We start from the raw sequence: 72,089 nt of genomic DNA, 5'->3' as shown, positions 1-72,089 counted from the left end.
AGTGTAACATCTTCTGATGGAAACTTCCAGCAGGATGATGCACCATGTCACAAAGCTCACATCATCTCCATGACGATGAGTTCACTGTCCTCCAACGGCCTCCACAGTCACCAGATCTACATCCAGCAGAGCAGCTTTGGGAGATTCTCATCACGATGTGCAGCAACTCTGTGAAGCTTCATGTCAACATGGAGCTAAATGTTTCCAACTCTTTGTTGGATTTACGACACCAAGAATGAAGGCAGTTCAGAAGGACAAGAGAGGTCCAAGCTGTGACTAGGTGGACATGATGAACCGGCTGAGTTACATTTAGAAGGTGTAACAATATCATGTTTATTCTCTTAAACTTATTTTTACTGATAATTTTTTTTTGTTTTTTTGTTTTTATTTGGGGAAATAAATCTTCTAAAATGTAATTAGCTGATTAGACCTGAATGGGACATGAATACTAGCGTTGCAACAGAAGTGTGTAAGGTAGAAATAAAATCCCTTTTAACAAAAACATGACCATAATTCATACTTCAGGACAACTTAAGCACATAAAGATTAAAGGCATCAGCTGTAGTGTGACCCCTGACAGTGAGTCAGCACCCTGTAAACCTGCTGAGACGTGGTGGGTGGTGGGTTTTCATGACAGCATCCATATTTCTGCAGCAGCGCATCAATCAGAACTGTAAAGCTCATATATGCAACAATACAACTTTCAGCTCAGATTCTGGTGGATAAAACATGTCAGACGTTATAAACACGACTTTCCAGCCATGATGCCGAGTCATGAACTGACTTTGTTTATTTTAGTAGATAAATGCAACTGACTGGAAGTTCTTTAAACAACAAAAGTCTGTGATCATTACCAAAAGCAAAACTGAGCGTGCAGGAACGGCGTGAACACGGCCGGCACGCGCTTCCTTCCCGCCGCGAAGCCAGAAAAAGCGCCCAGAAGATCTGCTGTATTCAACGGGTTTATTCAAATCCAACTCTTTCAGGACTTCAGTCCCAGCAAGGAAAAAAGAAAAATGACATCTCATACCGACTTACATCCCATCAGAGTTAGACGACGCAGGTTTCAATCAAACTGTACAAGAAGATGAAAATAAAATCAGGTGCAAAGAAAAACTTCAGGGAATATCCGACATTCTGGACTCATTCTGACTCCAGTGCTCGTCCACAAGCGAAATCATAAAAAGGCAATTTGAAAGTGAACATTCAAAGATCACTGAGCAATCACCTCCAGCTGCTTGTATGCACGATGCGTTTGCCAACACATTAACCAAATAAAAGGACGTAATCCATCAGCGGATCTACCAGGATGCTGATTTTCCTCCTCAGCATCCGTTCGTCCCAGTTTTCACAAGCAGTAATCTGATTTCTTATGTGATGATTAGGAGTTAATCGAATCGTCCTCCAGAGGTCAATCAGCCATGACCTGAAGGTAACAGAGTTAAAACACATAAATAGCAGTCGTGTTCCAGTTAAAGGCAAGTTCTTGTTCGGACTAAAGGTGGTGGGTCACAACTTGAAAAAGGTTCTAATATCTACACATCAGGTTGTTCAAAAATGCAGCTTACAGTATTTACAGACAGATCTGAAGTGGTGAATCCACACGTCGACGCGTCAGACAGAGGAAGCTCTCAGAGCGGTGTGTGTGAAGAGCGCCGCCGCTGGAGCTTCTGAAAGCTAAAACTCAAAATAATCCAAGTTTGGTCCTCCAAAAACCTTTTCTGCTGTTGTTTTGTTTAGACTACATGTTGGTGGATTACCTCTACGGTGAATCAGCATTTTAACACTCATGTACTCTGTGTGTGTGTGTGTGGTAAACTATGGGATCTTTGGGAAGAGTCCAGTAACTCTGCTGAGCATGCAGCGTTATCTGGGCCGGTGGTTTGCCAGCAGGAAGTCCTTGTCTTTGCAGGTGAGGCAGAGTTTGAGGTTCCTGAGGGAGCCGCCGGCGGTGTAAAACGCCCAGATGGCCATGACGAATAAGATGATGTAGGTGGGAACCAGGCTGCCGACGTAGTTCGGGTTCTGGAACGTCTGCGGGGAAAAATAAAAAGATTGCTTCTAAATGAAGAATGGAAATAGCTTACTGGTTCTTCCTGTGGAGGTGAGGGGGTGTAGGCTGAAGCAGGTGCTTATTAAACCCCCCCTTTCTGAACAAGTCAGCTATAGAACCTCGTAGGTCTGGGCGATTAATCAGATTTTAATCTCAACTACGATCTGGGTTTCCAACGATGATAAAAATAAAAGGGTGTGATTATTTTTCTCTCTGCAGTTTCCTCTCCTGCTGTCTCCAGCTGCTAATCGAGCGTCTCTGGCGTTGCAGCGCTGTGCTGTAAACTCCTCCCACAGCCGCTTTGCTTTCATTCAGACACTGTTGCCAACTTGGAGACTTTCTCGCTAAATCTGGAGACTTTTTTTGTTAAAAGCGACAAATCTAGCAGCTTTTACTGGAGTTATTAGAGACTTTTCTGGTGTTTTGGCGACTGACTTGGAGGCACATATTGTTCTGCAGTTACTGTAAGGAAGGAGCAGCGGGAGCCTCTCCCGTCCTAAAGCACTCCCAGGCGGCCAGTCTCAGTCGGCTCCGGCTGCAGGTCAATGTAGAATAACTGCAGTAGGTTGTGGAAGTTCACCTAAACATAGTTTATACCGTTGTCAGTGAAAACTGGCTGCATTGTTTTCCTATACATAGTTCGGCCAGTTAAACACTGTAATATCCCTCCGTTACGGGGCGTTACCATAGCAACGCGTTAACCAGCTGGTTCAGATCAGCCGTCTTTTAACAGGTGAATGAGAGAAACGCGCTGCAGCCTGACAGCGGTTGTTTGGTATAAAACGTACATCCAGGCCAACGTAAAATAGTTCCTATATAAGCGGTAAAAGCAGATTAAACAACTCGGAACCGTCCATTAGACGGTTATAATGCACGACACGGAGTCTAGAACACCACGACGCGTAGCGTTGTTTCATCCTTACTTATATTTATCTATTCAGTTTACATCAGTATTTACACTTTGTCAAGACAAAGCTTCATGTTATTTTTTTGTTTTATAAAATATGTGGAATCATTGTTTAAAAGTCTCACTTTAATGTTAACTATATTCATGTTAAAGATAATGGATGATTGTGTTAAATAATCGCGACCAGTCAAAATAATCGTGATTATAATTTTTGCCATAATCAAGCAGCCCTCAAACCTCTCATGCATCATCACACAGAACCATCTTACAGTCCCTACATAGGTCTGTGAAAGAGTCCGACCTTTTAGTGTCTCCAGGGCCTGGAGGAGAAACACAGCCATGTTTCGTGTTGGTTTTTATGCCTTTCCACATTGATTCCATTCAATTCAACTTTATTTATATAGCATCAAATCACGGCAATGCCGTCTCAAGACGCTTTACAGACAGAAAACATAATGAAAGCCGAGGCCGATGCAAACAATCAACACGACATTGATAATAACTCGGAGGCGAACTGTCGACGTTTCTGTCTGCACACACCAAGTGTGATGCGAACTTGTGAATAAATGATGACAATTTTAAAACAAACTGGGGAAGTGATGATTCCACATGGAGCCACGACAACGGCGTCCTGATGCTGCAGGAGAAGAGACTAAAAGAGACGCTCCAGAAAAGAGTGGAAAACTAGCCGAGTTTCATCGTTTAATCCAGGACCTGAAGCTGGACCACGGTTCCTTTAGGACAGGGGTGTCCAGCGCCGGTCCTCACGCTCCAGAACCCTGCAGGTTTGCCATGTATCCCTGCTCCAACACACCTGACTCAAATGAATCCGTAGTGCAGAACTTTATTGGCTGTTTGATACATTTGATGGAAGCCAGGTGTGTTGGAGCAGGGACACATGGAAAGGACCGACTTTGGACGCCCCCGCTGTAGGAGGTCCGGGGGACAAGTTGGAGGACCTGCTTTAGCATCGATCTGCTGCTGTAAGAAGCAGAGAAGAAATAATAAAGACGTTCAGTCCGAATGAAACTGTGAATCGCGGTGATCAATCGATCCACACGCCTTCTCTGATTGGTCGATTAAACATCTGCTGGATGTGAATATTAAGAAATATCAACCTCAGTTGGAAAAAACAAAACTCTGGAATCACTGGATGGAATTTCGTCACTGATGTGAACGTTCACGTTGATTTGATTCATGTTGAATGTTTTCCGTAAATCCAATAACAGTGCCGTGTTGTGTTCTCTCAGTTTATCCTGAATCCATGTCGTTGGTTACAAACTCAATAACATTATCCGATCAATAAACAAATCATTTTTCTAATATAAAATAATACAAAATACATTTCTGCTGTGATTGAGGTGTTTGTTTAGTTTGCTTTTAACTCACCAGGCAGGACACGACAAGGTGGGTGGTGATGACGACGCCCAGCGACCACCAATGCTTGTTCTCGCAGGCGTCGAAGAAGATGACGCCCCAGAACATGTGGAGCAGGATGATGGCCATGGTCATGAAGGCTTGAAGACGGAACAAACAAGAGAGGATCATTCAAGGTTTTCCTCATGAGGAAGCAAATGCAGCAACGTTTGGCGATCATTCGCCGGTTTTCCAGACAGATCTTGTTTTGCATTTAAAACGGAAGGAAAATAAACATTAGTCGCATGTTTCATGACTTCTTTCCAGTTGATGGGAAGTGGAAACACTTTCAGTCACTTCTGATCTGGATAAAAATGACCACATACAGTTTAACCTTCCCGACTGAACTATTCAGTCTCCTGCACTGGTGAGAAAAACTCACATAATCTCTAATAATTTGTTTTATTTCCAGATTTAAAGTCATCTAATTCAGTACAACTCACATTTAAGTAAACAGCAGTAAGTATATTTGTTGTTTGATGACTGGTAGAATTTCCTTTCAATTAAAAGTCTGGCTTTAAAATTACAAACATTAGTGAGCTTATTAAATGCATCACTAAGTGGTTTCTTTAACTCAAACTTCACTTTCTGATCCAAATACACTCTCAAGAACCAAAATGATCAATTCATTTGACATAAAAAAGGTTTGGGAAAAAAAAAATAGATCAACTAAGCAACTGTCCAAAATACAGAAGTAGAAGCGCCTGAAACCTGGAAACTGAAACAGCTTAGAAGAGCTGGCACCTGAAGACAGGAAATAGAGCTGCGAGTCTCCGTGGATCCCCACCGTGCCCGGCCCGGCCGAGTCTGCCAAAATGTTCACCACAGAAAACGCTCCACTCATGAAGCCAAAGCCGAGGCCGGACACTGCAGCGAAGAACAGAAACAATGTTTACTACCACACGTTGCTGAGGCATGAGCATCGCTTCTTACCCCTCATTTATTTTCACTTATGTTGACAAATTTCACACAATAAGCCACAAAAAGCATCAAATGTGTTTAAAATATACAAAGCCAAGAATATTTGCTTAACAAATACAGTTGTGCTTATATGTCTTCATCCCCTTTCATTAAAGAAAAGGCTGAATTTACAACAGTCACTCAAATAACTGGAGACAATAACTAAAAATTTGCAAAAATATAATTCAATAATATAAGATTATTTATTATATAAGATTGTTTTTTTTTATTTAATTGAGTTGAAGAAAGAAAAAAAAACAAAAAAAAAACAACAAATGTGTCCTGGACAAATTAAAGACTTTTCTGTTGAACAGTGGGACAAAATCCCTGTCAACAGGTGCAGAAGTCTGACTGAGAGGAACAGAAAACACCTGATTGGAGAGGAAACATTAAAGGATTGTTCAACTAAATATTACTTTATGACTGATGTAATATGTAATAAATTATCTTATTTGTTTGCTTTTTAAAAACAATCTTTCTATTGAACCAGAACTGGAAAATAACGTAATGATTTTCATAATTTCTTTTATTATTACTTCTGTCAATTTCAGCTTATTTTACAGGCAGCTGTTTTTTTTTCCTTCTTTAATGAAAGGGGATGAATAAATATGAGCACAACTGTATATCTATATGTGCAAGAGAAGGTGATGTAAAGCGCAGCTAACAGCACCGACCGTAGGCCAGCTGTCGTATGGAGATGGGCATGGTTTCCTCCTGGCTGAGGGTGAGGAGGCCTTCGTTAGCTTTCCTGAAGGAAAATACAAACAGAAAAAGTCTCAGTTTCTAGCTTCACTGTGCTGTAAACAATAACATAACAAGAATGTATGTCAGCCAGCGGAAGATGATCTGAGCTTCAACAATAAACCTTTAATAACTCAGAATAAAAGGTGTGAAACTGGGACAGAGACCTCCAGTACATTAACATGCTTGGAAACTACAAGGCATGTTGACATGAATACAAGTGCACTATCTACTCATTTTAGACCCAATATTAAACTAAATGAGTCTACTGTGATGTGAAATGAAGGAGTCAAGAGCTGACTTACTTCAGAAGCTTGTAGTAAGCAAAGCGGAAGGTCTCCTGCAGCAAGACGGACAGCACCACGCCGAAGATGAGCAGAGCTTTCTGCTGCTCGGCGCTCTCCTTATTACTGATCTGAACCGAGATGAACCACACCAAGGAGGACAGCAGGAGTGACACCAGCCAGAAAAACGCTCTGAAAGCATTGAGAACAAACATCAATGTCAATCCCTTTCAATACACCTGTAAGTTTTATCCAGAGATTCTTAAGATCACAAAGGTCAAACTGCAACTTCAAAATAATTTACTTTTACAGAATAATCATGTTTAACAGGAAAAACCGCCTCCTTCAGGAGTTACTGCATGAGAAATTAGACTTTTTCTGCATTTCCAATTAATTGGATGGTGATTTTCACTGGAACATCTCCCCAAAGTCGGATCTATTAGGGTAGAAATGAAATCAGAGGGACCTCTCCAATCCATTTTAAAGCAGAAAATGTGAGAAACCCCTTGTGTTTTAGTAGTTTCTGAATTTAACACTGTCAGCCCACATTCTGGAACAAGTTGTGCACGCTTTTATTTCTTCTCGACTGGACTGCTGCACCGGTCTTTATGTAAGGTATCGGCCAACACGCTCTTTCATGCTTGCAGTTTGTCCAGAATTCTGCTGCATGACTTTTAACTGGAACCAGAAGACATGAATACATCACGCCAATTTTAGCTTCTCTCCACTGGCTGCCTGTACGTTTTAGAGTTGATTTTAAGATCTTATTGTTTGCTTTTAAAGCTTTAAATGGACTGGCCCCTCAATACATTACCGAATGCCTCCAAAGTTACACCCCAGTTTGCACCTTGAGGTCTCAGAGCCAGTCCCAGCTTGTGGTGCCGAAGACGAGACTTAAGACTAGAGGGGACAGGGCGTTCTCCATAGTCGGTCCGAGACTCTGGAAGGCTCTGCCCCTCCATGTCCGAACTGCCCCCACAGTGGAGTGCTTCAAGTCTCGTCTCAAGGCCCACTTTTATTTTTTGAGTTGTGCAGTCCTCTGTGTCTTTTATTTGTTTTATTTTTCTTTTAATTATTTTATTGGGTATTTATTTATTTTTAATTGTTTTACCTTTTTTATTATTTTAACAACATTATTATTTCATGCTATTTTTATTTTGCGATATTCGACTTTGTGCAGCGCTTTGGCGACATTCTGTATTTAAAAATGTGCTTTATAAATAAAGTAGACTGGATTGGATGTGTGTGTGAGATGCCATCTCCAGCTCCAACCTTCAAAAGGCAAATCACACAAATAATCTGTTTAATCAGACAGTAACAGTCTGTGGAAAGTGGCTATAACCTGAAACATGAGACCTAAAATAGCAAACAAAGTTAAAGAAATACTGCAGTAGCTTAAAGTAGCTGTTTATTCAGTCAGTTTCTGATGAATGGATGAACACAGTCTGAGCATCCCTCCATCCAGTTCATTTAACAGCCTAAATTACAAGGAGTCAATTTATCTTTTCCCAGCATCTGTTTGCATTCATCCACATCTAATTTTCAGGCAAAACCAGACAAAAATGGCATCTAACAAACAGTGCTTTAAGTGGGCTGGTATGCAGCGGTACGCAGTACCAGCCCTTTTAAATTCTATCCCTTTGCATACCGGGACTATTTTTACAGTGTATACTGCATACCGGGAGTTTTACCGGCTTTCTTCAGCAATCAGTATACCCTCCTCCAACTTCACCACATTACAGCTGAGAGGAAAGGCGGAGAAAAAACTATGGCGGCTGTAAAGTTACAAACTGGAGCAGAGCTGAGTGATGACAGTACTGCTACTTAACAGTCATTTACTACAGTAGCACTACTTAACAGTCATTTACTACAGTAGTACTACTTAACAGTCATTTACTACAGTAGCACTAGTTAACAGTCATTTACTACAGTAGCACTACTTACCAGACCTGATGCTGGGAAAAACATATTTCACAGAGGAAAAGTGTAATAGTTCTACACCGTTAAATTAGTCTGGTAATGAGCTAAATAAGTCTAAATGTATAACTTTTTTATGTTTTTAACCCTTTCATGCATAGTGAAGCTATAGTGGGCTCCTATTTATAAATTTTTTCTTGCATAATCATGAATGGAGGGTATTTTTTGTAAACAAACCACTTCCACTTGTTTGGTGATATTTTTTTTTTTTTTTTTTTTTTTTTTTACAAAAATGTTGCATTGTTTTTATTATTAATTCCTGCATGAAAGGTTTAATGAACTTTAAGTTTATGTATTACTTTTCAGTGTTATTTTTAATGTCCATGCAATGAGGCTTAAAGTTCATAAAAATGTCTCTGGCACTTTAAATTTGGTAAATGTGGATTTGATTTAGAACTTGCTGTGTTTATTTTAGCCATTTCTGTGCAATAAAACTATTAAACTACAGATCAATTTATAGATCTACATGTAAGTATCATCCATGTTTCTGTCCCGTATTTGCATGAAAAACTGACAGCAATTCATTAAGGGAGTACCACCACTTATTTCGTTCCACTTAAAGCATTGATTATGAATAAATAATCATTTATAAATCTGTCATTAACCGTATGTAATGCTGATGCTAATACTCTAAAGAAGAATGGGCTGTTAGAAGAGTCTAAATGGGAGGCATAAATGCTATTAACTTATATCTGTGTATTAATACATAATATACATATACATAATAAAAGGATTTAGTGAAGAATAATCAGATCGTGATGCTAAAACCTAAGCTAACATTAGCAACAGAGGAAGCTAAGGAAGCTAAAGGCTAACTTGCTAGCTCTGCTTTCTAGCGGCTTTTCTGTCGCAAAGTCCGCAGTAACATCAGTTTTCTAAGTCTTTCACAAAGACAAACCACCTGCTCCCAAATAAAAGATGATTTATTCTCACCCTGCGATGAGGAAAATGACCCTCAGCGGCTCCCGGGCGATGGTGAAGAGGAACAGGGCTGTAGCCGGGCCAAAGGCGATGAAAGTGCAGCCGAAAAACACAGCTGCGGTCATTTTGGCTCTTCTGGTGGAACCAGCTGCTATAAATATTATGTCTCTGTTTGTCTTCTTTCAATGTGTTTACAGATATTTGCCTGAAACTTTAACAGATCCCAGCCTCCTGTTGCTGTTGTGGAGATTTCCTTGTTTCTCCAGAGTATGACAGAGGTTTCATGGAGTCACGTGATCCCACGTGACTCACGTGATCTCATGAAGGCTGTGCAAAAAAATAAAAGAAACGGTGCGTTTACAGTGGATTAAAAAACGGAGATAATTATTTCTATAAACGATAAATAAATAAATAAATTGTTAAAATCATAAATAAATAAATAAATTCATAAAATGATAAATAAATAAGCAAATAGATAAATAAATAAATAACTTTATACATTTATTATGTAAAGTCGTGTTTTTATTTTGATTTTTGTTTTGTTTTGAAAACAAAAGAGATGATTTCTGACTTCAGGAGGAACAAGAATAAAGAAAGCACTGTTTCCATCCTGGGAAAGGAGGTGGAGGTGGTGGAGGAATACAAGTATCTTGGAGTTCAGCTGGACAACAAACTGAACTGGAAATGCAACACTGACTACATCTACAAGAAAGGTCAGAGCAGACTGTACTTCTTAAGGAAGCTGAGATGGTTTAACGTCTGCACCAAGATGTTGCATATCTTCTATAAGTCTGTTGTGGAGAGTGCAGTCAGCTTTGCAGCATCTGCTGGGGTAGTAGCATCAGAACCAGAGACATGAAGAGAATCAACAAACTGATCCAGAAAGCTGCTTCTGTGCTTGGAATAACTCTGGAGCCGCTGGAGCTGATTGTCCAAAGAAGAATGCTGCACAAGCTGATGAAGATGATGGAGGATTCTTCACACCCTCTCCACAACACAGTGAAGAAACAACAAAGTGTGTTCAGTGAGAGGCTTCTTCAGGTCCGATGTAAGACTGAAAGATACAAAAGATCATTCCTGCCGGCCGCCGTCAGCCTCCGGAACAAGACCTCCTCAAGTTAATTATCTGCTACAATACTGAATTTCCCTTTGGGGATTAATAAAGTATTTTTCATTTTCATTTTTAATTTCATTCATTTTCATTAGTAGCTCTATGTAAAAGACAGACACATTTAATAGGACTATATCCACCATATAAAGCACATTCATGGAGATACTCGAGTGGATATTTCAATATTTTCCAGTCAAATGATCGGATTCGATTCATTTTTTTTAACAATAATAATAATACATTTTCTTTGGAGCACCTTTCAAGAGACTAAAGGCCAAGGCCGGATTATCCAATGTACATTATGGGTACAGGCCCAGGGGCCCATGCCTACTTGGGCACCAGTTGTTTGAACATGAAACAAAATGTAAATACAAGCCAGATACTTCTACCACAGTGTCTAGTGTCATGCCATTGGTACCATTGGCTGAGAGATGTTAGAAATGTTGTTTTACAGTGTATCCTTCACAATTTGTTCACAAAATGTTTTGGTGGGGAAGGGGGCCCGGGAACACTCTGGGCCCAGGGGCCCTGTGCACTTTTAATCCAGCCCTGCTAAAGGCTGCTTACAAATAGATGCAATAAGAACAGACAATAAAACAAACAGATAGGATAGTCAACAAATTAAATTAACTCAGTTAAAAAGCAGCAAATAAAACAGTGATATGAAATGGTCAAAGACTGTAAGCAAGTTTAAACAAATGAGTCTTGAGATGAGCTTTAAAACAAAGGATGTGATGTTCCAGAGATTGGGTGGAAGTGTATGGAGATACCACTCTGCTGATACTAAATGCCATTTGTTTTCATGGTACAGAGCTCTAGTGCACAAAACCCAGCGACAGTACATCCCCTCTGTGTCACATAAATACAGCAGCCTATCAAATGTCATGATGTTGCTACTGTTTTGATATTTTACTGGTTTAATGCAGACTGCAGCTTATTATGCTCTATTTTATATTATATAAGCTTCACACATTATATTTTTAGTTTCATTTAATCAATGTGAATAATCTTTATTAACCTGTGGTTCAATTATGTTATCATTTTAACTATTTATGTGCTGGAGTTGTATTTAAGTTCCATATTTCCCTTGCAATTAATCATAATTTCAATCATGATTTTCTTTAAGGGACAAGAAGTATTGATATCAGTATAGAATAAAAAGTACTATATACTTGTGGTATTATATCAACACAAAAATGTCTGTCATCACCCATGCTAAAGTTTAACAGAGAAACAGATGCTTCTTCTTCATCTTCTCATTTGGTCGCATGAGTGGCGTATTGGTGTCATTTACAGTTCAGTACTATGTAGGTCAGGGATCCTCAGTCCTGGTCCTTGAGGGCTGGCGTCCTGGAGGATTTCCAAGTGTCCCTGCTGCAACACACCTGGTTAAAATCAATGTGCATTTAGCAGACATGTGCAGAGCTTGTGTGAGTCTGAGTCAGGTGTGTTCCAGCAGGGACACTTGGAAAACCTGCAGGTCCCTGATGGAAAGATAAATGCACATCCTTTATCCCATCATCCTTCATCATTTCATTTAGTTTAATATTTTTATATAATTTTTTTTATCCAAACCAGCCCATTTCTGAGCCCAAAGTTGCCAAGTTTATTGGCCAGTTGATTTTTCCAACAAACCGACACTGTTCTGTTTTCACTTTATCATGCACTGCAATATATATTATCCATCCATCCATTTCTCCTCTAAAAGACAAGATATATATAAATTATTAAACATTTTATTTTCATTTACCGGCTGTGGTCTGTTTAATCTTTTTTTTTTTTCTTTTATCACTTATTTAGCTGCCATTAAACACATCAGCATCAGTTGTAAACCATACAGCTTGTAGTCAATGTAGATTCACAGCAAAGACAGATTTAATTATGGTCAACAACAGCAAAACACTAACACGCCTCTGTCTCGAACATCTTCTTCCTTCCATCTATCCCAGCCTTGTCTTCAATTTTCTTCCTCCAGTCTCCTGTCTGCTTCTCCTGAGACAAACCAGTGCAGAGAAAAACAACCATTTGTTCAGAAAACTAAACAAATAAGTTGATCAGACCATGCTGTGCTTGTGCAGTTTTAAACTACGACGCAGCATGAACCTTTCTAACACTGCTAACTGCAGTCTAAAATAAGATCTGAGGCACTCACCTCCTCTTTCATCTCCTTTTTGACCTGCTTCAGGTTGGCTCTGAGGTCTAAGGACACTTTGTGTTTGGATCCCAGCAGGGCGGCCAGCATGGCGTCAGCTGACATCCGTACTCTCTTCAGGGCCGGTTTCTTAAACCTCCCATTCAGATCTTGAACCTTCACCTTTAAGTCATCAATCTGAGACAAAATACAGTTATTTGTTTTATCTGATGTCCTCAAATAGCACCGATAGTCACTGATAGATGTGTTCAATTGATAATAATGTTTTCTCTCTTCATTATAAATGAAACAATAAACCGAAAATATGCAGAAAACACAACCAGAATACCTCCTTGGTGGATTTTTTAACCTTTATCTCCATGTCGTATCGCTCCTCATCCACCAAATCGATTTGCTTGTGAAGCTGCCGACACAGGTCCTGTTGTTAGAAAGGAATTTTACTCTCAGATTAAAGTTTACAACCAGTGTGGAATAGTGATGGGAAGTTCAGCTCTTTTCAAAGAACTGTTTCTTTTGACTCAGCTCCCTTAGAAGAGTCAACTCTTTCAGCCCCCAAATGGTTCTTCATTTACTTTTACTCAGAGCTCATATTTTTAGTGTAATTTATTAATTTTGAGTGTTTTTTTTCTTTTTGTTGGTAATTAGTTTTTTTTTATTTTATCATAAGATCTCTCTTTGTGGATTTTTTTCATTATACTGTAAAACATAATTATGTTTAGTATTTTAATCAAATCTTTAAACAAACAAAATAACACAGAACCACACTAATAAAATCACGTAAAACAAAGACCAAATTCTGATTATGAAGCTTTAAATTAGCTAATTTCTCAATTTTTTCCTGACAAGCTTGAAATTTAAACCTGGCTTCCAATTTTTCCTGGTCTGTACCACTACAGTCCCTGTCTTCTAAGAGGCCCTTCCTTCCATACATAGTGGTATGATCCAAATCATTCCTCGGATGTAACCATTGACTGTACATAAAAAGATGGGCGGAGTCTCCGTGACGTCACCCGTAGGTTTCTGAAGAGCTGAATTGAAGCTCGGTGGGCGGTTCCTACCATCGCCATCTTGGCAGTGTCATGCGCGTCGTCTCGCCAAGAAAATACAAATATGGGCAAAGAGGTGGAGCTGAGAAGGGTTGGGAGCGTCACGGCGGATGATTGACATCTAGTGAGCTCTGAGCTTTCTGTAGCTCAGAGCTAACCGAGCTAACCCGGAGCTAACAGGAGCTAACAGGAGCTAACCAGCTAACGGAGGTGAGCGGGCTAAAGCTAAGTCACGTTGTTAACCGCTAAAAACCGCGGTTGTTCTACATTCTTCTTACTTGCAGCAGGAGATCCGGTACCTGTCAATCAAAATGACATGCCCCTAGATGTGCCAAATTTCGAGATTAAATTACTTTTAAATGGGTGAGTTAGAAAAAAGTTCACTCCCCCACAGTTGTCATGAAGGTAAACATGACTCATTAAACCTAAAATGGATTTTTGAACCAGGCAGTAAACATGTTTATTTGTGCTGTGAAGTTGGTCTTTTTAACATGGGAGTCTATGGGGATTTGCTCTGTTTTGCAGCCCCTAGTGGATGAAGAGGGAACTGCAGTTTTATGCACTCCCGCATCGGCTTCACTTTTAACCACCAGAGGCTACCTCTTAGATGTAGAGGGCCACATGCTGTGCCTCTCAAAATAAAAGAAGGAAGATTCGCCTGGCTCAGAGAAAAAAAATGACGCCATATTGTTCCAAGGGACTAATTTGAAGACAGTTCTCGACACATCAGGCTGGCAGAACTTTTTTCTTGTGAGGCCCCGCGAAGTATCGCGTGATTGGTCAGACAATTGAAGTGGGCGTGGTTAACACAAAAAAACATTAACCTGAAAGTTGCCGCTTTCGCACTTTTTCTAGTAAAACGGATTGTTTTGATAAAACAGCTGATTAAAGTGAAGAGAAAGTACAAACTTTTTAAAACACACAGACCCAGCCGTGTCCACAACCCGCCCTGTTGTTGACAAAGCTTCTTGTTAAATATGAATTAACTGGGTTCTTTAAACATTAAATCAGACATCACACGCCTCAGTGATCCGGAGACAAAATTTGTCGTGGAGTATGAATGGACCAGACAAAAAATTATTTTCTTAAATTTGTTCTTGCAGCCTTGAGAGCAAGAGGTTCTCGCTTCTCGTGGAGGATGTAACAAGCTTTAGAAAAGCATTAGTTCTTCTGGTTCGCTGCAAAGAGCCGGCTCTTAGAGATGGATCGTTCAGGAACGACGCATCGCTAGTTTAGAAATAAGACAAATAATAGCAGAGTTGATATTAAAGCTAAACGTGAAATGAAACCTGAAAAATATTGTTAACTAAAGCAAACAAATGACTGAAACTTCAGTTTAGAGCAGTGGTCCCAACCTGGGCCCCCGGACCTCCATGGGGGTTACCAAGGAGCCACAAGGGGGTCTGTGAGGCTTTCACTCAACAGAGGCTGAATGAATGTTTAAATTAAAATATGATTTTTCATTTAAATCACCATAACTTGCTGACTGGATCAATAAAATCTGCTTCAAGACTATTTGAAAAAAATTCTAATAAAATAAGAAAAAAGCTACACACCCCAGAGATTTCTGCACTCAGGTCGGTGAGCGAGTTTATGTTCATCCTGGTAAGCATAAAACATGTCGCAACAATGCCACAAAACAATTGACTCATCCATATCACAAAGCAAAGCTACATGTTGAGTTTTACTTTACTTGATCAGAAGTTGTTGTTTTAGCATAAAAAGTAAAAAAGATCCACAGATCTTAGACGAGTATTTCCATGAGAAGGCAGGGATCTGAGCAGAACCACAAAGGCATTGTTTGAGTCTTCACTATTATTTGCTAAAAGTAAAAAGCTGCACAGTGTTGAGGAGTATTGAGGGTCAGGAATGTGGTTGTTAAATTAAAGGTTTTTTTTTAGGAAATAAAGGTTGCAAACTGCTGATTCTGATTGTGTCCAAACGGTTATCCAGGTGGTGGAGGTATACCTGGAGCTCCTGCATGGATCCTGGGATGGAAATAGAGGGGCAGTTCTGCTCTATGTACTCCATTTTCTCCTTCTCGGCCTCCCGCGCCTCCTCCTCCAGGATTGTCTTTCCGATCTGCAGCAGAAGGCTCTGAGAGGGAGGAGAGGTGGCTCATCATGACGACCAAAGTCACAAAAAAAGCTGAAATTCAAACTGGCTTTGAAATCTAAAATAAAAATGTTTATAATCTCTGATAATATGAAGACTTGGAGACTGATTCTGATTGTTTTGGCTCTCAGATTCTACCTTGAGATGATTTTTCCGGCTTAGGGACATCTTTTTCCTTTACGAGGAAGAAATAAAAATGTAATTCAGCCTTTTTTTTTATGAGTCTTGTGAATTCAGAAAGTCATTCTGGAATCAGGACTTACTCCGCCATGTTGCCACGAATGATTCCTGCCTGCTGCTGGAAGACGAGACAGAGATGAATGAAACTGCCTCGACTTTCTGTGTGGATGCTGGTTGAGTGTCTGTAAAAGAGAGAGAGAGAGAGAGAGAGAGGTGGAGCAGCAGTTGTCTTTGAAGGCTGTTTGTTAAAATCCCGACTGATGAATCGACAGCAGCTGAGCCTGAAACAAACACTTCAGGAATTCTTCTGGAAGCTTCTCGGCACAATGTGGGGTCGCTGAAGTCTTCTTTTAATAATCTGGTTCAACAATCTGATCAAAGTCCGGTGATTTTTCTGATTAACTGAGTGATATTCCTGCTGATGATGATACAGACAGATAGATGGACACATTTCATGGTGGTTCTCAAGCTGGGGGTTGGGACCCCCATGGGGGTCGCAAAGATCATTTTAGGGGGTTGCCAGATACTTAACAGGTGGGTTTCATGTGATGTCACTGTGTTTTAGCAGCGCCATCTTTAGGACCGTCCTGAGACCGGACTGGGTTGGCGAGAATACAGAGAACCATCTCCTTTTCAATACGTCCAGTACCAGATAATCAGGATTTTATTAGATTATCTGGATATTCTGATATCAGTTAAGTACCCTATTTCGTCTGGAAAACTCACGTTTTTTGTTTTGTTGTTTTTCCCGTGTTATAACTTTCCCACAAATCTCCTCTATTATGTGTGACACGGGGAGAAAGTAAACTTTAAAAATCCCGAACACCAGCCATGAATCGAGAGGGCGTGTGTTGGAAATTTTGTTGGGAGAATCTCCCTCATTTTCATATCCAGAACTTGACAGGTATTAATATAATCAAACAATTAGAAATTAATAAATGCCTTCTCCACTTCTTTATATGGTAGTTTTTTCACACAGCAAACATAATTGTAAATAAACATTTAGCTAGAGAAAAGAGATAGTAAACGTAACTTTATGACAGTTTTAATTGCCCACAAAGCTGGTAAAGAAGTGAATAAAGACTCCGAGCCAGTCTGAAAATGGATCCGGTTGGAGTCAGCTGCTTTCTGAGACACAGCTTTCCTGTGATGAAGAATTATTTTTATCTACCAGATGAGGATGTTTGGCCTCAGTTACCATCCTGATGTGAAGCAGCAGTAAGGTAGTGGGGTAGATTGTAAATTAGATAAATGTAGATGTTGGCAAATGACAAATTCAGTAAATGTTAAATCATATTTTAGAGGATTCGCCAATTCAGATTATATAAGATATGGATCAAACATTAAAATACCGTTTTTACTTTTGAAATAGCACTTTTTTTTTGTCCAGCAGAGATGCACAACTGCCATTTTTCTCTTTAACAGTTGATGCTACTGGGTCCTAAATATGGCAGCTGCTGGAAAACCATGACATCAGTGAAACCCATGAATAGCACTTTTCCTCATGTGTAAATTGTATTAGACCAAAACTTTAATTTGTGACATGATGCAAGAGTCTGGAGGAGAAGGTTTGTGAACTGGACTCTATTCTATGAAGTCTTATGTTAAATATTAATCCTTAATGTATTGCCTTTGTAATATATATTTTGCATTGTGTTGTACGTCATGCTTGTTGTTTTATGTGTGAAATATCATGTATGTGTTTTATTGGTCCCTGTGAAGGATGCTTGCCGTGTGAGCATCTGGAAACAGTGAACCCACTCAAAAGACTCCAATACAAAAGTCTTTATTGGTTTGGCATAAGTAATTGACCAGAGGGATAACACCAGACTGTTGTAGCACAGCTTAGCCTCCACCAGTCTCCACCAGCAACCCTCACCAATGAGCCAAGTGGCACCATTTATATCCTCTGCTGATTGGGCTAAACCACTTCCACCCAACAGAGGTGCTTCCCATCACATAAAACACAACATTCTAATACATTCTAAACATAATTAAATGGATCTTATAAATATAAAAACTACCTACCCAAATATCATATCAATACACATAACTAAATCTAAAACCATTTCCCCGATCTAAAACCCAAGTGCCATTTACCTAAGCCCCACCCGTCTGTCTCATGGCCTCTCCCAAACCCTTTAGAGAGTGTTCAGGCCCTTGGGGAACATTTGGCTAAACACCCAGGAGAGGACACCAGCCAGGTGAGTTAAAGGGGACATTTTACCACGAATTACATTCTGCACCTTTAAACACAATATCTGTCAATCATCATCAATGCTTTCTTTCACAAGTATCTGAAAGACAGAAGTCAGATATCAGTAAATGCCAACAAAAACGTTTATATGATTCTATGGATATTTACTGTACAAAAAAATGTGAATAAAAGTGCAAAAGTGCCTAAACAAATCCAAATGTGCCAGACATTTACTTTAAATTTTTAGGACTTTTTCTTGTACTTAAAACATTTTATGTAATGGGCAGCTGCTTTGTTACAGTCCTCCTTGCAAACATGATGCTGCATCTCAAGGGCTTTTCCATAAATACATCTAAATTAAGTTATTCTATGTTTATCAAAGAATCAGGGTTTTGTTTTATTAAAAGTCTGCCAGTATGAAAATAATGTAGAGATAAAAATATAAAATTTGCACCCTCATTTTTAACACATAAACAACAAAGTTAGTTGACAGGTAATGTTACAAATCTGACTCAGAGGGGCTCATGAACTCCAGCTTATGTTATCTTGGCAGTCATGGTTGAAAAAGTTAGAGAAGCACTGATTTAAGCCACCCAAACGTTCTGTGGGAAACAGTCAGTCATGATGATGTTCAGAGTTAAACTGAACCAACAAGATGGAGAAAATCCGGCAGCAGCAGCCGCCAATCTTCCAGTGGTGTTAAATAAAGGTTTCCTGTTTGTTAAATAACATGAAATGTCTATGCACTTTTAGCTTGTTCATCTCTGGTGCTCCTGACAGTTGTTGACTTTGTCTTCCTGCGAGGGTCGTTCTTGGTGTAGCAGTCTGTGGTTGAACTGAATTGTTTTCTATGTGGTACATCTTTTTCTCTTGTCTATTTTCTTTCCTGCCCCTCCAGTCCCTTCTGTAACAAGCAATTATTCAAAATAAAACAAACAAGTAAAATTAGCGTTCAGATGATCAAGAGAAGCTTCATAGGTATGAAGTTCTCGCAGAGCTCAACACAATACAGCAGCCAGAACATTATTCAGCTGATATAATGCTGGATGAGACAAGTCAAAGAAATAAATCTGTGCACTTGTGATTTATGTAGACAAATAAAAATGGACATCTTTCTATAAATGCATATTTAGTAATGTGGGCTCTGCGCCGGTGTGTAGTGGTGAAGGAGAAACTGAGCAGGATGGTGAAGCTCTCGGTTTACTGGTTGATCCATGTTCCCACCGAGCTGTTGGTAGTGGCCAAAAGAACATTATGGCGAATACAGGCGGCTGAAATGAGCTTCCTCCGCAGGGTCACCGGGCTCTCCCTTAGAGATAGGGTGAGAAGCTCGGTCATCTAGGATGGGCTCGTAGTAGTCGCTGCTCCTCCGCATTGAGAGGAGCCGGGGAGGTGCATCTGGATAGGATGCCTCCTGGACGCCTCCCTGGTTAGGTGTTCTGGGCACGTCCCTGGATGCACTGGAGGGATTTTATCTCAAGCCTGGCCTGGGAACGCCTCGGGATCCCCCTGATAGGCTGCCCCCACGACCCGACCCCAGATAAGCGGCAGAAAATGGACGGATGGATATTTATATACACATGAATGCACCATATAATGCATAAAAGTGAAGTGTAAACACTAATAACCTTATGATGGCACCTAGAGGAGATAGGTATGTCTTCTATATGAACATGAGAACTTTGTCCAAGAGCAGTTAGAAGAGTTTGAGTAAATTTCACCAGGGTTGAACTGAGATGTTGCAATGAATCGCCACAGCTTCTAGTAATGGGATGGAAACCATGGCAACAGGGTGAAGAAGGTCTCCTTAACTTTTAATGAAGGATTCAGGATATTTGATTGAAATTTGAGATCCGTATATGGACACAAGCATCAGGAAACACACAGTGGAGGACCACACAGAAGCTGACAAATGCAATTATGTTATAAGAAATCTAAGGCGCCTGTCGGTGGAAACAAACGTTTTCCTCATGATGGAAGAATATTTTAATACCATGATAATGGGCTGAAAATAAAACCTGAAAGCAGACATTTGTAGCTGAAGTGGGACCAACCACACAGCTTCCCAGCAGCTGTCGGCTCTAAACTGGGAGGAGATTTATTTTCTGCCCGCTTCCCAAAATATTCAGCTGTTTAAGCAACCTGTGAGGGAGAAGAGGATGATCACACACACACACACACACACACACACACACACACACACACACACACACACACACACACACACACACACACACACACACACACACACCAGCATTGTCTTTCCTGCCTCACACTTGCAGACTGCTTCTTCTAAACATCCACTCAACACCAGAAGTGAGCTCGTTTGGATCTTTTTACTGTCACAGATTAAATAAAGACAAAATATTCTAAGTTTATGTTTTATGAATGATTTATAAACCTGTTGCTTCTCCACCGAGAGCCATGACAAACTCAGCAGCTTGAAAAGGAGACAACTGCTCTTCTTTTCTGTCAGCAGCTTGAACTGACTGGCAGGAATTCATGACCCACCAGAGGTTAAACACTCAGGAATCTCCACCGGCCAGTTGTCAGACTTGTGCTCCACGTATCATTTTAAATTATATCTTTTGCTTCATTTTTTTCTATTTAAAGAAAAAATCTGAAATGTGCATTTTAATGATTTATTTCCCTTTTTTGCTGTTAGATTTACCTCCTGTTCAGCGTCTGATCAGATCTACATCTGCAGCCACGGCATGGAAAGTTATATTCTAGTATCTTTGTTTCATATCTGCTGATTTACAGGAGGATTAAGGTTGATTTATTGGTATTTTTACCCGCAACGTCTTCTGTCAACCAAACTGGTGGAGGTTTATTGGAAACAAATACAAAAAAGCTTTGATATATCTGCCCTCGTCCATGTCTGGCTTCTTTATCTTCGTCCACTGACTGATTAGAAGATTGTAGACACTTGTGATGCTAGTTAGTGGACACATCTTGGATTAACAAGTCCCTTTGGTAACGTTTCAGTCTTTTCTCGGGGTACCATTGCTTTTGTCCAGGCCTGTTTCATGAGTTTTTTGGGTTTTTTTATATATATAATTCTGTTGAAGCTGTCTGACTTTCACTGGTTAAATTTCCTAGAATTTATATTTATTATTTCTTTAGTCAGATTCAAGTTATTTCTGTGACCATTGTAAGTTTTTCTTTTATTGAATTTTGTCCACGTCTGTATATTGTTGGTTTTTTTCATATACTACAAGAACTTTGCTATTTTCCAGAACCAGATTATTATTTGAGGTTTTAAATTAAGGACAAAAAACTTAAAATTTTTGCAAAAAGAGGAAAGATAGTTTCCCTTGTGAGTGTCGACCTTTTTAGAAAATTATGTCAAACAAAACTAAATTTTAAAAAAAGCCCAGTTTCCAGTTGTCATAAATTCAACGAACATAACATGAAAAAAGGGGGGGAAATGCATTATTTTAAAATGATATCTGTATTTAAAAAATATTTGTTATCAAGAGCCGTTAGGACGGTCCAGAGGGCCGGTTGCGGCTCCGGAGCCGCAGGTTGCGGACCCCTGACCCAAGTCTAAAGAGGTGTTTCTGATTTTAGTGCCGCAGATGTAACGTCACAGGTCAAGCATGTAAACATGGAAGAAGACCGATGCCGATCCGTGTTTGTAAAAGTCAGGGACAGGTCACATGGGAAGCTGCAGTCTCTGGACACCTGTTACTTCTTCTTTTCTCACTGATTCCTCTAAAATGAAAACTTTAACCTTCTGATGCAGGAATTACTAAAACAAAGCGTCATGTTGTTTTTACATGTAGTATCTGACTTCTGCAGACATGTACAGTCATGCTTTGCTTTGAATGTTTTTTACTTTTTTTTAAATCATTCTGAGGAAGTCAAGTTGAGGCAAAGATCTGAAAACTGCAGACATTTTTATTAAATTGACAAATTTTTCATCTGTACAGTAAAATCAAAGCTCACAATGATAAATCTGTTACTTCCTCATGGTACATGGCATATTTCTAAAAAGAACAAAATGCACACTGATTAACTTTGTACACACTGGGATTTATATACAAAATTCTCTATGATCACTTCCTTTATTTTTCCCTTTATTTCTCAGAAACATGGAGCGAAAAGTTTCCACGCTCGCTTCCGCCTTCAGGCAGGTTCGCTTTCCGTTTCGACTCAAACTGAGCAGAAAATACGGAGCGTTTGCTTCTCTTTCTCCTTAACTTTTATTTGTTCTTCATTCACAGAAAGCCTGTACAACAAAAAGCTGCACAACGTTTCTCCAAATAAAGAAAACTGTAATGAAATCCCTCATTTCCCTGCAGAACATTAACACATTTATGGCTCAAATGACTGAAACACTATGAGAAATGTGGATATTTGTCTTCCTTTTAAAGGGTTTTTGTCATGTTGATGTTCTAGCAGAGCTACGCTGAGCTCTGCTGCTCTTCAGTTCTGCCTTTTTAGATAGAAAACAGCATTAAAGCTTCATTTTTTACCCTGGTTAAAATAAAATGCTGAGGATTCTTTTAATTTGACTTAAAAGAGAAACTTCTGAGCTGAGCTTCAATTTTCTTGTTTAATCCTGAACCTGGAATAATTAGAGGTTAATCTTAATTCTTTGTCAAATTTCTCCCCAAACTTTAGTATAAAAACAAGTTTAGTGTTGCAGAAGGAGAAAAACATTCATCGGCTTCAGATTTCTGGGGACTGAAGAGTAAAGATGCTCCAATTACCTCAAAGCTGGATTTCCTTTGTGGTTTTAAACATCTTTAAAGGTTTTACATCTCTGCTTGCTTTCAGTTTGTTCATTACTTTCAGAAGAATATCAGCTTTTCTAAATGTATTTTTCCATTGGTTTGCTTCCTTAGTAAACAAACCTGACTTCAGTTTGCGTGACAGAACGTATCCGGGTCCACGTTGGGTCAAACTGTCACTCAAACTCAGCAAAGAAGTCTTAAAAACTCGCTTTCTCACATCAACAAGTAGCTTGAACTAAAAGATTTGAGAAACAGCAACATAAACTGCAGGCTGTTGCCATGGAAACCACATATTCAGCTGATGAATCCCTGGTTTTATTATTTATCACAAGCTAATAAGTCCGTTCTGTATGAACAGACTAGAAAACTCGTGTTTATGCACTCACCGGCCACTTTATTAGGTACACATGATGTAAATATCTGACCAGCCAATCACACGGCAGCAACTTCGTGTAAGTAGTTAAACAAACTTAGCTGATGAAGATGAAGCTGAGCATCAGAATGAGGAAGAAAGGCGATTCAGGTGACTGAATGTGGGAATGTTGTTGTTTTGAGTACTTCAGAAACAGCTGATCTGCTGGGATTTTCACACACAACCATCTCACAGAGAAGATCTGAAGAAGAGAAAACATCCAGCGAGCAGCAGCAGTCTGGACCAGGTCTGGTTGATGTCAGAGGAGACTGGACAGACTGGTTGGAGATGATAGAAAGGCAACAGGAAGACCAGTAAGCACTGGTTCTAACCAACATATGCAGCAACAACACATCCAACCTGGAAGCAGATGGTCTCCAGCAGCAGAAGACCACAGCGGGTTCCTCCTGTCAGTAAGAACAGGAAGCTGAGGCTACAGTTCACACAAACTCACCAGAACTGGACAATAGAAGATGGAGAAACGTTGCTGGTCTGATGAGTCTCCAGTTCAGCTCCACATTCACATGGTAGGATCAGAATCTGCTGGAAACATCATGACAACATGGATCCATCCTGCCGTCAGGATCAACGCTTCAGGCTGCTGCTGGTGGAACGGTGGGGGGAGGTTTTCTGGTCCCACTTTGGTCCCCTTAGTACCACCATGACCTGGTTTAACCAGCACAGCCTACCTGAGTCCTGCTGCTGACCATGTCCATCCCTTTCTGAGCACAGTGTAGCATCTTCTGATGGAAACTTCCAGCAGGATGATGCACCATGTCACAAAGCTCACATCATCTCCACCATGACGATGAGTTCACTGTCCTCCAACGGCCTCCACCGTCACCAGATCTACATCCAGCAGAGCAGCTTTGGGAGATTCTCACCATGATGTGCAGCAACTCTGTGAAGCTTCATGTCGACATGGAGCTAAATGATTCTCTGACACAAAGAATTTAAGCAGTTCTGAAGGAACCAGCGAGGTGGACCTGATGAAGTGGCTGGTGAGAGGACTTTGTTTACAAAGTTTCTATCAGCAGCTAATCCAACTACTCTGCTCCTCTAATACAGATGTTAGTGCTGCCCTTCAGTCTCAGCTGCAGCAACGTCTGTTTCCTTTTGTTCAGCCGGAAAATCTCTTCCGATCCTTCAAGTGGTCATAAACTACTCCACACAACCTCCTGAAAAATAAATACGTAGGAAAATATCTCAGCTGTCTCAGGGAATTTCCCAAAACGCACAACTTTTTTGACTTTTTAAAAGACCAAATCATGTACCTCAAAACTCCACATTATTATTCAGCTGTAAATTATAAACAAACACCTTCTATGAAGGTTTAAAATGATTTGTGAAAGATGAGCAGCGACACCAAAAACCCTGAAAAGTAAAGAGCCCTGCAGGGAAGAATCAGCAGCTCGTTTCAGGTTGGCGCCGCCGACCATCTCACTGCATTTTGTTCCGCTCAGCACGTGAAAACAACAAACGATCAGCAATAAATAAGGCATGAAAGTAACAAAAAAAAGGCAATGAAATTAGCATTTAAATTCATTTTAAAAAACAATGTGAACATGACATTCTTGTTAATAAAGACCAGCTTGACCTTCACTTTCAGTCTTTTACAAAAAAAAACATAAAGGAGGCCTGAACTGGTCACGTTGTGTAGATCTCGGGGGGGGGGGGGGGGGGGGGGGGGGGGCTTCATGGCTGATGGAGAATAAAACCGGATCATCTCAGATTTTAACTGCAAAATTCGCCGTGTGACCATCAGGCATCTGCAGTCCAGTAAATATATATAGATTTTTATATATATATATTTAAAAAAGAGAAAAAGCGTCAGGACTGAAGCAACGGAAAGAAATCCCGACCTCAGAAGCAGCAGCTCTCCGTCACACCGAGAACGTCGCTTATCTGATCGCTCCCCCAACATCCTCACATCAGAAAAGCTCCGTCTGAGTCCGGAGACACCCAAACGGAGAGAGGACGGGAGGTCCAGATGTGGACAGGACATCTGAGAGGAGGAGGAGGAGGAGGAGGAGGAGGAAGAGGGGGGAGGACAGGATGGTGCAGTTCGGACGCTCGTCCTCTAGCGATCCTTCAGTTCTCTGGTCACTCGCTTTGTGATCCGACCGCACAGCAGCCCCACCAGGAAGAGGACGCACACGCCCAGCGCCATCACCAGCAGGATGTAGTTCTTGGAGGGCGACGTCATCACCTGTACGGCCAGGTCTGAGAAGCCGTCTGGCGGCGCCACCTGCAGGCCAGACAGAGGAGCGGGGAGGGGGGACGGTAAAGTAGTGAACGGGAACGTGGCTTCGTGTCAGGCTGCTCGCCGCGGCCGAGTCGCTGCAGGGAAACATTAAACCTTTCTGGTTTAAATCAGGTGCTGGAAACATTTAAAGAGAAACTTATTTTATGGAATGCTCCTTGAGATGTACCATCTCGTTTTCGAGGGGGTCCAAAAACATAAAACAATACATTATAAATTATTATAAAATATACTCAAAACAATATGTAAGATCCAGACAAAACAAGACAAGACAAACTTGCTGAGTCCTACAGCTCTCTACACTCCTGCCCATCTACAGATGTAAGACACAAACATCACACAGCTGGGGATGATCTGTGATTATTAAACATGTCACTATTGCAAAAAAGAAAAAAATAGGCAATAATGTAAAGAGCAATATGAGAATAAATTATGTTTACTCATTTTTATTATTATTATGATTATTAATTAATTGTTGTTGTTTTTTTTTTTTGTTTTTTTTTTTTTATTTAAAACCTGCTGGACGGCAGGAATCTGACATCCCAAAGACCAAACTAGATAGTCTGGAATGATTTAATTCACTTCTCTTTCAAAAAATAAATAAATAAAGTTAAAAAAATGCACCAAAGTGCAAAAGAACCACCTGAAAAAGCTGCATGTGGGGAAGGATTTGATACCATTCCGTGTTCCTGGCTGGATGAGCAGCAGAGTCAGATGAGAATACAGCTTCATGCTGTCATGTTGTCCAGTCCTTCTATTTTCTGCAGAAATTCATTAAATCCTCCTTGTTCTTCCTGGAAAGATGTTTTTTTTTGTGTGCAAAAGCACTTGAACCTGCAAGCTCTGCAGCGCCGGAGACTCCGGGAGACAATCCTGGTGTTTGGTGGAACCTTTCTTATGCAAAGCAACGAAAACTGCACATTTCTTCAGCCGTTACCGTGAAGAACAGCTGTGAATAGTTCAGCTGAAGGTGGTCATGTGACTTCAGCTTTACCCTCCGCTGATAATCATCATTTCACATCAGGACTAAAGACTGAACCCTCTTCACAACAGCATCACAGCAACGTGAATGACCTGCATGGAAACGCCGGGCTTTACCTTCGCAGCGTAGCTCCACATGTCGATGCGGTCTTGAAGTCTCTTCTTACACTCAGGCTGCAGGCGAACCCTCTTGTCTTGCAACGCCTCCATCAGACACGACATCTCTGCATGACAAGAGAGACGGTTTAAACCTGCCCCCAGAGGAAACTCCTGACACAGATTCATCTGGAAGATGTGAAAACGCTGAGCGGAAGCACCCACGTCGTCCTCTGCCCGGCGCGATGGCGGCACAGTGGTGTTTAAGGTCCAGAGCGCAGGCCGTGTGCAGGACCGGGTCCACAAAGATGTCTGCTTTACTCTCCTTTAGCATGTTCAGGACTTCCTTCAGACAAAACCAACACAAGTTAAGAGTTTTCACAGTTACTTTTCTTTACATGGTGAAAAAAACCAGATGAAAAAGCTCAGTGAGTTCTGCCGACTCGGCTGCAGAAGCCTGACCTCAGGCGTGGGATGAATCCAAACGAGACATCGCAGGGACAGGTGACACGCAGAACAATAAAACTTTAATCATGGACTTTTATTTTACTGCATTTAAAAGTACTTTTGACTCCTTTCTGCAGCTGCAGGAAGCAACGACGACCTGCAGACAGGATTCACAACGCAAAGCTTCAGACTGTCTGAGGATCACGTCATGAAAAGAAACACTGTTAAGAAAGAGTGTATAAAAAAAAAAAAAGACTAATTTTTAGAAATAAATCCTAAAATGAGAAATTCCACGCCGCCTTCTGTCTGCAGCGGAGCTCGCGTACCTTTTTACAGGCTTCCTGTTTGATTTTCAGCAGGTTGACTTTCAGACACTCCTCCACCTGGCCGGTCTGCTCCTGAGCCGCCGCCTCCTCCGCACACAGTCTGGAGATCTGCAGGAGAAGCCCGGGGCAGGAAGCAGAGAGATAAATAACAATAATAATGAATAATTATAAATAAATAATGCAAAAACAAAGTCAAACTAATGAAAAAGCAACCAAACATTAGATTTAATAATATATTTTTGAATAATGAGTTTTTCAGTTAAAATGTCTACGAACAAACTTTATGTTCAGATATATTTAATTAAATCTAACTCTCAATTTAATATTTAATAAACCTTTTCTGGTGAACTGTTTTGATGACACAACAAGTAACATCCACAAACTGGTCATTAGTGGGTCATAAATTCCAGAATTACCAATAAAAATAAATAAGTAATGAAGGAGCTGAATTCAGTGTCAAATGATACGTCTTAGAATATGATGCTGCTGCTGCTTGTATTAGTGCAACATGAAGCAGAGCACGTGGGCTGGATGTGTTCTTTATCGTTAGAAAATGTTGTTTTTGTCAGTTCTATTCACTGAAAACATGAAAAACGATGAAGGATCCTTCAGGGTGGAAGGAGACGTGTCAGAATCAGCAGCGATCACGCAGTTAAAGGTCTGAAAATTCAATAAAAAGCATGTTGATTTAAAAAAAACTGAACCACATTGCTGCACGTCCACAAGAAATCTCAGAGAAAACAGATCATTTCTAAATGTTTCATCCCAAAACGCAATAAGCTGGGATTATAGGCAGCAAAATAAAGTGGTGATTACCCTGCATGTAAAAAGTAGGACGTTGCAATTGATCAGGGTTGGGCAAGTAGTCAGAAATTATTTAAAAGTCACATTAAAAGCCGATGTAATCTTACTCACTGATTGAACTTTTTTCTTCTAAATATATAAAAGAATATTCAATAGATTCATAAAATGTCTTTAAATTGTGTTTCATTTCACTTGTATTAAACTAATAACTGCTGTTCTATCAGGAAAACTTTCCTTTAGCCAGGAGCAAATAAATATGATAAAATGTTCAAATAAAGCAAATAAATATGATCAAATAAATAAATTAAATAATAATAATAAACAAATTAAAGCTAATTAACTGTAATCAAGGTGGCCTGTTGAATTCATCCTGATGATGTCATACCAATGATGTCACAGCGCTGCGAACTGTGAAAACAAGCACACAATGTCTCCGTCTGTGTTCAGCAGCAGCCGTGCGTGAGCCTGCTAAGGTCACGTGCATGTGTGTGTGTGTGTGTGTGTGTGTGTGTGTGTGTGTGTACCTCATCGGAGCAGTGCATCTGCAGCTGTGGGTCGAGTCTGTAGTCGAGCGCAGATTCCTGGAGAATCACTCTGATCTGGTCTTCGCAGTCTGGAGACAACCTCTGCACCAAACCAGCCAAGACACACCGTTATACTGGTGGGATTCATTTCCCAGTAAGACCAGACTTCTGGTCTTTCTTTATCTCCTTGGCTGTGCCGTAGCGGTCTCACCTGGTCGGCGTATTTGAGTTTAAGGCAGGCGATGACCTGACCCTCCAGCTCGCTGTCCTCGCTCGCCTTGTTCAGGATGGACTGGCAGAACTTGGGAATGTCGGCTCGACAGGCTTTCCTCAGCACCGGGTTCAGCCTGTAGTCTGGAGGAGGAAGAGGAGTCGGGATGGGAGATGTGTGGTGACCTCCAGCTTACTTTGGCGAGCGGGTTGCGGCGTGTTTACCTGTGTTCTGCGTGATCTGTCTCTTGGTAATCATCTGTTTACACTTGGGGTCCATCAGCTCGCTGTTCTTGTTCTGCTTCAGGCACTGAAGGACGTTCCTGGCATCTGCTTCAGTACAGAAACGCTGCAGGAGAAAAAAAAAAACATGCATAAATACTTCATTTACTTTCACAACAAACCAAATACAAAATTATTTTATGGTTTCGGGATTTTTAAAGTGATAATCAAATTTAAATTTTATTCGTTTTGCACATTTAGCACGGCCTCTGTTGACCAAAGAGCAGAACAAAGTTAAAAACAACTTAGAAGTACAAATACTAATAATATCAATAAGTACAGTCTGGTAATTCTTAGAGAAAGTACTATGGAGACAACAGGTACAAAAAAAAAAAAAACAATACAATGCAAGTAAAAGAATGTGTAAAGATATAAACAGAAGAAACCATGACATCCTGTCTAGCTGGGTTTTAAATGCCAAGGAGAAGTAAGAAGTAATGGGTTTTCCAACTGGACTTAAACTGGTCAAGGGAGTGTGAGACCTCAACAGAGACAGGAATGCTGTTCCACATTCTAAAGTCCTAAAATGAGCCTAAAACCTCCTTCTGTTTCCCAAAAAGACCAACATTTTTCCATTTTTCCATCCAGTCTGTGGAAGAACAGCATCTCTGGACTTGATCATGTTGAATCAGGACTTCAAATGAACTCACTTGGTCTTATTTTAGCTTTACACTTTATAGGGGACTCAATGAAATACCTTGAAATTAGACATTTTAACCGAAAGTTGTCCTTCTGGTGTGTACCAAGACCTCCATTCTGTTGCTACTTTCACAAAAGAAAAGTTTGATGCTGAATATGAAAGAAAACAAAGTGTTCAAAAATAGTCGCTTGCCCCATAAAGGGTTAAAACTGGGTTAAAACTGGGGTAGGTAATCTTGTTCAGAGACTTTTTTTTACTCTGGGTGAAGTGGTTCCTCGTCCTGATAGTAGTCTATACATTCTGTAATCATGAACAATAAGAAATCTAGTTAGACCCCTCAGTTTACTGTAAATCTGTAAAAACTCTGACCAATCCAAACGTTCCGACCCAAATGGAAGTGGTTCCAACAAATGGATGCTATTTATGGTCAGCGACCGGCGAGCAACGGGAAGACAATTGGTGTTGATTCAGCCACTACCGTGTTGGAGAGTGTATTGGTGGATGGTGAGTGGATTTCCATTGTTTACAACGGTTATTATTTGGTGTAGAGGAGATAATACATAAATTGAAGTAATAATAACAATAATAACAGCTAGTTATTGATAGATGATGGCTTCATACTCTTCTGTGGGCTTAATGTCAGCTAATATCAGTTAATTTCAGTTAGCGCTAACCGCTCGCTCTCTTTTTTATTTTGTTGCTGAAAACTAGCCACAGACTAAGTAGCAGATATATTGCCTCTAGGTCCTCCATCTTGTGTTTTTCACGTCGTTTTTTTTTTTTTTTTGTGGCACACAACACTGATTTCACACAAACCCCGCCCACTTTAGAGCTGGTACTAAATTGTAATGGAAAACAAACAGGACCAAGCTGAGTTGAGACAAGCTGATTCTAATGGAAAAGAAGCGTTAAGAGTCCTGGACCACCACCAATGTGTTCAGACCTCCAGAGTCGCTGCTAGACAGGATGGATGGTTATATCAGCTCTGAAGAGCCTCCTAATGAGGGCGGCATCCCCACATTAATCCGCTGCTTTTCCTTTCTCTGATCCCTCCTCACCTTGATCATCTGCTTGCAGACTCTCATTAGCTGGTAGTCTAGCTCTGGGTCGCTCATCTCCACCTCCTGCAGCCTGAATATCCGCTGGTGGCATCGCGGGCTGAGCTGCTTCTTCTGCTCCTTCAGACACTCGATCATCTGCCGAGAAGAGATCAAACAATGAGAGCGATTCAGAAAGAGAATACGCAGTGATATCACGTCATGCTTACCTGAGCGTTGCCAAACGCCACGTTGGGACACAGACGAGTGATGTCAGACTTGCAGGGGTCGTACAAGTCTGGATCCAGCCGAATATCTTCCGACTGAGACCAGACGAGACAAAACAATCAGGAATATTTTTTTATTGTTACAGAAATAACATTTAAAAGCTTTAGATTTGGTTAAAAATCTGCCTGCAAATGAAAATGAAACAGGATTATGACATACATGTTAAAACTTTTTTTTCTCTCTGCTGTGTTTTAACGTCTGCAGACTTTTGTTGTATTTTAACACTGAATTTAATGTGTTTTAACCTGCAAACAATGGGCAGAAATTTCTCATCTTTTAAAACAGACATCCTTATTTGACCATGAAAAACTTAACATATTTATATGTATATAAAATATATTTTATATTTATTCATATATGTACAGTTTAACTTTTTATTACTACCTGATGTCAGAATGATTGTAATGCAACAACTATCCACTAGGGGGCAGAAGAAACTCAAAAGCACACAGCTGGGTTTTACTATATGGTAAAATAAGTCTCATAAACTGTATATATTGAAAAAAACACAATAATTACAAATGTATTGAGGCAAGGATAAATGTAGTGTGCAACATCTCAAATTACTGTCTTGTTAGAGCAGAAAAAAGTCTCCCAGATGCTCAGATATGAGTAAAACCTTCCTGATTATTTTTTATCTTGTTGCCTTGAGGTGCTGCTTCTACATCTGCTTGGATACATCTGTCTCTAAAACCATCATTCTTTCCAAACCAGGAGTCATTTGGCTTGAACTGATGTCTGTGAAGTGGCCTGAGATGACGTTGTTGTGAAGCAGCGCTTTACAAATAAAGCTGAAATGAGTTGAACTTGGAGAAAAGTGAATTCTCCTCTGGCTGTGCTCTGCATAATGTCACCACCTACATGGTGAATATTTCTAATGTTTATAAAATTAAGTTTTGGATAAAAACATAAAGATTCTTCCTGTGGGAAACTTGTGGGAAATCCATATAGATGGTTATTGTCTCCGGAGACCTAAATACCAACACAAATATCTGGATAAAAGTGAAAATAACCTAAATGGCAGCTCAGACAAGGTGTGAGGAGAAATGTTTACCATCTCCAGCTCCTCCACCCGCAGCTGTTTGCGACATTTCAGAGACACACGCTGCTCTTTGCCCTCCTGCAGCGTGTCGTTCCTCACGGTGGTGCTGAGGCAGATCACAACATCTACCCTGCAGGGTGACATGTTTACAGAAAGAGATTCATCCACAGAACAACAAAAAAACAGAATTTAAATTAAGCGTTTGTTGTTTTTATTTTGTAGGATGCTGTGAAATGTGAGCCACACTTTTTCTTGATGTTTGCACACAAGCGCAGAACGTCTTCCTTGCAGGCCATCTTGAATTTGTAGGAGAACCGAAAGTCCTTCATTTGAATCTGAGAGACGAGTACCAGACAAAGCATTGAAAAGATAAATAAGCATTTATTTTTTTATCAGGTTACCTCTCAAATGCAGCAACTACTAAAATAAATACAAAAATAAATAGATTAAAAAAACAATACAAAGTAAAAACAAAAAAATAAAAACATAAAATTAAGAAAACAAAAAACATGAAAAATAAAAACATTAAATGAAATAACATTTAATAAAAACAAAATTCAATTCTTTGAATTAAAATTCAGTTTTATTTTGTCTGTTTTGTTGTGTTGCAAAAACTGTCCTTGCAACATTTTTTTAATACTTTTATTTATGTAAAAGTATCACTCCTATTTCCAAACATTAATGAACAATAAAAATAAATAATATCAAATTAAATAAAACATATTTTCTTTGTTAACAAAACAGAAAACTAATCTAAATCCTTAAATTTAAAAATGATCTTTTAAAAGTTAAAGGAAGAGATGTAAGTGATGATAACGAACCAGCTGGAAGTGTGTCACACCGACTGCACACTTGTCGTTCATCTCCTTCTGGTGTTTATTCTGAACTAAACACTCCATCAGATCACCCGTATCGATCTGGTTATCGGCCACATCCTGCAAACACGTAGCGATTAGTTAAAACATTATATTTAATGCGATTCAAACATGTAAAACAACATTCTCCACGTGGAGATGTTTCTGCTCACATGGCAGTGGGCCTGAATGACGGGCTCGCAGGCTCTGATGAGCAGGGCGTCTATCTGGACGTCCTAAACAACAACAACAACAACACAGAGTTTAAAAAGCTCTCAGCTTCTTCGATGCTTTCTAGAAGTCTTCTTCATGTGTTCTGGTTTGTGTTTGGTTGTGGCGACCTCTGACCTCTGACTCCAGCTCTGTCAGGTTGCCCACAACGTCCCTGCAGGCAGAAACCAGGTCCTCCAGATGTTCCTGCAGACACTCCAGCTCCTGGAATCACACACAGGTTCATAAAATGGATGTTAAAACAGATTGAAGCATTTTTTAAAAGTGATATTTTTCACTTATAAGCTGCCTGTTTTTCTGCGATGAGTCCAGCATCTTTCTAGCTGATATGACCTCCTTCCAGGTGTGTCTCACCTGCCCCGTGTCCGGCTTCTCACTGCACCACTTGCCGAGGTCGGACATGCAACGTTTCTGTAGCTCCGGGTCCAACTTCACATCTATCGCCCTCTGGTGGAGGATCCTATGAACTTCCACTTTGCAGTCTCGAGATAACTGCACACACACACACACACACACACACACACACACACACACACACACACACACACACACACACACACACTGTAACGAAGACGTTTATGGCTGATATCACTTGTACTTGCAAAATACTGACACAGATGATGAAGTAAAACTGTAGATATGATAATCTGCAGGTACTACAGGTTTATTTATATGGATTAATTTCTCAGCCGTGAGTCAACTCCAGGAATGGAGGAAGCATCTTAAGCTTGTTCCATCCTCCACGAGAAGAGAGAACTTTTTTTTGTTCTCGAGGCCCCGAGAAGAAAATGACGTCATTTTGTTCTCACGGACGTTTTCGAAGACGGTTCTCGACACACCGGGCTGGCAGAACTTTTTTCTTGCGGGGCTGCGAGAAGTATCGTGTGATTGGTCGGACATTGGAGGTGGGCGTGGTTAACACGGAGAAAGCAGGAAGCGACCCGTGCACGACCCGCCCCGCCGCCTGCACGACCCGCCCTGCCGCATGCATGACCCGTCCTGCCGCGGACAAAGTTGCTCGTTAAATATGAAACTAGAAACTCGGAGAGCGGAAACCTCCGCCAAGCACAATGTTTAAGAATCCTTTTTAAAAATTCCTGGATCCAAACGGTGATCCGGATCACCACCAGAATTTAATCAGTTCTTCATTTTCACATTTCCAAAAACTCTTGAAATGTTTATAAAAATCCGTCCGTAACCTTTTGAGGTATCTTGAGCACAAAGACGCCGGGAAAAACATAACATCCGCGGCGGAGGTAACAACCGGGTTCATTGCACATAAAGCAGACATCGCCCCCCGCAGTGACCCCTCCCCGCTGCAGACCTGCTTCTCCTGGAGGATGGATGGACCTGACGAAAAAAAGTTTTTTCTTGTTTTTGCAGCCTCGAGGACAAGAACTCAGTTCTTGGTTCTCGTGGAGGATGGAACAAGCTTTAGAGTGGAGGAGCTGTGAGAGTATTAACCAAGCGGAGAAGATTTAAAGCAAATATCAATTTAGAAACATGAATTTAGATTAATTTTTAAGTGATTGGCATACTAGAGTAGACTTGTGTTGCATTTTAACATTTCCTTGGTCTTTGTCACTCTGCTGTAGCCTGGCACGCCAGACTGGGGAACTCCATATATTCAATACAGAGTGACTCTGTCTTAAACAAACTGGCCACTCTGGTTGATCTGAGGAGACTCTTGCCTTTCGTCACCACATATTCTTCAAAACATTCAAGATGGTGCACGGACGTTACAGGAGTTTCTTTCTTTTTGCCGTAGTTTTTGACTTACGATTAGGTTCAAAATGCGACACCGAGTTGCCAGTAACGCCATGTAGCCTCAGGTCTTTACAGCAAAACCAACACAGGTCATTTATGTCTTCTGTGCTGGACACCATGTTGATTTTCTTCTGTTGCGTTCGCGCTACTGAACACTTCTAGACATTGTAGGCTCCCACTTTATTGGTGTCACATCTGCCATTTTTCTGATTGGTTTACTCCACGCGTGTTTGTCCCACCCTACTAATCCATCGATGCAAGTGACTCCCCAGACTCTAAGCAGCAAGAGAGTCTGGCTTGCCAGGGTAACTACGCTGTGCACCAATAGTTGAAGAACTTTACATGTATGCATACATAGATTTACAGTATTTGAGCATTAATGGAGGAAAGCACCTCCCACACCTTCAGGAGCAACGTCTAGGTGACTAATAAACTCTTTAGCAAATCCTGGATCTGCTCTCTGACCTCCTTTTAATGGGAAGCATCTAAACACCTCTAGATGATGCCCAGGAGGCATCCCGGCCAGATGCCCAAACCATCTCTGCTCACGCTGAACCCCTCCTGGGTGACCAGGATCTTTATGTGTCAGGGTGAGGTCAGCATTTCCTAATCGAGGCTGTTAAGCATCTCGTATTACTGCTGTTAAGGATGCTAGAAGAGGCTTCACCTCAGGGTTCAGCTCTGTCTTCTCCACATCAGTGCATCTCTCTCCACAGCTATGCAGGTGTTTACATGCTAAAACATCCCTGTGGTTGGCAATACCACGAAAAAAGGGTCTCAGCTTGACACAGTGGGGAATCTACTTTTCCATCTGAAGACTGTGGGCTCAGACTTGGAGACTTATCCTCAATGAAGCAGTAGATTGAATCCAAAGCTGACCAAGACGGAAATCTTCTGCCTCTTAGCTGAGTATAGAAACTCTATTAATAAAGATTTGGAACAGAAAAGGTGAGAGACAGCAGCTCTGGAGTCCAACATCCAGCACAAATGAGTCTGAGTCAGCACTCTAGTTGTAAAGGGACCTTTCAAATCCTTGCTTCATCACACTCCTGGACCGCCTCCAACAAGGCACCACAAAGGAACACACTGCTATAAGCCTTCTCCTTGTCCACAAAACACATAAAGACTATTCATGCTAACTCCCACTCACTATGCTCGCGAGTATAAATCTCTCTGCCGCTTCTGTGATTATTTGCAGGAACACGGCTTCAGCTAAGAAGTCACTTTGAATGTAAGTAGATGCATTTTGTAGCAAATGTGCGATTGTTTACATGCTAGAAACTTTTCTGTGCAAAGATGCAGGACACAAGCGACTCGTACAATAGAAAACGCTAATGGAAACACCTACATTTTGAAAAAAGTCTGAAATATTGCTATAAAATTTTTTTACACTCATGAGGTTTTTTTTTGGGATGTTTCAATATAGAAATACGCAGCAAAAGTGCAACTTTTTCCACATTTATGTGTCCCAGACGTGACATGGGGGGGACGTGACCAGTTTGTTTACAGTAAAGATGGCGCAGTATTGAACAAACAACAGTGAATTTCAGAGTTTCAGAAATGAAAATGAGGGAGAAAAGCTTCAAAAAGTCGTAGCAAATTCTCCACAGCAAGTAGGAAACCTCAAAATAACGCTACGTGGCTACCTTGCATACGCCGTAATTCTCAAACTGAGGCTGATGAGCTCCACGCTCCTCAATGCAAACACCCTTTAAATTGCAATTGTTGTTAGTCGAAACTTAGAAATATCGTTTTTATCATGTGAAAAAATGTAATGGAAACATAGCTTGTAACATTTCGCATCGCTATATGGCAGAAACTTCTAGCAAAACCTTGTTGTGCGCCATAAATTCTAAAACAAACAGAAAGCAACCTGAATGAGTGATGTGGCAATCACTTTGTTTCCACTGCTTTGTGTGTCATAACCTCAAACCTCAACGTCTTAGGAATGAAGTAAAAAAAAAACAAAAAAAAAAACCACAAAAATCTGAAAATGACAATCTTAAAAAAAAAAAAGCAACTACATTAAGCTACAGGAAGACGTAGGCACCAACCTACGATGACATGAGAAAATGCTGCTAGGACAACGGCGCTGACGGCCAATCAGAAGTCCGCCGGCGCCTACATGTGTTAGTCTCCCATGTGTTACAACTCCGTGTTAATTCCCTGCGTTTATTCTGTTCCTCGTGTTAGTTCTGGCTTCCATCATTTTCTGGATTAAACCCTCTTAGTTCTGCAACTCTGGCTCCGTTCTCCTGTTTTTGGGCCCACACCTCCACAATGACAGAATGATCCAGTCAGGGAACAGAAACCAAGCAGTATATACACACACACACACACACACACACACGCATAGAAGCAGAACGAGCCACAGGTGGAATGGCTTTACTACTGAGACCAGGTGAGCTAATGGACAGGAAAGAGAAACGGGAAACTAGGAACTAGGAAAACTACAAACTAAAACAGGAAACTAGAATGAAGAAACAAAACAAGAAACCAAGACAAAAACACAGAACATGACACCACCTCTTCTGGTTTTGTCATGTTTTTAAAATTGTTGTTGTGTTTATTAAAATTGTGTTTTTATAGCTGTTTTTTCTGTGTTTTCTAAGTTATTGTGGTCTTTACTTTGTTGTTGTCCTTTTTGTTTAATTCCAGTGGTTTTATTTGCTGTTGTGATTTTTTTAACTGGTAGTTGCACTTCAGGGCCACCGTACAAGTCCATAAAGGAGTGAACTTTTCCCAACTTTCCAGCCTTGTTCACTGTGAAGGTCTGAAGCAGCAAAGACCAAACAAGCACATCCAATCAAATCGAGGAGATTCTCTTTGCTGATCAAATCAAATCAAAGATACTTTATTAATCCCTGAGGGGAAATTCAAAGTTCAAGCCAGCTCGTCCAAGGTTTGACATGCAGACATGTAACATTAATGACAACAGAAGAATACAGAACCAAGCTTAAGTTTCGGCCAAGCAGCCAGTTTTTCACCAGCGCCGCCTTATAACAGATAAGAACAGAGATACATTAGGATCATAGGGGTTCGAGGAAAAGAGGTCATGTAACTCCGGGCCGAAGAGAAAAAATGAAAGACTGATGACAATAATTACCAAATCAGAGCCAAATGAACCTTCCAACAAGTCATTTTACAGGCCGACACACAGACAACATGGATAACAAAGATAAAGAAGCGTCAACACAACAGGAGGGAAAGCAAGGAGCCCGTTGTCTTTCAGGTTTTACAGCAGTAGCATGGACTGTGAAAGTTATAAATGAATAACAGGCATAATTTCTCCCAAATTTTCTGCTTATTAGACTCCCAAAGATTGAAATCTTGTTTCATCTGGAATCATTGCTGTTATTATGACTGATTTAATCCCACACAAGGATCAGAACTGATGAGAGCTCTTACCTGCTCATCGGGGTTAACCTGGGGAATTAAAAACATCAGTGACACGTGTTGATATTAATTTACAAACTTAAACCCTAAACTAATAAGTCTTTAAACCTCTCCCTGTAGCTACATCTCCATGTTGGCAGTGTGTGTTTCTTAGCCGGCTTACCCGCCGTCCCTGCTCCTCTGTGCGATACGCGTGGCGGTATAAACAGGAGAAAACGGCTCCCGGTGGCATGAGCTCGCTGGTTTCATTCCAGCCGTGTGTGTGGCAGAGTCGAGCGGCGTCGCTCTGACACTTCTTGTACAGGATGGGGTCAAGTCTGCGAGGCAAACAGAGGGGGCGCCATTACACAAGCTGCCTCACTAACATCGCCGTTCAAAGCCCTCCTGTAGGAAAAATAAGTGCTTAACCTTTTTAACATCTGCACAGCATGTTTTTATTTGTGCTACACAATGTCATCATGAGAAAATTCTCAGTATGGAACTGGTGAGGTCAGACAGCTTGGAGCTGCACGGCTGAATTACAAGAGCTGCAAAGAAACCGATGATATGAGGAACTTGCAAGAGGCTAAAAGTTAGTGCAACAAGCAAGCAGGGCAAGTTCATTTGTACAGCAAACTTTATGTATGATAATTCAAAGTGCTTTTAGGGGTAGTGTAGGAACCCATGGCATCTGATGCACTGAGTACTTCCTTGCTCCTTCATCAACATATTTCTCCTTTTTCTGCAGGTCTTCCTGAATGAAAGCTGCTGTACATGTTGATCTGTCTTTCCTGTCCTCTCCACCCAAAGCAGCTGAGCCCTACCTGAACTTGTTTCTGCTGACGGTTTTTCTCCCTGTTAAAAGGGATTTTTTCTTCCCACTGTCGCCTCATGCAGCTCAGGATGGAGGATTGGAGCAAAGTCAAGATTCAATGCATTCTGTTGGGTTTTTTTTTTTATCAGCTAGCTAATCTATTTATTATGAATTTGCTTGTTTATTGCATCTGTAAAGTGCCCTGAGACAACACTGTGGCAAGTGGCGCCATCCAAATGAAGCTGAATTGAATTTTCATTACAGATGGTGCAAAGAAAGCATTAAAAAGTAGTTAAAAGCAGCCAAAAAAAAGAAAAAAAATCACAATAAAATCACAAACTAAAATCCTGTTGTACAGAAATTAAGCTTCATGTTTTAATGTGAAACTCCTGCAGAGGACGACTCAGATTATATGGAGGCATCTTGGCATCCCATAAGAATACTGGCAGGATAAAAGGCTGCAATCTTCCCAGAACTGCTGCGAATATCTGAACCAAAAGCAGCAGGTTTTGTCACAGCGCTACATTTCTCACTTCCACATCTCTTCAGGACGCATGGCAGCAGGACAGACGAGATGATCCAGGAATAAATGTCCAGCTGGGGGGGGCTGCAGAAGTTTAGCTTACATTAGCGGTATGCTACCATATGATGAGATCCAACCCATGTTTCCACCACTGTTAGGTTTTAATGTGGGTAAAAAGAAAATATCTGACCATTCTGATTGCAAAGTGAAGTCAGAAGCTTGTTTTGATTTTTTAAGTTCTGATAATGACACTGACAAACATTCATGTACATTTATCAAGTCAAAACAAACAACGTTACTTGTGTGAATAAGATTGGATGTGATTTGTTGTCTTCATGTTGGTGTTGCAGAGCAGACTCACTTCCAGTCTCTGGATATGAAATACTGCAGCTCCAGCAGCCGCTGCTCACAGTCCTCCACCATCTTGTCTGTGTACAGATGCTCCATCAGACACGACAGGATCCTACACACACAAACACACGCACACACATACAGTTACTTAAAACGTTGCTTTCATCACTTAGTGCTTTTCAGATTAGACGTACAGCAGACGCTGCAAAGACGACTTGTTGGAGTTCAAACTGAGCATCAGAATGAGGAAGGAAGGAGATGAAAGTGACTTTGAACATAGCGTGGTTGTTGGTCTGAGTCTTTCAGAAACTGATCATCGACTGAGATTTTTACACACAATAATCGCCAGCGTTTACAGAGAATGTCTGAAGAAGAGAAAACATCCAGCGAGCAGCAGTTGTCTGGACGGGAGATTCTCATGGTGATGAGGTGGAACGGGAGATTCTCATCATGATGAAGTGGAACGGGAGATTCTCATGGTGATGAGGTGGAACGGGAGATTCTCATCATGATGAGGTGGAACGGGAGATTCTCATCATGATGAGGTGGAACGGGAGATTCTCATGGTGATGAGGTGGAACGGGAGATTCTCATGGTGATGAGGTGGAACGGGAGATTCTCATGGTGATGAGGTGAAACGGGAGATTCTCATCATGATGAGGTGGAACGGGAGATTCTCATGGTGATGAGGTGGAACGGGAGATTCTCATGGTGATGAGGTGGAACGGGAGATTCTCATGGTGATGAGGTGGAACAGGAGATTCTCATGGTGATGAGGTGGAACAGGAGATTCTCATGGTGATGAGATGGAACGGGAGATTCTCATGGTGATGAGGTGGAACGGGAGATTCTCATGGTGATGAGGTGGAACAGGAGATTCTCATCATGATGAGGTGGAACGGGAGATTCTCATCATGATGAGGTGGAACGGGAGATTCTCATCATGATGAGGTGGAACGGGAGATTCTCATGGTGATGAGGTGGAACGGGAGATTCTCATGGTGACGAGATGGAACGGGAGATTCTCATGGTGATGAGGTGGAACGGGAGATTCTCATGGTGATGAGGTGGAACGGGAGATTCTCATCATGATGAGGTGGAACGGGAGATTCTCATGGTGATGTGGTGGACCGGGAGATTCTCATGGTGATGAGGTGGAACGGGAGATTCTCATCATGATGAGGTGGAACGGGAGATTCTCATGGTGATGAGGTGGAACGGGAGATTCTCATGGTGATGAGGTGGAACGGGAGATTCTCATGGTGATGAGGTGGAACGGGAGATTCTCATCATGATGAGGTGGAACGGGAGATTCTCATGGTGATGAGGTGGAACGGGAGATTCTCATCATGATGAGGTGGAACGGGAGATTCTCATGGTGATGAGGTGGAACGGGAGATTCTCATCATGATGAGGTGGAACGGGAGATTCTCATGGTGATGAGGTGGAACGGGAGATTCTCATGGTGATGAGGTGGAACGGGAGATTCTCATGGTGATGAGGTGGAACGGGAGATTCTCATGGTGATGAGGTGGAACGGGAGATTCTCATGGTGATGAGGTGGAACGGGAGATTCTCATGGTGATGAGGTGGAACGGGAGATTCTCATGGTGATGAGGTGGAACGGGAGATTCTCATGGTGATGAGGTGGAACAGGAGATTCTCATCATGATGTGGTGGAACGGGAGATTCTCATCATGATGAGGTGGAACGGGAGATTCTCATCATGATGAGGTGGAACGGGAGATTCTCATGGTGATGAGGTGGAACGGGAGATTCTCATCATGATGAGGTGGAACGGGAGATTCTCATGGTGATGAGGTGGAACGGGAGATTCTCATGGTGATGAGGTGGAACGGGAGATTCTCATGGTGATGAGGTGGAACAGGAGATTCTCATGGTGATGAGGTGGAACAGGAGATTCTCATGGTGATGAGGTGGAACGGGAGATTCTCATGGTGATGAGGTGGAACAGGAGATTCTCATGGTGATGAGGTGGAACAGGAGATTCTCATGGTGATGAGGTGGAACGGGAGATTCTCATCATGATGAGGTGGAACGGGAGATTCTCATCATGATGAGGTGGAACGGGAGATTCTCATGGTGATGAGGTGGAACGGGAGATTCTCATCGTGATGAGGTGGAACGGGAGATTCTCATCGTGATGAGGTGGAACGGGAGATTCTCATGGTGATGAGGTGGAACGGGAGATTCTCATGGTGATGAGGTGGAACGGGAGATTCTCATGGTGATGAGGTGGAACGGGAGATTCTCATGGTGATGAGGTGGAACGGGAGATTCTCATGGTGATGTGGTGGAACGGGAGATTCTCATGGTGATGAGGTGGAACGGGAGATTCTCATCGTGATGAGGTGGAACGGGAGATTCTCATGGTGATGAGGTGGAACGGGAGATTCTTATGGTGATGAGGTGGAACGGGAGATTCTCATGGTGATGAGGTGGAACGGGAGATTCTCATCGTGATGAGGTGGAACAGGAGATTCTCATGGTGATGAGGTGGAACAGGAGATTCTCATGGTGATGAGATGGAACGGGAGATTCTCATGGTGATGAGGTGGAACGGGAGATTCTCATCGTGATGAGGTGGAACGGGAGATTCTCATCATGATGAGGTGGAACGGGAGATTCTCATCATGATGAGGTGGAACGGGAGATTCTCATGGTGATGAGGTGGAACGGGAGATTCTCATGGTGACGAGATGGAACGGGAGATTCTCATGGTGATGAGGTGGAACGGGAGATTCTCATGGTGATGAGGTGGAACGGGAGATTCTCATGGTGATGTGGTGGAACGGGAGATTCTCATGGTGATGAGGTGGAACGGGAGATTCTCATCATGATGAGGTGGAACGGGAGATTCTCATGGTGATGAGGTGGAACGGGAGATTCTCATCATGATGAGGTGGAACGGGAGATTCTCATGGTGATGAGGTGGAACGGGAGATTCTCATCATGATGAGGTGGAACGGGAGATTCTCATGGTGATGAGGTGGAACGGGAGATTCTCATCATGGATGTGCAGCAACTGTGTGATGCTTCATGTTGGTATGGAGCAACATCTCTGAGGCATGTGTCTGATATCTGGTTTATTCTATCACACCAATAATTAGGGCAGTTTTGAAGGTAAAAAGGGGTCGAACATGGAATGTCTGTATGTTACCAACTTACATTGGGTCTCCGCTGCGGATGTGTTTGCAGGCCGTCTGAATGACGGACTCGCAGGCCTCATTCAGCGCTCGGTCAATCCGATAGTCGGCTCCGGGGTCGGCAGATTGGATCAGAGTCTGAAGCTGAAGCAAAAACAAAGTAAAAAGAAAAAACAAAACATTTAAATCTTAGAAAAAATTAGTTCTTTTCACTTTAAGTCTTTTCCAACCAGATGGTAATAAACTGGACAGTTTTCACTTTACTGGCAAAGCACATCTTGTAAAGTTGTAAAAGTGAAATCAAACTTGTTTTCATTGACTGATTTTAAATGAGGAAACTGGGCAGAGCAGTGTCACCACAGGGTGGTAGTGAATTACTTTGTCCCTGTTAATATGGATGAGGGCGTATCATATCTGAGAGGACACCAGTTGGTCACGCATGTCAACTATTTACCAGCTGGTGGGTCATTTATTTTTAATCTCTGCGACTCAGTTTCCCCTAATAAACATCCCAACTTCACTTAGAGCTCTTCACATCTTATTGATGTGAACCTTAAAGGAGGACAGTCATAAAACTATATTCAGCATCTACAAGCTAAAAATATGTGAAGAAGAGTCATTACAGTTCAGAGTCTGTCTGTATGGAAGCTCACACAGTCCGTTTGACACTCTGCTGCTACGTTCTGGTGAACAAACAACTGAAAAGTAGCTCAACAAAGAGCAATCCAAACTGTAAATCAGTCATCTCAGGAAGTATCATTACTGGATTGCTTCTGTCCATACATAGGATTCATAGCAACAACAGCTGCTGCAGCCTTACCGCGCTCTGGCAGACGCCGTCCACGCTTGTGCTGCGGTCGCCCCGGCCGATTCTCATCAGGCAGTGCAGCGTGCGACCTTTACGGTGCAGGCCGGAGCACTGAGTCTCAATTTCTGTCCGACAGTGAAGGACGATCTCTGGACTTAGAGAAAAATCCTCCATCAGCATCCGTCGGTAGTCCAGCATCTCGCCCTGACACTCTCCGCTGACTGGACGACCTGCGAGGGACGACAGCACCACAACGTGACGCATCATTTCACTTTCGCTCAACTAAAGCTGCGTAGAGTTGGTGTCAGAGCCAAATAAACTGGATGATGGTAGCTAAACTGCACAAAGTTACAGAAATATGATCAAGTTTTCATTAAAATCCAGCTGGGTTCAAGTCAACCTGTAGCTCTGATGAAATTATTTGTTTTCTGTGCTCACCGCGATGCACAGCAGCCTCCAGGCACAGCAGCAGGTACGACAGTCGGGCTTCGCGGCCTCGCGGCATGTTGGTATCCAGGCTGCAGCGCTGCTTCCTCAGGTCCATCTTGCAAGCTTTAGCTAAAGAGTAACTGACTCTGTAATCCTGGGAGATCAGCTTCTGACGGGTCGTCAGGGCGTCGCGGCACTGTGGATGGCAGAAATGGCAAACGAGTGGTAAAAGATGGATTTAAAACTTCACGGTTTTGGCTTTCTTTGATGACGGCGGTACCTTTTCGGACATGGCTTCTTCAAACTTGTGATTGAAAAGACACTTGTAGACTTTTCCTTCTCCAGCTTGAATCTGTAGAGGAGAAGAATAAAAAAGTAGTTTGAGTTAAAGGACTGTACTCGTTAAGTCATCTTCATTTAGGTCTTATATTTCCAAACAAGACACTGACCACTTTATTCATCATTTCTTACAATTCCAGTTGCCTACTGTCACACTCTCGGCTGTAAGAGTTGGTGATAAAGACCCCATAATGACAATAATAAGATACTTCACAGCTTTATCATTGGATTTTCAGGGTTTTTTCTTTTTTTGTACAAAGCTGTAGCACAATTAACTGGAACACCTCATCAAATTCCCATTTCCAGCTCAGTGTCACAGCAAATGAACATCAGAGGAAGCGATTATCCTGAAAAGCCTGGTCTGCTCTGATTAGTGAGAGGCTTTGTGTAAATATGCTTCACATTAAGTAAAAGAAGAACTAAGACTTTCCCCTGCCACTTCTTTCAACTCATCTGGGGGATCCTGAGGGTTCCCGACAGGGTGTCCAGGAGGCGTCCCAACCAGATGCCCTAACAACATGTCTAGCTCTCTTTAATGTCAGCTGGTTAAATCTGCGATTGTTAGTGTTGGGACCACAGCTTGTGACCATGCATAAGAGTAAAAACATAATCCAAACGACAGCAGACATTGCACTGACCAACCTCTCAATCTCACGCTTCAACTCCTCCACCTGAGGCAGGAATGCGAATAATTACGCTACAGATTGCTGCACTTGCTTCTATTGGGTCTGTCTTTTTTTTTTATCTGTGTTTATTCTCAAAAGAAAAATGCTGCCGTACATATCCTGCACTAATCTGGAGTTGTTTGTGTACTTCCCCTAAATGAACACTATACAGACATGTGATAGAGCATGGAGGTGACTGTAGAGGAGGTTCATGTGTAAAAGTGAACGGCTGAACATCTCAGCATCATTGAATTAGAGCAGGCGGTGGTCAACTCCTGGAAGTGATTAGACTTTCCCTGCTGCAACAAATGCTGATGCCTTAGCAGATTTGAGCAGAGCTTGGAGTCAAACTCTACACAAGTCTGCTAATTACCCACTGATATCAGCCAGGTGTGTTGCAGCAGGGAGACTCCAAATATATCATCTCCATTTTTATTTAAATCCTGTAAAACTGGATTTCTGGGGCAATTAGGAGTTTGTTTCATCATGCACATTGTTAGCATATGACATAAAGTAATTTTTTACACTGGTCAGAAACCGACTAATATCTGCTGCGAGAAAGTATTTTAACACTTAGGGGGGTCTATGACTGGATCACTTTATACCATGTTAACCGAGACATATAATAGTTTTGATTTAATAAAAAATGTATCATATCTGAGCAAAAAGGCATGATGGGATGGTCAGTTGCTCCATGTCTTTCCAAGTATCCAGCATTTTTGTGATGAAAAAAATGGTCAAACAATTGGCACTTCTCTAACTTTTTTAATAGAGATTTGATGATATTAGTGCATTTTTGGGCCGAATTTGTTAAGACAATCGTTAGTTATAACAAAAGAAGTTAAAAGACTAATTTTGGGTACCTTAAACATATATAGCAGTATTTATATGTAGTATATAAAGAAAAAAAAAAAAGTTTTTGACAACAAAAATAAGGTTCTAACCCTTTTAGTTGTTAATTAATGTATCCACAAGAGGGCAGTGCAGAGTTAATCTCGTTCATTAGCAAGTTTTGAATTTTTACTTTTTTTATGAACCTAAAGTTTATTTAAAGACTTTGATGGAACCATAAACTGACGATAAAACACTAAATATTCTATGTTCGTCACCGTACATTCTGGCAGAATCTCTCTCGGTCATCTCTGCAGGCGAAGTAAAGGTGTCTGTCAAGGTGAAAGTCGTCGGACGACAGCTCCGCCACCCGAAGGATGGCTTTCTGACACTCCTCTTTGATTGGACGAACGTGATCCTGCTGCTCCGCCTCTCTCACCAGCGCCTTCTCCAGACAGGCGATGACCTCGCCCTGGGAGTGGACATCCTGTGAGGAAGATAAAGACCGCAATGGCGTTGAGATGTCACTCTGAGACAGACCAACGCTGTGAAATGATGTCAGTGTATCCACTGCCAGAGCTGAGTTACTAAAAAGCAGAAGGACCAGTTAAACTTTATTCTTCCTGATGTTTGTTGTTGTTCTGAAAGAGATGATCTGACTTTGTTCAAAAGACACTTAAAGGTGGAGTATGTAAGATTTTCAATATTTTCTAAATAAATTAAAGAAATAACTACAATCATAATTAGATAGTTTTTTGAACATGTAGGTTCCAGTCTGTCCATATTTGATGCGTTATTAAATTATAAGTTTAATTAATGACAAATGACAAAAAGCACTTTTTTTTTTACTGGTAGGCAAACATTTAAAAAGGGTCTTTGTCATTAATTAAATTTGTAATTTAATAACACATCAAATATGGACAGACTGGAACCTACATGTTTAAAAAAAACTGTCTCATTATGATTGTATTTATTTCTTTAGTTATTTATTTTGAAACTATTGAAAATCTTACATACTCCACCTTTAAAGAGGTGGAAAATACTTATGAATATCATTTTAACATTATGTTAAAAGCATATGGTAAAAAATCAATTAAAGTGGATTGTTTTAGATTGTTTGGAGAAACCTGATCAGGACGCATCTGGAAGCTGATTGGAGGCGTTAAAGGATGAAAAAATAAAGTTTTGCAGCTTTTCTTTGTCTAAAAACAATCTTTCAGTTTCTGTTTAAGGATTTCTCTTTTCATTTTTCACTGAACTTAATGAGCTTCTGGTACTTGTTTGCTCCATCGCTTTAGTTGATTTAAATCAATCAATCAATTAGACAATCAATAATAATAAAAAGCCTTTACCTTGGGTCCTACGCTGATGCTGCCACAGTGAAGGTTGTTGATGTCCTCTTTGCATTTATCCATGAAGCCGCAGATTAGTCTGTAGTCGCTGAAGATGATGCTGGTCATCTTGGTGACGTACTGGTTGCACTGGTACTCGCTGATGTTAGCGCGGTGATCCACCAGGCAGGACACCAGGTAGCCCCTCCCCCGCTCCTCCTCGTTACACTCCTTTATCTGCAGATGTGGCAAGGTCAGACGGGTCACGGAAAAGCCGGGTGATTGTGGCAGCAGAAAAGCAAACAAAGGCAGACTGACCTCAGCGATGGTGCTCTTGCAGACCTCCGTCGCTACGGACTCAAACTTTGAATCTGTGGTCAGATTGAGTTTGTAGTTCCACAGAAGCTGCAGCACAAAGGAAACAAGGACTTACAGCAGACTGAGCCTCTCAGACTGAAACAAAGGGGAACCGATGCAAATGGTGCTGGGATTGGGATTACTACTGAGATGAATTAAAAATGAATGAAATACGGGCTGGAAACTTATCCTGAAACATCACTTAAGCACTGAATGAATTTCAACTTTTCTTTTTAGGTAATTCTGGGACACAAACTTAAAAGTTTGTAAACTGGAGAGGGTTTAGTAAAAATACAACTTGGAAATGCTCTTGGGGAAAGAAAAGAGCTCTGATGTCAACACAGAGGAAATATTTTGCAGTGGAAACAGTAATAACTCCCAGAATTTCACAGTGCAGTGCCACAAAAGCCCTTCATGTGAAGCTCCTCTGCAGCTAGCTGGTTGGGTTCACATTTACGTGCAAGAACACCAGCAGGGCCGGATTAAAAGTGCACAGGCCCCTGGGCCCAGAGTGTTCCAGGGGCTCCCTGCCCCACGCCAACATTGCGAAAACTGTGAATGATACTCTGTGAAACAACATTTCTAACATCTCTCAGTCAGTGGTACCAATAGCAATACACTAGACACTGTGGTTTAACTATCTGGCTTTTATGTAGATTTTGTTTCACGTCCAAACTGCTGGTGTTTGCCCTATGTGGGCCTCATACAGGCCCCATACGGGCTCCAAGTGGGCGTGGGCCCCTGGGCCTGTGCCCATAATTCCCATTGGATAATCCGGCTCTGCCTGATGTCTAAAACTGTCTAAAAGCGCTGATGGAGATTTTCCTGCACTTTTATCTGCCTCTGACTTCACTACAAAAGATGCACACACCTCACTGTAGAACAGGCCACATTTTTGTGCCCACAACCATTACAAATGCACAAAAACCGAGCAAAGGCATAATGATGACATCCACTTTAAAAAGTTTATATGGGAAAGCTTATCAAGTGCACTGAATTAATTGATCATCGATGTGAGCAGTTCTATGAAAAGAGATGGTTTGGTAGTTTGTTAGTCTGGAGCATTTAGGCGTGTACGAATGCCAAGGAGGAAAGAAATCAGCAAAATGTTGCAACCTAGGAAGTATTGTAAGTCCAATAAATCTTGCAAAAAACCCAAGCGCTCCATCTCAGACTTTCCAGGTCTCAGTTAGTGTGTTAAATCTTCAAGTCCAATACAGTAAAATTAGTAAAAGACTGAACAGAAACAGCTTGTTTGGAGGGGTTGCAACTTAAACAAAGAGATATTTGCTCAATATGCAGAGCAGAATGTTTGAAGAAAACCAACCATATCAGTACAAACACTCTCATGCCAACTATCAAGCATGGTAGGGGAGGACTGATGATTTGGGATTGTTTGGCAGCCATGAGGTCACTGATTTGATCATGAAGTCCTCAGGATGCTAAAATATTCTGGATTTCTACATGTTTGACAGCAGAAATGAGGTCATGTAACACAGAATAATGTCAATATAAAATTAATTAAAATTTCTACAGCTAAAAGTGATTTTAAAAGTTGTGATGGAGCACAGTAAACATAATTTTATTTATACCTGGTCAGTGACAATTCTAATACCAAAAGGCCTGAATTATCTTTGTATGAAAGACAACTTAGCTGTAGTTTGACAACGGTTGTTTAACATTGTGGACAACATAAAATAGTTCCTATACTTTAGCATATTAAGCAAGTTTTGTAAAAAATAAATAAAATAACCATTTGTTATGAGTTGTTTATTGTGTGGGACCATGGTATATTTGGAATAAACAACAAGGAGCCGTACATTACAGTCACAGTGTTCCAAACTCCATGCTGTACATTAAAACCAGGTAATGCACGGTTCCTCACTGTTTAATCCTTACACGATGCTTCTGTATGATGTGGTGTCTGATGATGATGTAATTGTTGTGATCCTGTTCCCTGGTGGGCGTGTCTGGCATCCTAGCACCTGATCTGCACTGCACTATTTTCTCTACAGAGCAGCAAACATTAGGGCAACAAGTTCAACACATGTCAGCTGATCGCAAAGTAAACAAGTTCACTGGTGCAAAAATCAACCTGGGAATTATTTCCCCCCCATAGTCCTGCTGCTACACTAGATTCTGGGTTTGCCCACCTGCGACATCCAACTTTAACATCTTCAGTAATCACTTATATTTTAAAATTGTTTCATTAGTTTTAGGAAATACTATTTATTTTATAATCTCCCCTGGGATTTATGAAGTATTCTTTAATCTTTTTTTTAAATAATGTAAATAAGCCTTAAAATTTCTTCAATTTTCTGTAAATTGTACATTTTTTCTCTCTCTCTCTTTTTTTTTTTTGCCCTTTATCAGAATTTTCTTGCTGGGAAAGCTCCAGCTGCAGCAGCTTCAGATAGCAGCGACCGACAGCCAGACCACCCACAAAATAAGACAGCAGTTGTGTGTGACATGTTAATTACGGTCAGTGTGTTGCAATGCTGTAATAAAGACCAGCCAAGTGGTCCATTAGCCTCGTGACATTTCATAAACCTGTCGGCTGTTTGCTGCCCTGAACTATGAAGGTTTATAATGCGGACGGCACTTAGAGGAGATGAAGAGCCTGGAAAGCGTGGAAGTCCTGGCTAAACATTACAGCGCCGTGAAACTTGTGAGCATAATCAGTTCTGGGAGTGTCTAAGTTGAAGATTTGTCAAAGCTGCTTACAAGTGTGTGAAATATAATCATAATATATACTGTTTAAATTCTGAATCTTCACGATACAAGGTAGAGTGTGAAACTTATTTGGTTTCTTATGAGCAAAAATCAAGTATTGCTTTCTTACAAAAGTATTTTACAGAAGTTTAAGCACAATCACATCCAAATGAAAGACTTCTCGTAGCGTAAAACAAACCCGGCAGAGGGCTGCCCTCTTTAAATTCGGTAGCCGAAAGGGGACAAACTTACGGTGTGTTCAGACCAGACGCGTTTCGAGCGTCAAAAACGCAACAAGAGCAACAAGTTAATGCAACAACAGCCACACTCAGCAGAGAGCTGCCACTTCCGCAAAACAAAGCGTTCCTGCTACGTTGCCAAATCAGTAACATTCAGCTTTTTAGCAAGGAATGGTTATCCTGAATATTGCACAGAGTAATGGTTAAAATACAATAATGCCTCCAGAATGTGGGCGTTTCTTTTTCAATATATATATACGGAGCTACCGACGGAGCAGCTCTTTGGTGGAGTTCGGTGCAGCTGAAATCACCCAAACCTGACAACTCTGACAGGGTCAGTTAGGGCCGTTAGGACAGCAAAGTTTCTGCAAGCAGCCTGCAGCTCTTGTTTGTGGAGAGAACTACACCGTTGAGGATTATTATGACTTGTTTAGCGAGTATTTTCAGAAAGCCAGCGGCTGCTTCACGAGCCGCAAGTCAAGAGTCGGTGAGCCGCATGCGATGAGGAACGCTGTCGTAGGGCATCTCAGCCCCATGTCTGGGTTCACCAGATAAATCGTCGGCGTACTCCAGGAGCTGCGAGCTTATCGCTCTGATTGGTTGACGCCCTGCGTCAAGCGGCAAACGTTCGGATTTTCCATCTCTGGCTTTTGACACATGTCGACCTTAAAATTTATTTTAAATTTTCAGCCTGTGACGCTCAAAACGACGTGAGAAAGCTCAACGCCTCCTTGACGCACCTCCACATAGACTTTACATGTAGACCTGACCCTCTTGACACTCTTCATGCTGAAAACGCGTTTGGTCTGAACACACCGTTACACATTTTAGCTGTTAACCCCGTATGTTGGTGGGGGTGGAGGAAAAACAAGCAAAGACGACTGTGGATCATCCAACTTGTCATTTTCACTGAAATTGAGCATTCAGACTCTTTCCCCATTGAGAGGGAGGAAAAAATAGCCAAGAAAGAAAAAGAAATAATAACCAAGAGAAAAGGAAATTCTACACGGGTGTAGCGTTTACCACATGTAGACAGTTCATGATGGGGGGGGGACGGACGTTAGAACTGAGGTTGAGGCTCCAGGTAAGTTCATTCAGTCTAACAGTGAAGTTTATTTTGGTGTTATGTTAGAAACAGGACAGCTACTTTATCCTCCCGTTTGAGTCGCATCATTTACTGCTACTGTAGAAAAACAGCAGAAACGCTAACTTGTTAGCTAGCCTAGAGTAGAAAAGCTCCGTTGCAACAGTTTGCAGTTTCTGTTCCTCTTCACAGAAGTTATACCAGCAGGCCACCGTGCGCTGCTTTCACACACATTTTCCCAGAGTTTTTCATCCTGCTGCATCATTTATTTCAGCCAATTTGTCAAGTTTGATGGGGGGTGATGTCCTCCCTCCAGTTTCATGATGACATTAGCTATTAGCAGTAGCTTGGTACCAAATACAGCTGGTAACTGATTGGCACCAATAACAAAGTAGAATTACGTATCGTTCTGTACCTTATTACCTGATGGACACTCCCAGCTTGTGCAACATCTTGACATTTGTCACTAGCGGTAATAACATGCTTAAACTGCGAGGCGCCTGAGAGTACTACGTGGTCGTTTGCATTCAATTAGCAATTAGCACCACTACTTGAAAGTAATTCTCACACACTTGTGCTTTATATACTAATAAAGCGTAAATCCCACTCATCCTTAGCAGGAAATATTCCAGAGAAGAGTTTTCATTTTAAATGTTAAAAATCCCACAAAATAAATGTGAAGTTTGCAGGTATTTCATAATAAAAGTTCTGTAAATTGTGGCTCAAGATGAAAAAACAGTCAGATGGTAAACATTAATGGATGTACTTTTAGATCTTTAGTAAGTAAGAATTTAGATTCTGACATACGGTCGTACACCCACATAGAAAACTGTCGTATTCTTCTGTAAAGAAAAAATATTAATGTGCATGTATGTTTGTGTGAAAGTGTCTTAGGAGAAATACTCACATGGCTGCAGTCTGGAGCAATATCAGTTTCCTGCGGAAAGACAGAGAAATAGACCAAATGTAAACACAGTCAATGAATTTTGTAGCCCAGGCGGCAAGCGGCACACATAGATCACGATTACAAATCTGAGTAGCTGAAAAGGAAACTTTTCCACAGAGCAAAGATCATTTCCGCTCATAAACCATGAAAACTGACACATGAAATAAAATTCTGAGCCAGATTTACATTAATAAGAAGTCTTAACTGAGAAAAGTTTGAACTGACAAGCATTATTTGAAAAATTATTTAAAAAAAAAAAAACAAAACAGAGACTGCTGACGGACTTATTTCTTAATCAGAACCATATATAAATTAAAAATATATGTAATTAGAAAACATAAATATTCAAATATTAGTTGTTTAAGGTGAGGCTCTTGTTCTGCAGAGGAATGACCTCCTGTACCATTTACTGTTACAGCAGACCGGAAGAAGATCCATCGTTCTTATCTGGACAATCAGCCTGTGTAGATATGTGATTAAATAAGAAAAAATAAAATAAAATAAACACTAAATAAAAATGAACACAAAATAAAATTAAATAAAATAAAACCTAACCAAAATGAAGTAAATTAAAATAAACCAAATAAAAATATTTTTAAACATGTGGATGAAAGTAAAAAAGTACCTCCAAAACAGGTGAATCTAGTATTTTATTGTACAATTCTATACAATATTTTCAACCATATTACAATTTTTTGCCAGACTTCTTTGCTGTCCATTAATAAAAATCAGTGCTAAAAACCTTCAGCTCAAGTTAACATTTGATCTTATTTGGTTTTAAATTTAGTTTTTATAGTCTGGATTTTTCCCTGCGATGGACTGGCGACCTGACCAGGTGTACCCCACCTGTCGCCCAAAGACTGCTGGGATAGGCTGCAGCTTCAGTGTGACCTTTTATTTAGACTAAGCGGTTAGGATGATGGATGAATAAATGGATGTCTGGATTAAAATTTTCTGTTTTACTGATTTATTACATTTTAACTATTGAAATGTTTTAAGTTATTTTTATTTTATGTGTTCTAGGTTTTTATTCATCCTATCTGTGATGTTCAGCACCTTGTTCAGCTGTGCCTGATGTTAAAAAGCTTTATAATAAAACTGATGATGATATTCAAATTATTCTATTGGTCAATAATATTTAATTTTACTCTCAGACGGAGCAACCTGGTGAAGCTCTGAGAGGTAAATGAACATTAATGCAGTAAGTATTATACATTTTCTGAAGATAATTAGCAGATAATTGTATTTATTACACAAAGATAAAAAATGAAGGGTCTGAACATTGCTTTTTTTTTTTTTTTTTTTACTTTCCATCATAAAGATGTGACCAACATCATGGCCAAAACAGAAGTAACAGCGAATGCATCACACTGAAGCCCTCTCAAACAGCGGCATTTTAAAATGAACAAAAGCAGCAGAAAGCTCCTCATAAACTCGCCCACAACATCCTTGGCTAGCCGAGGAAAGCCGGCATCAGAAGCTCCTCTTTTAGCTTCACATCACTTTGCAGTGAAAAGACATGAAAGCACTTTGTGATGACTTTGCTCTGCCCACGAGAGCAGAAACAAAAAGCCCTTCTTTGGATTTCAAATCCTCATTTCCACTAAATGTTTCATAGAGGAGCTGACTGCGACGAGGTTTCAGACCCACCAATGGCCTCTTCCATTAAAATTACCAATTAGTCAGACAATGAGTTATTAATTAACAAAGAGATGCTTTATTCACATCAAAGGCTTCTGAAACAAACTGATCAGACTGAAGTGGTAAGGCAGGAAAAATGTGTCGGAGTTAAAACTGGGTCCTCGCAGGTACATTAAACTTTCTCTTCTTTTCATCTCACAACAAAAGTCATTAAAGACACATGAAATGTGCAGATTTCATGAGGGGACAAACCCACATTAATCCCAACTGTGCAAGCATACTGGGCTTTTCAAGCACCTTTTCATGCAGAAGTTTAGAGAAACCATTCATATTCCCAGATCTAATGCATCTGTTACCGTGGCAACGACCCTCCCCAGTGGCAGCCGGCTTATCCCACACGACAATGCACCTCAAAACCTGATCAGGTACAGGTTGAAACACACATAAAAGAGCTCGCAAAGCAACTTGTGCACTGTTCATCTGAACATCAAGTATTTTTTTTTCTCTTTTTATAAAATGCAACAAGTTTACACAAATGAGCTGCATGTTGGAAGAAAAAAAAAAAGACAAAACAAGTGCATTTAAGCACCTTGTTTTTTAAGCAAGAAGCTGGTAAAAACACATCAACTCCAAATAAAATTTGTCTCAGATATGAATTCTTTTAAAAATAATTGTTGTTGGTGACGTTTGTGCTTTGATTTTGGTAAAAAAAAAAATTGTCTATAATAAATTAAAATATGAGCATATGAGAGCAGCTCCTCTAAAGGACAGTTTGCAGTACTTCAGCAGAATGTAGGCACCACTCGTACAACACAATAAACTAAATAAAACATGTTAAAAGTCAGGGTCAGCTTTGCTAAACACCTGCACACTCAGGCTCTTAAAATCCCCCACCAAGTATGTTTCTGACAGCCACATAGAAGCTGTCGCTCAGAGCTTTTTACCAGCAACAGAATTTATTCACTTCAGTTCAGCTAAATTTGCACGGCAACACGTCACAACGACATCTCAGGTCACTTCACACACACATCCATGCAAGCCAATTCATAAGAGAAAGCAACAGACTGCATCGAATCTAGTCTGGGATCTCCGTCCTGAGCTGCGAGGTGACAGTTTACATTCCCATAAAGACCAGAAGAAACTCCTCCATGTGATCATCTCCAGCAGACTGGGAGGACTGGAATGGTCTTAATCCAGATGTTGCTGCTGGAGCTTTAACCAGGACTTAGAGATCTGAACACATCACACCAGTTTAAACATCTTTACACTGGTTTCCAGTCAGATCGATTTTAAAACCATCTGCATCATCTGTAAAGCTTTTAATGTTTTCATGTAAAGCTCTTTAAATGAATGTGATGTACAGATGATAGATAGATAGACAGATAGATAGATAGACAGATAGACAGATAGACAGATAGACAGATAGACAGATAGACAGATAGACAGATAGATAGATAGATAGATAGATAGATAGATAGATAGATAGATAGATAGATAGATATCGATCGAGCACCACCGGTGCAGTCAGACGTCGGTGCCTGCAGACGTGTCCCTACATGCTGCCATTGACACAGAGCTGACTGAATGGCCGCAGCCCGGTGTGTGTGTGGACGCAGAGTGCCGAGGTGAAGTGACTCGCTGTCTAGGAGTTAGTTTGGAGCCACTGTTCTGAATCTCAGACGCCTCTCAGCTGTCGAATTTCAGGGCTTAGACCTCCACAAATAAACTCTCAAATGCTGTCCTGAAACCCCACACGGCTCAGATGATACTGATACTGCTGAGTGTGTGTGTGTGTGTGTGAGTGAGTGTGTAGCTTCCCGTGGAGAAGAGGCAGATTTATAAGGGCCATTTACCTCTTCACGAGGGCGCAGCTGTTATAGAGTTGAACCGATGTAATTATCTCTGTAAAGAGGGCATTGCTCAGGCACGGTTGAGAGGTGTGTGTGTGTGTGTGTTTGTGTGTGTGTGTTTGACGTCAGCATGATGAAGAAGAGAGGAGGTCGACTGATTGGGTTTAAGGGAAAAAATTACCAGCAAGAAGTCGAGTGGCTGTACAAAGACATGTGCGCCATTTCAGCGTGTTTTGAACAATTTTAGCATCTTTTATCATTTCAACACTAAAAAATGTATAAAGGACGTTTCCTGCAACAAAGCTTTAAGGTCTTCATTATTGTTTATAATGCAAAGGGTTTTTTTCTTAAGAAAGTTTCTAATAGATTTGACATTTCTGCAAATGTTTTACCAAATTATGCTCCATCATCAGGTTATAAAGCCACCTGTATGTGTGGGTGAGTTTCAGGAACTTACAGTCACTAACAAATCTTTTTATTTCTCCCTAATAGCCGCAACATTTTTAAACAAACATATTAAAGGTCATGTTTTAAGACTTATGAAGTGATTGCTATGCAGAGGCAGCTGGAGGGGAATTTCTCAGGACTGCTAGTTTATCATTTAGGTGATCCGCTAGATGATATTTCCAGACATTTACTTCCCATCCAGGAGGTTTAAAATCTGGACATAAAATGTGACGTTTATTCTGAGACTCTATGATAAATCCGTGATAAGAGAACCATCATAAAATCATTCTTTACCACTAGGGCTGTAACGATATGCTTTTGTCCTGATTCGATTCCGATTTTTTTGGGTGCCAATTCGATTTAAATTGCAATATTGCTGATTTTTGTAAATTAAAATAAAAAAAAATGTATAAAACTTCTTTTTGCTAATAATTTTTCTTGATTTCAGTTAGGACAAAACAACCCAGTAGCCAGACCATCATTCTGCTGCTATAATGCCCAAGAAGACAAATAAAAAGATCAATAAAAAAGACAAAAATTTTACAGTGGATTAATTTTATTTAATTGAAAATAAAAAATCAATTTTTTTAACAAAAAAAAAAAAAATCGATTTTAAAATTGTGAAACAAAAAATCCCAATTTTCAATTTTTCGATTCGATTTTCCCACCCCTATTTACCACATTTTTTGTAATAATCGAAAGATCCCATCACTCATGGAGAAGACGGCGCCCAACATGATGCGTCCTTTACAGTTTTCCAGTTTTCTTTACTCAGCAACCAGTCGTGTTAAACAGTTACGAGGAAAACGATGAACGCCGATGATGGGATAAATACCAGTACAGTATGAAAGACATGCAGCAGGTTTTGTGACAGGTAGCTGATTGTGCCTGACGAAAAATCTTGTTTTTACACTGTCTTGATGGCTGGACGGAAACGGGGCAAATAATGACACTTTACTTCTCACTGCTCCTTTTTTTTTTTTTACAAACTGTGATTGAAGACATGATTGACTTTAAAATTTGTTTTGATTTGTTGAATGAAATCTTTTTTTTAAAAAACATCTGAATTTAAAGGTACAAACGGATATGTAGCTATCAGATGCTAACCTTCTGGGTAGCTATGAAAATGGCTTTTTAGAGCTTAAACTGTATTTTATTGTGAGTCCACTGGACTGCATACTGCAATCTGTTTATATTATGATTAATACTTGTACTATGTGTAAAATATTTTCCCTGTGCTTGTACTTGTTGGTCTATTTGTGTTGAAGACTGTGGATTGAAATTAACATAATGCTAAATCTGATGAAGTCATATTTTTATAAATATAATTGTGACGTTGCTGTAATTCCTACATTTTGCTGCCTCTCGGCCAGGACTCCCTTGAAAAAGAGGTTTTTAATCTCAATGGGACTTTCTTGGTAAAATAAAGGAAATAAGTAAAAGTATCTTCTGTGAACAATTGATGTAACTTCATATAACGCTTTAAATAAAATAAATTTAAATAAATAAATAAACTGAAGCTATTTCCTGTGAAACAAGTGGAAAGAAAGTTCCAGAAAAAGAAGAAAAATAAAGGTCCTGATAGGCTGGAATAAAGCCAGAAAGATGTTTTTGACTCACGATGGCATAAAAACGAGCCAAGCTGGAGTCAGTAAATAGCGACAATAGTAACTAAATAGAAATAGCAACTGAAAATAGTATATAAAAAAAAAAACAGCTGGATGAAATATGTAATATTGTTTTGTTTTTGTTTGTTACACAACTAATAGTTTTTTCTCCAGGAAGTCACTGTCATGCAGATGAGTAAAGGTTTGGTCCCAGTTGAGCTCCAATGTACTGTCAGTTGGCCTTTATGGTGGTATATCTACCGATACGTTCATTTCACATCCTTTTAGCCTCAAGAGGTGACAGCTGAGGCTGTTCTGAAAAGTCTGCATGTTGGCTGTGCCTGCAGGATTCAGGCTGCATTTTTACATTTAGAGGAAAAACAGATGGACCAAAAATAGCCACAAAAATGGCTTTAAAGGTTAATGCCCAGTTTATTTTCAGGAACATTTCTGCAAAATGTTTTACCAAATTATGATTCACTTTATAAAGGAACCTCTACATGAACTAACAAATACTCTTATTTCTACCTAACGGTCCCAATATTTTCTACACAAACCCATAAAAGGTAGCTTTTTAAGATTCAAGCAGTTATTTCTATTATACTTTTAAGTTGAAGCCTTGAAAAATTGTGGATTGCAGACAAAGAAATGCTGTAAAACTGGACTTTGGCCTTGGTAGAGAGCTGCGCTCATCTAGTTTGTCATGGTTTCCAACCTCAACTGCAGAGGAATGTGAGGGGAAAGGTTTATCTGAAGGAAGTTGATAAGTAATCCCAATATATTGTCTAACAGAGTTAATACCAAACCGATCTTCAGCCTCATTATCAACATACCTGATGAAGCAGGTTTCCATTTACAATAGAAAATCAGTTTTAGATTTATCTTAGATTAACAAATCATCCATAAAAGCCAAGATTGTACCTTTGATTTAACCAAAACATGCGAATTTCAATCAAATATCAAAGATAAGCCTTGAATCTTTATCTGAGACAGTGGAACCCGAGAAATGTCACCATTTGAAGCGACCTTTACTGACAGCAACATGTGACTCAGCATAATGCAGGAAAACAGAAGAAATCTCAGAGGATCAACAGAGGAAAGAGGGACCAAGGCAGGTGATTTAAACGACATCTGAAGAGTGTAAATATGTATGAACTGGACTGAAATCACGCAGAGTTACAGTTTGATGAGCACAGGAGATGCACACAGGTCAAACATAAGATAAAAAACAAAAAACAAAGTGAATCTGTGAATGGTGTCAGTAACAGCAGGAGGGAAAGAAGCAGCGCCTGTGGTTTAACTCCAACCTGCAGCCACCTGCACTCGCTTCACCCCGAACCAAGTCAATAATTACTTCACCGAGGAAGATTCATGAGTGTGCAGAGTGCAGAGGTGGCACAAGCTCAGAGCAAATCACCCTTTGCCTTTTTCTGCTACTAAACCAGCTTCCAGACGCATGTTAAATATACATTTATACCCTAAATAAATGCATTTAAGACAGTAAAGTTACTCAAAAACTCCGCTCTTTAATATTCTCTATCATTTTAATCCAAATTATTCATTTAATTCTGACAGTCAAAGACAAAAAAAATTATTAAGCAGTGATAAGTGCAAGAAAAATCTCAAAAGAAGAACTATAGAACTTTATAATCTCACACCTACTTTGCACTTTTAACCCTAAATTGACTGGGATGTTTTGTTTCTGCAAGTCTTCTTATTTTAGAGGCATTTATTTGCTGTTAAATCGCAGCTGTAATTCACGGTAAACAGATGAAAAGCTTTGCAGCAGGGCTGCTGAAGAGGCATGAAGCAGAAGGACGGCTGAGTCCTGGATTCAGTGAGAGTTTACTGGCCTTTCACCAGTCTATGCCCTGGTGTCCCATCCTGTCTTCATTTGCTTGTGCGGATAAGTGGGAAATCGATTAGCTGATGTCTGCAATTAGGCTGAAACTAACCCTTCACTGGAAAAATAGATAATAACTCCATATGATGGGGAAATTCTCAGTTTAATTAACTTAAAACTAGTTTTATTTTACAGGAACTGTATGTTTAAGACAGTGTTTTTCAACCACTGTGCCGTGGCACACTAGTGCGCTGGGAGAAATTACCCAAATTTGATCTCATTGGTCTAAAAAGCAGCTCTGTGTTCATCCAAACAGGCCCAGATAATAAAATTCCATCATCTGATTTCTATGCAAGAGGCTTTTACAAGATGGACTTTATATTAATAATATGGATTTTTTTTTTTTTTTTTTTTTAAACCCCAAACCATTTTGGTTTGTGGTGTGCCTTGTGGTTTTTCAGTGAGAAAAAGTGTGCCTTGGCTCAAAACAGATTGGAAAACACTGGTTTAAGACGTCTGAAGAGCTGCTGTGGAGGTTTGGTGTATTTTTAAGGTAGGAAACAGGCTAAACTGGAGATTTTTTGCGCGTTTTACCGCCCGGGTTTGCACGCTGATGCAGGTGAGGATGGTCACATCTGCAGCATCAGGACCACTCCGACCGCCGGCGTGGCTCCGGACCACCGCCCAGGAGATGGTCCGGTTTGAACCCACCCGTCCAGGGAAGAAGCGCTCACCTCTCTGCGGTCCTGCAGGCAGTCCAGGACGGCCAGGTTGTTGGTCCAGGTGTGTTTGGGGCAGAGGCGGGTCAAGTCCTCCCGGCAGGCCTCCTCCTCCGCCAGCTTCCAGCCGGTCGCCCTTCGAGGCTGCGAGGCCCCAGCGGCAGCGGCGGCAGGTGCATCCTTGATGGGCAGCTCGACGGCTCTGACGACGGGCGGGTTCGGCGGTTCGGCCGGGCCGCTCGCCGGCTTCAAGCCGAGGACAGATACGACGCTGCCGAGACAAACAGCTGAGAAGAGCAGCAGCGGAGAGCGACAATGTGCCGCCATCTTCACATCACTGTCAAAGCGCCCTGGTTTGCTGCATAACTTCCGGTCAGCAGGTTAAAAATAAAAGCCTCGTTTAGCAGAAGAAAGACGTCTTCCGGTCAATTTTAAGAAAATAAAAGCTTTATTATAAAAACAGATATATATATATATATATATATATATATATATATATATATATATATATATATATATATATATATATATATATATTTTTTTTTTTTTTTTTTTTTTAAACTTATTTATTTTCTGCTTTAAAGGTGGAGTATGTAAGATTTTCAATATTTTTAAAATAACATAAAATAACTACAATCATAATTAGAAAGTTCTTTGAACATGTAGGTTCCAGTCTGTTCATATTTGATGCGTTATTAAATTAAATTAAAAAGTTTAATTAATGACAAATGACAAAAAGCACTTTTTTATACTGGTAGGCAAACATTTAAGAAGGGTCTTTATCATTAATTAAACTTTTAATTTAATAATGCATCAAATATGGACACATCTAATTATGATTGTTTTTTTTGTTGTTTTTTTTTTTGTTATTTTTTAGTTAATTTTTTTCTATATTGAAAATCTTACATACTCCACCTTTAATGCCTAAAATAATAAATACAGAAACTTCCATGTAGCCTGAGTCAAATATAGAGATTTAAATGCTCTGTCTCTGCAGCTGCAGAATAAATATTCTTGCCTGAACTCTGTTTAATTTGCAGAGGTGTATAAAGTAGAAGTAGAAAGTAGAAGTCCAGCTCATTCCAATCAGTCACTAAACCAGGTGAATTTAATCAGCTCAGCTCCACTGCAGACAGATGAGCCTGTTATTGAAAACACCTGTTCTAGATGCATCGGTAGAGCCAAAAACATGGCAGGACCTCTACTTTATTTTTACTTCTACTTCTACTTTATACACCTCTGGTAATTTGTGTCAATATTAAGAATAAAAGCTTTATCATGAAAACTGATTTTTTTTTATTGTTTTAATGCCTAAAATAATAAATACAGAAGCTTCCATGTAGCCTGAGTAAAATATAAAGATTTAAATCCTCTGTCTCTGGCAGCTGCAGAATAAATATTCTTGCCTGAACTCTGTAACTTGTGTCAATTTTAAGAAAAGCTTATTCATGAAAACTGATTTGTGATCAGTTGTGTGTAAACAGGTGTTTTAATATTTTTACCCAAAACAGATGAAATTCAAAATTATTTTAAATGTGAAACCTTTCCCACACTTTTCCACTGTCAGATAATTAAAGTTAAATCAAAGCAGTTTGAAAGATTTTTTAAAGTCATGATGTTCATTATAAAATATATCTGGGAATTTACTTTTTATTGATTTAAAGTAAAATGAATAAATAAATCTGGTCTTGAGAAACCTATTTTCTTTTTAGTGTGCTCCCAAAAGGACAGAAGGAAAATTTGATTCTCCTTGATAAAAAATAAAAATAAAAATAAAAAAAAAGAGAGAGAAAGAAGATGTTTGAAATATATTGCAAAGTTTTTGTCTTTTTATTTCCAAGTTCAGATTTTGTCTGTAAAGGAGCTTGATTTACTCTGCTCATTTAAACTTCACGTCCATTTAATTCACAAGAGAAAAAAGTTAAGGCTACTGCTGAACTCCGTAATCCATATATTCCTTTATTAAATGTACCTAACATGAATGACAGAGAGAAAAAAAAAACTTTTTACATTTGTAGTTTGGGATTTTCCCCAGACTTCACATTTTTGGGAAAAGTACAGATGAGGCTATAAACTTATCTGTACTTCTGTGCTTTATTCATGCTTCTAAAGTGTTTCTCTAAATAAATAATGAACAACTGTTTATTAAGGTAAAACAACAGAGAATGCCTGGGTACACTGAGAGGGTTCTTGCCTGTATTTACACCAGAAAATCCTGTTTCATAAGAGCTATATGTAAATGAGTTGTCTATATGACTGAAAACATGCAGACTGTTTGAGTTGTGGAACCAGTTCTGAACCATCTGATGTACGTCATCTTGCCAAAAGCCTTCACTCCACCATTCAAATAACGGGATTCAGGTGTTCAATTACTTCCAAGGCCACAGGTTTATAAAATCCAGCATGTAGGCATGCAGATTGCCTCTACAAACATTTGAGGAAAACATGGGTGGGTCTTTCCCAGGAGCTCATTCCACCATGGTGCCATGATAGGATGCTACCTGTGCAACAAGCAAGTCATGAAATTTTGTCAGTACTAAAACTCTCAACAGTCAACTGCCTGCAGTTTTATAACAAAGCTGAAGCAACAGAGAACAACAGCAGCTCAGCTGTGTGACATGACAGAGTGGGGTCAACAGATGCTACAGATTTCCAAACTTCATGTGGTCTTCAGATTAGCTCCACACGGTGCTTAGACACCTTGGTGGTTGGGTTTCCATGGTGATCTGCTGCATCGGAACCAAAAATCACCAAGTCTAATCCAATGCAGCGCAGTGGTGTGAAACCCGCCACCACTGGTCTCCAGAGCAGTGAAACATGTTCTCTGGAGTGACAAATTACACCTGTCCATCAGGTAATCTGACGGATGAGTCTGTGTTTGACAGTTGCCAGGACAATGTGAAGTTTGTTGAAGGGATAATTGTAGTGGGGGTTTGGTCTTCAGGAGCTCCTATGGGTGTCGAACTCCAGTCCTCGAGTTCCGGTATCCGGCATTGTTTTGTTGTTTCTCTTTACCAACACACCTGATTCAAATCAAGTGGATCCAGCAGCTTCTTCTCAACCTATTTATGAATTTTGGTCAGGAGTTTTGGAGCATGGAGACAACAAAAACCTGCAGGATACTGGCCCTTGAGAGCTGGAGTTTGACACATTAGTTCCAGTGGAAGGAACTCTGAATGCTTCAGTAAGAGAGGCAGATGTGTGAATACTTTTGGCATCGCAGTGTATGCAGATGCTCTTGCCACTTTCAGTCTGAGTAGGGCTGGGCTGCAGCAGCTTCTTAATATATTGATATAAAGTACTAAATATGACGTGCAACATGACATGAACCATTTCAGCAAGAGTGCTGTGTCAATAAGTAGCATCAAAAGGAAGAAATGGCTTATTTTTTCCAGTCTTCAAACTTTCTAATTCAGTCTGTCAAATGCTGAAATACTTTAGTCATTTATCTAGAGATAATACGAGTAACGATGATATGTAGAGACAATGGTGTGAGTTAGTTACACAGGGAAACACCATTGCATGTAAATTTAGTTTTTGCACCACTAAAGTTAAAGTTTCCTTGTTTAAAGCTCATTGCAAACTGTTCTGTTGTCATCTTATGGAAACGTGGAAGTTGCAGGTTGTACAATGATGCCATGAGAATCACACTTCTCAGAAATGCAACATGTGGATGAATCCACAAACAGTATCATTGTTGAATCTTAAATTTTTCTGAGAGTTGCTCAGATGGATTCTTCTGGTGGTCTGGTTGAAATGCCTGGATGTCTTTAATTATCCTGATCATTTTCAGATTTGATACTCACATATTTTCTAGGGGTGGAAAAATCAAATTGAAAAATTGAAAATTGGGAATTTTTGCTTTACAATTTTAATTTTTTAAAAATTATTATTATTATTATTATTATTATTATTGATAATAATAATAATAATAATAATAATAATAATAATAATAATAATAATAATAATAATAATAATAATAATAATCCATAATAAAACTTTTGTAATTTTTATTGATCTTTTTACTTGTCTTCTTGGGCATATAGCAGCAGAATGATGGCCTGGTTTTGTACATTTTTTTGTTTTTTAAATCTACAAAAATCAGCAATATCCAAGAATTGTAGGAATGGCAATTTAAACTGAATCAGCACCCAAAGAAAATCAGAATTAAATCAAATTGGGACAAAAGCATATCGTGTTTCTTATGAACACGAGTTTAATATATTTAAATTGAAATGAAAAATTTCTAGACCTTTTCTCTTTGATGTAATCATTTAAATAAATATAAAGTTCATAAAGGCCACCTTTGAATGTTGCACTCTGTAAGGAATTTAATGTATTTCTATCCAAAATATTACTTTAAATTATGTAAGTATTGCTGTTTTAGAAAATTTTTGTGGAGGAAATGTAATCCTTTTATTTCATTTCCCATTGTTTCTACTTGATCCAATCACAACTCAAAGTTAATAAAAGACACCAAACTGTAGTGAACCATTGTTTGTGCTTTTAAGTATGCAAAAGACCTCTGTAATGAATACACAGTTCCTGTAATCTATAAGATTGAGCTGCCCTCCTGTGAGTAGAGTCTTCATTCAAATTCCTTGTGGATCTGTGTGACATCTCTCCTTATGCATAAGTCTTAATAAACTTCAGTTTCATGATGAACTTTTTTCCCCACAACATTTTCTTTCTCTTACTTTTAAATAGTTTATTTCATTAAACAAGTCATTAATGTTCCCAGTTTGTGCCATATTAGTTAAGTTATAGCGTCCTCTGCTGGTTGCTGGTTGTTTGTCTGGAAGGGAACCATTGTAGTGAAAAATCACTTTCGTTACAGAAATTGTCCAGCCTCCAGAGAGATCTAATTCAGTGGTTCCCAACTAAGTCCCTGATCTAAACTGGTCCACAAACAGCACAGGGGATCAACAAGGCTTTGACTTAGCAGTCATTAAACTTTACTATACAATATTTTAACATGTATATAGTAAAACATTTTGTAAAGCTATTTAATATTCCACATATTGGGCCTCCAATCAGTTGCCAATCATGTGCAGTGTGGTTTAATGAGGTCATGGAGATGATTGAGTGGAGTAGTTTGTATTTAACCTGTTAAACTGCACTTTACCTGCAACATTTCACTGATAAAAACATGTCTAAGCAACATCATAGGGCAGATCATTTATAATGTCAGGGTATGTGTTGATTGTTACCGCAGCTGCATGAAGGCATCTTGAGTTAAAGCAGGTTGGTAGACACTCATCTAAATGAATGTTTAGAGGACAAACTGTAAAACAAGCTGAAAAATTGTTGTTGTTTTGTTGGTTTTTTGGCCAACAGAGCTGTAAGAATTGTCTCGCTGCTCTACAAAGGGGCTACTTTTAATCTGTCAAACTATTATCTTTAGCATCTTTTCTTGGATATAGCTGAAGAAATTAGACCAAAAAAAAAGGATCACAGATAAACATAGATGTTGATTTGTTTTGTTTGATTGATGGTCTGGGTGACTTCTAATTGGAGGTGGATTTGTAGCAGCAGTAACAAACCTCTCCTTGTTCTCTCTCTCCCAGCAGCGACAGCAGCAGGATAAAGCAGCAGAAATGGGACACCGCTTCCCTGGGAGGGCAGGAAGGCAGCTGCATTGATCATTGATGCTGATGGAGCTGCTTCTGTGCAGCAAGAGATCACCAAAACACAACTCCCAACAACCGAACAGCTTTTAGTCATTGTTCCAGAATGTCTTGTGTACCAAATGGAAGTTCTTCTTCCTACCCACAAGACATACGTTTTGGGGTAATTGATCACTTCTCACATGCAAGTTGCTTTGGATAAAACCATCTAAATGACTGTAGAATAGAATTGAATAGAATCTGTACCAAATATGGTGTGCAGTAAAATATAACGCCAGTAAAAGTGCTTTGGTACTTTTTAGAGCCAAGCAGGATAAATGGTTACATTTTCCTGTGTTCAGAATGTCTAGGAAGAGTCTGGAGGTGTGTAAAATGATTAAATGTTTTTTTTCATTTCATTCAAGTGATGATGACAGATACACAACCTCCTTTCATCCATCCATTGTCTTACCCCGCCTGTTCCAATGAAGGGTTGTGGGGAAGTTGGAGCCTTTCCCAGCAATCGTTGGGCGAGAGGCAGGTACACCTTGGACAGGGCACCAGTCTATCACAGGGTAAATTCACAACATGTTGTACGTCACATACGCAGGCACCACTGTACGAAAGTTCAGCATGTGTTCTACACAAGTTGAACAAGTGGTTGTTAGTGTGTACTGCATAGTGGTTAGTACTGTGGCCTCCCAGCAGGAAGGTCGCTGGTTCGATCGGTTGGGTGGCCTTTCAGTGTGTGGACTTTGCATGTTCTCCCTTTGTATTTGTTGGTTCTCTCCAGGTACTCCGGCTTCCTCCCACTCACAAGACATGTATGTCAGGTGGTTACTCTAAATTGTCTCTAGGAAGGAGTGTGAATAGTTGTTTGTCTCTATGAGCGGGTGACCTGTCCAGCGTGTACCCTGCCTCTAGCCCAATGATAGGCTCCAGCTTCTCTGTGACCCTTAATCGGACTAAGTGATTTGGAAAATGAATAAAAATTAAAGGTCTCATATGATGCAGAATTCATTCTAAATGTTTTCTTATGTGTCCCAACCATAGACTGTATATAAAAAAATGGACGGAGCCTCTGTGACGTCACCCATAGGTTTCTGAAGAGCTGACTTGAAGCTTGGTGGGCGGTTCCCACTTTCGCCATCTTGGCAGGGGCATGTGTATTGTCTTGCCCGGAAAATACAAATATGGGCAAAGAGGTGAAGCTGAGAGGGGGGCTGTGAGTGTCATGGTGGATGATTGACATTGAGTGAACTCCGAGCTGCCTGTATCTAAGAGCTAGCCGAGCTAACCTGGAGCTAACAGGAGCTAACCAGCTAACAAAGGTAAGCGGGCTAAAGCTAAGTCATGTTGTTAACCGGCTAAAAACCGCAGTTGTTCTATGTTCTTCTTACTTGAAGCGGGAGATCTGTACCTGTCAATCAAAAGGACACGCCCTTAAATATGCTAAATTTCAAGATTAAATCACTTATAAACGTGGGAGTTACAAAAAAAATCACTCCCTCCACAGTTTTCATGAATGTAAACCTGACCTATTAAACCTAAAATGGATTTTTGAACCAGGCTGTAAACATGTTTATTTCTGTTGTAAAGTTGGTCTTTTTAACAGGGGAGTCTGTGGAGATTCGCTCTGTTTTGGAGCCCCTAGTGGATCAGGGGGGAACTGCAGTTTTACGCACTTCTGCATAGGCTTCAATTTACTTTTAACCGCCAGAGGTTGCCGCTTGGTCCCAACAGCCTGTGTATGAGGCAAAAAAATTGGAAAATTATGTTAAAATAGGGGGGAGTAATGGACATCAGCCCATTCTCTCACGCCAAAAAACACACATGCAATTCAGGTGTGTCTACATATTGGTGTCTGTTTGGATCATCTTCACCCCTCCATTCTGCTTCTGTGCCTCACAAAGTGGGCGATGGTGTGTAAAACATACACATCACAGGTAGACTGGTTTCTAGGCTGCATAATCTACAGAAATTGGATAAATGTGCTAATTCATAATCTATCACCAACAAAGAGAGGTCAAAGGTCATGTTTTCTTATTGAACAATTTATATGTTTTTATTAAATGATGAGAAATAAAAATCATTTATATATTCCCTATGAAATGGGAATCAAGCACTGTTTCATTCTGTTCTGGTTCTTAGTTCAGAATGGTCAGTAAAAGCAGATGGACTTGCTTCCTTTCTCACTGGCAGCCGTGTTTAGCTGCCGGGTCGGCTCCGGGCTGAGCCTGGCCCGACGCCAGCAGCCGCGCTTAGCTGCTGGGTCGGCTCCGGGCTGAGCCTGGCCCGACGCCGGCAGCCACATTTAGCAGCCGGGTCGGCTCCGGGCTGAGCCTGGCCCGACGGCGGCAGCCACATTTAGCAGCCGGGTCGGCTCCGGGCTGAGCCTGGCCCGACGGCGGCAGCCACATTTAGCAGCCGGGTCGGCTCCGGGCTGAGCCTGGCCCAACGCCGGCAGCCACATTTAGCAGCCGGGTCGGCTCCGGGCTGAGCCTGGCCCGACGCCGGCTGCACCAACAGCAACCAGTGACTTGTGAACTGTGCTTTTATCGATTCATCCCATCTCAGGGATCTAATTTTGGTTCTTTCTGCGCTGTTCTTCTCATCATCATCATCAGGAGGATCCATCACTGTTGGACTTTCAGGCGATATTATGCCTTCTTCTTCCACTTCTTCGCAGGCACAACCAGCTGTTGGTTTGGTCGTGGTGACTGAGACCTGCCTGTCTTCGGTAAGACCAAATTCTTTGACTTCTTCTGTCTTGATTTCAGGCTCTATCTCCCAGGAGGGAGAATGCTCAGAAGGATCCAATGCTGATTGATTTTTTGCTTTTGATGCTTCTTCATTCTTTCAGTTTTCCATTCTGTCATCTCACCTCTTCCTAAGAAATTCACCCTGGTCATCGCAGGCAATCGAGAATGTACATGAAGATCCTATGCCTGGATCACGTCCAGTTTACAGACGCACGCAATGTTGGATCTTTCTCGGCTCCATTATTGATTCAGTATTGTGCCTCTATCAGGTCCCACGAGGCATCAAAACGTATTCTTTTCTTCCACAATTGAGACCAATTTTCTCAATTGTTCTCAAAAGTCTTTCATTCAATCATCTTGCCTCCGTCCAAGACATTTACCTTGGTCTTCATAGGCAATCAAAAAAAATCCACTAACTTATTAAACTCATATTTCATTTTCTTCCAAACACATATTTAACATTCCTTCAGGAATAAAACTGTGATGTTCTCTGGCAATAACAAATGTGCAAAAGATAAATTATGTTTTTCTCTCCTTTTCCTGAAACTTCATCTCTTGCACGTCTTCTTCCAGTTAAGGAACAATTATTAATAAAGCTATAATCGCTACCATACCTACAATAACCGCCATGGTTTTGAGTGTATCTTTCCAAAAAGAGCCATTAGCTTTTTGCTTTGTGAACTTGTCTGAGAGATCTGTGACGTGGGTTTTCATACACTGGACAATGGCCTTGTGCACACTGTTGTCCTGTATTGTCAGAAGTGCTTCCACAACACGCATGCTATAGAACTGTTTCTCCAGCTCCTTCAGAATTTTCTTGCAGACCTTGGAAACCTTTTTCAGGTCCGGGGAAAAGTTTTTGGCGACAGTAAGTTCCTTCATGGTGTCATTGATCAGGCTCTTGGCATGACTGATAACCTCCTTCTGTTCCCTGTTCTGGAAAACTTTACACTTCTTCAGTATCGTCACTGTGAGAACTGTGACAAATACACAGAGCGGATCTTTGACTTCCGTCCGATCGGTGATCTCTGTATCTGACTTGTCAGAGACATCGATGATGGATGAATTGATGGGAAAAGTCTTGCTCTTGTCTGTTTCTTCACACACACAACCAGCTGTTGGTTTGGTCATGGTGACTGAAGCCTGGCTTTCTTGGACTAGATGGAGCTCTTTGACTTCCACCTTTGCCTTTAAGTGTTCAGACCTTTCAGGAAGATCCATCACTGTTGGACTTTCAGGCGAAATGATGCCTTCTTCTTCCACTTCTTCGCAGACACAACCAGCTGTTGGTTCGGTTGTGGTGACTGAAACCTGCCTTTTTTCAGTAAGACCAAAATCTTTGACTTCTTCTGTCTTGATTTCAGGCTCCATCTCCAGGGAGGGAGACTGCTCAGAAGGATCCAATGCTGATGGTATTTCAAACAAAATGATGCTTTTGTCTTCTTCACACACACAACCTGGTAGTTCGGTCACGGTGATGGCAGCCCTCCAGCCTGCCTCTGGAAAGGCAGGTTGAGAAAAAACCATCTTCAATGGATTTCTTGTCAAAATAACAATTTCCTCTTCAGTTTTCTCACGCACACAATGAGTGGCTGGCATGGTGATCAAAATTCTTGCTTTCTCTGTCTCTGTCTGTACTCGCTCTGTTCGGACAATGAAATGACAAATTCTGTCCAGAACAGAGGTAACAGAGGAGAAAGTGATGATGTCAGAGTTCCATGGATTAAAGGTAGTCATGCGTAATCGCTTTGTGACATATCTAGAAGGTATAGATATGCAAATTAGTCATCGAGATACAGTCTCGCGAGATTTACAGGATTCTCGCGAGATTACGGAACCGTTAGTTAAACTAGTGAACGCAAAGAAACGAGAAATCCCTCAATGGAAGTAAAATAAAGCTTAGTCCTCAACAAACTGCCTTCAGATGGTTTTCATGGACTCAGAAACCCTTTTTACGACATGAATCAATTATTTTATTGAATTATAGCTCCAATTTATTGTTGCTAAATGCTAATATTGGTTGTTTTGGTAATCAATCGTATTTGCATATCGTAATGGACTTGGGGTTGAAGATGCCATCATATACCTGCTCCAGAGAGCACACTCTCATCTGGACCATTCAGGCAGCACTCTGAGAGTCATGTTCTTTGATTTCTCAAGTGCTTTTAATACCATTCAGCCTGCTTTGTTATGTGAGAAGCTCCATAAATTCCAGGTGGATACCTCCACAACCACCTGGATCTATGACTACCTCACTAACAGGCCACAGTTTGTGAGACTGAAAGGTTGTGTGTCTGAGATGGAGGTCAGCAGCACCACAAGGAACTGTACTCTCACCATTCCTCTTCACACTGTACACCTCAGACTTCCAGTACAACTCTGAGTTCTGTCATCTGCAGAAATACTCTGATGACTCTGCAGTTGTGGGGTGTATCAGGGATGGACAAGAAGCAGAGTACAGAGAACTGGTCAGTCAGTTTGTTAAATGGTGTGGTGACAATCATCTCATATTAAATAGCAGCAAAACAAAAGAGATGATTGTTTCAGGAGGAAGAAGAATAAACAAAGCACTGTTTCCATCCTGGGAGAGGAGGTGGAGGTGGTGGAGGAATACAAGTATCTTGGAGTTCAGCTGGA

The 72,089-nt window shown here is 40.5% G+C and overlaps 3 protein-coding genes across 4 annotated transcripts; all 3 read right to left on the bottom strand.

Moving 5' to 3' along the window:
* Positions 1-955: 955 nt before the first annotated feature.
* aph1b (APH1B gamma secretase subunit) lies at positions 956-9,507 on the bottom strand. The gene is made up of 6 exons (XM_079242254.1): positions 9,272-9,507; positions 6,383-6,553; positions 6,011-6,084; positions 5,121-5,243; positions 4,350-4,477; positions 956-2,034 (listed from the first exon to the last, which is right to left on the bottom strand). Exons 1-6 carry the CDS (start codon positions 9,382-9,384, stop codon positions 1,867-1,869), a joined length of 777 nt encoding a protein of 258 aa, XP_079098380.1. The 5' UTR covers positions 9,385-9,507; the 3' UTR covers positions 956-1,866.
* A 2,765-nt stretch (positions 9,508-12,272) lies between these two features.
* On the bottom strand, positions 12,273-16,041 carry LOC306774626 (troponin I, fast skeletal muscle-like; the record flags this gene model as incomplete). Its single annotated transcript, XM_079264762.1, has 6 exons — positions 15,947-16,041; positions 15,822-15,858; positions 15,537-15,665; positions 12,851-12,940; positions 12,523-12,699; positions 12,273-12,362 (listed from the first exon to the last, which is right to left on the bottom strand). The coding sequence occupies exons 1-6, from the start codon at positions 15,952-15,954 to the stop codon at positions 12,273-12,275; spliced, it is 531 nt and encodes a 176-aa protein (XP_079120888.1). The 5' UTR covers positions 15,955-16,041.
* Positions 16,042-24,900: 8,859 nt separating this feature from the next.
* On the bottom strand, positions 24,901-61,416 carry LOC306757466 (Golgi apparatus protein 1-like). Of its 2 annotated transcripts, XM_079242517.1 has the most exons (27): positions 61,100-61,416; positions 52,939-52,968; positions 47,958-48,044; positions 47,661-47,876; positions 46,592-46,795; positions 44,754-44,825; positions 44,483-44,669; positions 44,057-44,274; positions 43,259-43,380; positions 40,080-40,181; positions 38,566-38,719; positions 38,415-38,432; positions 33,594-33,731; positions 33,357-33,443; positions 33,182-33,244; positions 32,976-33,089; positions 32,401-32,489; positions 32,167-32,284; positions 31,055-31,147; positions 30,846-30,983; positions 29,091-29,214; positions 28,867-29,009; positions 28,656-28,757; positions 27,328-27,435; positions 26,780-26,900; positions 26,576-26,682; positions 24,901-25,462 (listed from the first exon to the last, which is right to left on the bottom strand). In XM_079242517.1, exons 1-27 carry the CDS (start codon positions 61,409-61,411, stop codon positions 25,295-25,297), a joined length of 3,435 nt encoding a protein of 1,144 aa, XP_079098643.1. In that variant the 5' UTR covers positions 61,412-61,416; the 3' UTR covers positions 24,901-25,294. The 2 variants fall into 2 exon arrangements, with proteins under 2 accessions (XP_079098643.1, XP_079098644.1); XM_079242518.1 differs by lacking the exon at positions 38,415-38,432.
* Between the last annotated feature and the right edge of the window lie 10,673 nt (positions 61,417-72,089).

The sequence above is a fragment of the Telmatherina bonti genome (genome assembly GCF_933228915.1).
Source record: "Telmatherina bonti genome assembly, chromosome: 1".
NCBI lineage: Eukaryota > Metazoa > Chordata > Actinopteri > Atheriniformes > Telmatherinidae > Telmatherina > Telmatherina bonti.
Note: the sequence above shows the minus strand (reverse complement) of the source record. Positions and strands in the feature narration are given on the sequence as shown.

Bases quoted from the DNA above. Each gene is read 5' to 3' on its own strand.
- aph1b (XM_079242254.1), bottom strand. From the start codon at position 9,384: ATGACCGCAGCTGTGTTTTTCGGCTGCACTTTCATCGCCTTTGGCCCG. The intron at 6,085-6,382 runs GTAAGTCAGCTC...ATTTTCCTTCAG, and splicing joins GCTTACTACAAGCTTCTGAA to GAAAGCTAACGAAGGCCTCC. The intron at 2,035-4,349 runs GTGAGTTAAAAG...TTTTCCCCGCAG, and splicing joins ACCTTGTCGTGTCCTGCCTG to ACGTTCCAGAACCCGAACTA.
- LOC306757466 (XM_079242517.1), bottom strand. From the start codon at position 61,411: ATGGCGGCACATTGTCGCTCTCCGCTGCTGCTCTTCTCAGCTGTTTGT. The intron at 44,275-44,482 runs GTGAGCACAGAA...CGTCCCTCGCAG, and splicing joins GGAGGCTGCTGTGCATCGCG to GTCGTCCAGTCAGCGGAGAG. The intron at 32,285-32,400 runs GTGTGGCTCACA...GTCACCCTGCAG, and splicing joins TGTGCAAACATCAAGAAAAA to GGTAGATGTTGTGATCTGCC.